General features: G+C 39.4%; 2 protein-coding genes and 1 long non-coding RNA gene across 3 annotated transcripts; 1 reads left to right on the top strand and 2 right to left on the bottom strand.

Moving 5' to 3' along the window:
• Window positions 1–18,227: 18,227 nt before the first annotated feature.
• Window positions 18,228–19,258, bottom strand: LOC124270378. The gene is made up of 2 exons (XM_046705416.1): window positions 18,813–19,258; window positions 18,228–18,493 (listed from the first exon to the last, which is right to left on the bottom strand). Exons 1-2 carry the CDS (start codon window positions 19,216–19,218, stop codon window positions 18,474–18,476), a joined length of 426 nt encoding a protein of 141 aa, XP_046561372.1. The 5' UTR covers window positions 19,219–19,258; the 3' UTR covers window positions 18,228–18,473.
• A 16,030-nt stretch (window positions 19,259–35,288) lies between these two features.
• Window positions 35,289–35,978, bottom strand: LOC124270381. Its single transcript, XM_046705417.1, has one exon. It carries the CDS (start codon window positions 35,976–35,978, stop codon window positions 35,289–35,291), a length of 690 nt encoding a protein of 229 aa, XP_046561373.1.
• A 16,357-nt stretch (window positions 35,979–52,335) lies between these two features.
• LOC124270377 lies at window positions 52,336–70,077 on the top strand. The gene is made up of 5 exons (XR_006896745.1): window positions 52,336–52,573; window positions 64,730–64,807; window positions 68,463–68,522; window positions 69,833–69,894; window positions 70,033–70,077. It is a non-coding gene; the product is annotated as an uncharacterized LOC124270377 (long non-coding RNA).
• Window positions 70,078–72,089: the final 2,012 nt, after the last annotated feature.

Genomic DNA, 72,089 nt, shown 5'->3' with positions numbered 1-72,089 from the left:
ACAGATGAGTACAGTATTGTCACTGCAGAATGTCTTGCAGGACACGTGAGTGAGTGAGTTTATTTTTACGCCGCACTCAGCAATATTACAGCAATATGGCGGCGGTCTGTAAATAATCGCGTCTGGACCAGACAATCCAGTGATCAACAGCATGAGCATCGATCTGCGCAATTAGGAACCGATGACATGTGTCAACCAAGTCAGCCAGCCTGACCACCCGATCCCATTAGTCGCCTTTTACGACAAGCTTAGTCGCCTTTTATGACAAGAATGGGTTGCTGAAGACCTATTCTACCCGGATCTTCACGGGTCGACACGTGAGTGGCTCTTGAATGCGGAATAGTGTTAGAAGTCGGAAGTGTTTCCGAATTGATATCCCAACTGCACTGGACCCCAGGTAAGTACTGCAACCTGGAAAGTTTTACAAATACAAGTTGCTAACAAATTACCAATTCGTCTTGAACATTTTGTGACTCTTTTGCATGTTATTTTTATGGAAATGGCGTGATGATTTATTAATACCGTTTTGGATGTGGTCATGTCTAACAAATGCTTTATCAGTGATTGCACTTTCTTAGTAAAATCTACTTATTATTCGTGTTGAGTCACATCTAGGGTTCGTACTATAAAACTCGGAGAGACCCACCAAACCCCCAGCACACCGACTCAGCGATCTAACCTTAGAGGTTTCAACTAAAGCATGGAAGTCTGACAACTGGTTGTCTGGACCGCGTACTTTGGCCGCATCTCTGACAGGTGTAAGCTGTAGATACAACCAGCCGTTTCGCATCTTTCCTATTAGGCCACAACAGCCGTAAGTACAACCTGCTTTTCTCACCTCATCGCAGGACCAGGCCAGAATAGGTCCCCAGAATGTACATTTTCATTGTCGTCCTTGTGACCGAATCAGAGCTGCTTAGATCTCTCGAATGCTCTGCCTGTTCCCGAATCCCATTTCTCTCTTTGGCCTTGATGGTAGCAGATTGACAAAATCCCATGTTTGTCTTCAGCCCGCATAGCAGATTTTCAGTTAAACCACAACATGTTGGATAAATGTGGAAGGATAGGCCAGAGTGATGCGTCCCACGAACGCCATAGTTTGCTAACAAGCCGATAAACAAAATCTGGGTTAAATCTGGGAACTGAACACGCGATCTGGTTCACCTTGGAGATCGACACTGGAACATGGATTATGGATCCAAAGACAACTGGGTTACCATTTCTTCACAAATGCACATGTATAGCAAGGTTTGCAACACTTACCTGCGATTTCTCCACATGAAATAATAGTTGTCTTTCCCTTGCTCTCACACGAGCACTCACATACAGATTCAGACGACAAGTTAAGCTCCTCGTCTCAAAGATGAAGTACGTACAGCGTGCAGTATTTCTGCACTTGTCTCTACACATTTCAACGCCAATATTTGGAAAGGTATATCGAACAACACCTCGATGGTTCAGTGTTACCACCTTGGCATTTTCCATAAACAGCAGACTGAAAAGAGACACTCTGAGCATAATGCCAACCCCCATCTGCAGCCTCTTGAAAGAACGGGGCGTTTGATACAACCACTGAAGGAGACCGTTTCAAATCTTATATTGATCGCCTTCTTAACGTGATATATTGTATACTTGACGTTCTTGAAAGGCATTTAGGAGTTTGACGAACATGAATGCATCTGGTGAATTAGTCAGTGCACAGAGTGAATATATACTTGGCATCATTAATAAAAGGTCAAGCTAGTGGTAACACTATTGCTTCAAAATTGTAAAATCTGTTATGAAATATGTACTGAATGTTTTGCAAGCTTTCTTAACAGTATAGAAAAACACATCAGGCCGTTGAAATGTCATTATTACGTTCTTTAAGGTCCGATACAGTGAGTTAAGTGGCATATTTCTTATTCACATTGTCAATATCGAAATCCACCTGACACTTAATGCTTAATGATTTGCACGTGCAAGTCGCTCTGTCCATGGAAAGTGGAAGACAATACACATGCAGTTCACTGTTCACTGTTCAGATACCAGTTTGAAATGGCACCTTAAATGAGACGTTTTTGACCTTAGCTGAAAGGGAATCTGGTCAAGCTCAGCGTCAGGTTGCTGTCCGCTTTAATATGAGCCAGAGTGCTATTGGTAGACTGGCAAAGATTTCATGGAAATGGGCCCGTACAATATGTCCGTGGAATACTTTAAAATGCCATGCTTCCACGTGGTATCGTATGCTTTCTCGAGATCAAAGAATATCAATATGCATGTTGTTTAGTTACTATAGCATTTTGAACAAAGGATTCCAATCCTACTGAATGAAAAATGGTACTGTGATTTTTCCTGAAACCACACTGAATATTTGTTTTGAGGTTATTGGTTTTAAGATACAAAGTTAATCTCTGGTTTACCATTCGTTCCATGGTTTTACAGACACAACTCGTTCAAGAGATTGATCCGTAATTTCATGGATCAGTTTGATCCCGGCCAAGCTTCGGAATAGAGACTTTATTAGTATCATGCCACGAAGGTGGGAAATTTCCTGCCTGAAGTCCTTATTGATCAAAAATTTCAAAAAGGATTTCAAAAGACGATTCAGGCAATGCTTCAAGGGCTGATAGTATATTTTATCAGCCCCTGTTGCTGTCTTTTGGAATGGTTATGGGTATGTAGGTGGTCTTTTTGAATGTTTATGGGTATGTAGGTGGTCTTTTGGGATGGTTATGGGTATGTAGGTGGTCTTTTGGGATGGTTATGGGGTATGTGGATGGTCTGTTGGTATGGTTATGGGTATGTAGGTGGTCTTTTGGGATGGTTATGGGGTATGTAGGTGGTCTTTTGGGATGGTTATGGGGTATGTGGGTGGTGTGTTGAGATGGTTAATGGGGTATGTGGATGGTCTGTCGGGATGGTTATGGGGTATGTGCGTGGTGTGTTGGGATTGTTATGGGGTATGTGCGTGATGTGTTGGGATTGTTATGGGGTATGTGCGTGGTGTGTTGGGATGGTTATGGGGTATGTGGGTGGTGTGTTGGGATGGTTTGGGGTATGTGGGTGGTGTGGTGGGATGGTTATGGGGTATGTGTGTGGTGTGTTGAGATGGTTAATGGGGTATGTGGATGGTCTGTCGGGATGGTTATGGGGTATGTGCGTGGTGTGTTGGGATTGTTATGGGGTATGTGCGTGGTGCGTTGGGATCGTTATGGGGTACGTGGGTGATGTGTTGGGATTGTTATGGGGTATGTGCGTGGTGTGTTGGGATGGTTATGGGGTATGTGGGTGGTGTGTTGGGATGGTTTTGGGGTATGTGGGTGGTGTGGTGGGATGGTTATGGGGTATGTGGGTGGTGTCTTGGGATGGTTATAGGGTATGTGGGTGGTGTGGTGGGATGGTTATTGGGGTATGTGGGTGGTGTGTTGGGATGTTTTTTGGGTATTAGGGTGGTGTGTTTGGATTGTTATGGGGTATTTGGGTGGTGTGTTGGGATTGTTATGGGGTATGTGGGTGGGATGGGGTATGTGGGTGGTGTGTTGAGATGGTTAATGGGGTATGTGGATGGTTTGTTGGGATGGTTATGGTAAATGTGGCTGGTTTGTTGCGATGGTTATGGAGTATATGGCTGCTTTGTTAGGGTGGTGCTGGTGTATGTGGCTGGTCTGTAGGGGTGGTGATGATGTATGTGGCTGATCTGTTGGGATGGTGATGATGTATGTGGCTGGTCTGTAGGGATGGTGATGGTGTCTGTGGCTGGTCTGTAGGGATGGTGATGGTGTATGTGGCTGGTCTGTTGGGATGGTGATGGTGTATGTGGCTGGTCTGTAGGGATGGTGATGGTGTATGTAGGTGGTCTGTAGGGATGGTGATGGTGTCTGTGGCTGGTCTGTAGGGATGGTGGTGGTGTCTGTGGCTGGTCTGTAGGGATGGTGATGATGTATGTGGCTGGTCTGTAGGGATGGTGATGGTGTATGTAGCTGGTCTGTTGGGATTGTGATGGTGTCTGTGGCTGGTCTGTAGCTATAGTGATGGTGTATGTGGCTGGTCTGTTGGGATGGTGATGGTGTCTGTGGCTGGTCTGTAGGGATGGTGCTGGTGTATGTGGCTGGTCTGTAGGGATGGTGATGATGTATGTGGCGGGTCTGTTGGGATGGTAATGGTGTATATAGCTGGTCTGTTGGGATGGTGATGGTGTCTGTGGCTGGTATGTTGGGATGGTGATGGTGTATGTGGCTGGTCTGTAGGGATGGTGATGATGTATGTGGCTGGTCTGTTGGGATGGTGATGATGTATGTAGCTGGTCTGTTGGTGTAGTGATGGTGTATGTGGCTGGTCTTTTTGGATGGTTTTTGGTATGTGGCTGGTCTGTTGGGATTGTGATGATGTGAAAAATATTTAGGGGAAAGTTATGTGTATTTTGATTTGAATACATGTTAGTTGTCATATTAAATATGGCAAATAAAAGAGAGTTACAAGCTCGGTGTCAATTCGTATCGGCCAGATGCTGAGAGAGGAAAGCATATTTCCTTTTGAACCACTCTGTCAGGCAGGTCAGAGTTCGTCCAAATAGTACTCCGACAGGGGAAGGTTAACAAAATATACGTATTTAAAAATCTGAAAAGTTCTGAAATCATGGGGTTACTTTTTAAGGCTGCTTTGAAACCAGACTGAGCAAACATGTATGTGTAATAGTTGAGGGCTGATTTATTTTTTTATATAACATATAGCGTTACTGTGAACATACAATGAAGGAGATCCAGTATTCATTAAAAGTAAACTTGAAGAGACGATGGAACAGGATTATTAAACTATTCATATATGGTTGTAGTGGTAGTTGAGTTGTAGAAGTTGCAGCAGCTGTGTTGTAGCGATCAAGCAGCTAATCGTTAGTTGTCTTTGGTGTTAGTCATACAACACACACATTTCGGCCTGTATTGATATGGTTGTATCTGTTGCTGTACGAGCAATGATTGTAACAGTAGCAGGGTGGTAGAATTACTTCCTCGTGGACCTGACTGGTGTTTCAAATGATATTTTTTCTATATTAAGGCTGCATATCAAACTCGCTGTCAGCTACTGATTGCATGGCATGTTATGTTCTAATTCGCTTCGCTCAAACGAACATAAAATATTTACCAATTTCAACATACTCGTAATACAGGGTGCTGTCTACCGCGCCTCGAGAGCGAACTGGTTTATTTCTGTTTACATATCAAGAGCGCATCGACACGGATCACAGATGAATAAAATGCGACAAACGCGAGAGTCCATCGGATATCCTTCAATAGTTCACACTAACACAAAGCCAGGTCTCCACGTAATCATGCATCCTTGAATCTGCGGGCGATGAACGCCAATCATCTTACAATTCCTAAGGAGAAGAGCGAGGAAGCATCGTCATCTCCACGCAGTAGATGTGTCGGAATGAATCCATTACTGGCCTTGTATACATCCGAGACGACTCTGAACTGCCTCTGTAACAAGGCGCACAAGAGCCATCAATACAATTGAAAACTTTGAAGTTGACTCAAAACTGAAATGGACAAAATAATCCCTTGCTTTACTACATATTCGGGAACATAACCAATCGCTACTTTAAACTTTTGCAAGTAGCTATACAGATCAAACCATTTTAAGCCTACACAAGAATTGCCAGCCTGGACATAAAGCATACTTAACTTAGAATATTGACCGTTCTACTCCATAAGATTCATCACTGTTGAGTCGTTGACTAAAAATGAAACATACAACTTTATGGATGACAACTTCTTGTTTATTGTGTTAAGCGACGTTTCGATGTAGATTCTTACATCATTATCAAGCTTAAAGTGACTACAATCAAATGGTGAGAAGCATATATACATGGTATGTTGTGACAAGCAGCAGATTAACATTAACAACAGCATACATACATACATTACATACATACATACATTACATACATACATTACATACATACATACATACATACATACATACATACATACATACATACATACATACATACATACATACATACATTTGTATAGCGCCGATATCCAGCTCAGCTCAGCTGCTCAAAGGCGCTTTGTTTTTCCCTCGTTCACTGGATGTCAATCTCAATGGCACATCGTATTGTCAATCTCAACTCCCTGGGGAGCATACAACTCTTGCAGCCACTAGGCGCACCGAGTTAGTGTGGCATTCCCATCCTTACGAGGTGCCCATTTACAGCTGGGTGGACTGGGACACATAGTCACAGTACTTTGTCCACTTTGTACTTTGATTATAACTTCTCAGACCAGTTAACCTACATGGCCAGCAGTACTTCGAGAAATTACACACATTGTTTCACAAGATTTGTAAAACTTCGCAGTTCCCTGTTGACATATATTTCATGGTGTTTCCGGAACTGTTGACGAGGTTGGACGGCACATGATATTATACAGGTGCCATAGCCTCTGTGAGCGCTGTTATGCATATTTTGTTTACTGCACGTTGCTGTACCCGCAACTGGGTGTTTGAACGTATTCATGTGGCCACCATCTGGTCATATACCAACGGATTCGTGGGTTCTTTTAAGTGCACAGGGTTGTGTACCGTACACTAGGGGTTGTGACAACACTGAAAGAGTCTGCACACAAAGTTGACTCCAAGGTTTTTACACCCGGTCACAGGTGGGCTCGATCCCGGCACCTCAAGCTCGCTGGATCACTAGCCTGTAATAGAATAACAAGTGGTACATAATTGGAAGAGGCCAGTAGGGAACTAAAAACAACAAATAGCACTAGTGATGAAGCCAATGAACCGGGGTGTTACGCAGCAGTGGAAGACTTAAAAAAAACTCAACAATTTTCAAAGTTCATTATAGTTTTACTTACAGAAACATGAACCAACGAAATATTTCAACGGTACTATATACAGCAATATGTCCTAATTTGACATAACACGACACGGTCCTTATGTGACCACCGAAACCACCATATGGTCCAATTGAAGTCCTTATTTGACTTCTTACAATTATGCCCTGATTTGGCACTATAAGAGACAGTCGCCGACAGCGTGGCTGCTCTATCGAAAAACAAAACGAACTCCTCCCTAGTTCAGTGACAATGTACACTGTCGCAAGCTATTGCGCAATTCTGCCCGTGGTTCACGCACGGATATCCACCTCTTTTGAAGTGGTGCGTTCGTGCGAATGTTTGGGTTTGTTCGGACCTTCTGTCCAGGGGAATAAAGTAGTAACAACAACCAGACAGGGTGCTTTGATAGTCTATAGTTTGATTAGTTCTTCATAGGCTGATGGGATGTAGTATCCTTGGTCTCTGTTGATCAAAGGTTTGTGGCGGCGGATTTCGATGGCTTCCAACAGTTTTCATTTTGTGAAGTCCTGATTTTTTTGGTTGACAGGACTTCAAATTCGTCAAACTTGATTTGATGGGTAGGGAATTTATCTGGTGATCTGAGAGGGCTGATTTGCTGTCTGCCTTGGCTGTAGAGGTTTTATGTTATTTTATGCAGGTGTCGACGGGACGGGAGGTTTCACCTATATAAGAATCACCACATTCACAGTTAATCTTGTAAATCACTCCTTTGGTAGGTTGCTTAGTGGAGGGTGAGAGAAGATGGTGTCGATGCCTGCTTGGTGCTTTAGAGGTCTGCTGATTTGATGGGAGTTCTTGCCAATATAGGGAAGGGTAATTCTAATGGGGGTGGCTTCATGCTTCCTCGGCTGTGTCCCTCTCACCAATCCCAGGATGCATACAGCAATTCTTTCTTTTGACCTCTGCTCATCCTCAATCAAATAACTTTGTATATCACCATAACATCACCCCGTAACACATTGCCCAGTGACCTACATGTGTTCAACACAGCCCAGTGGCCTACACTTATAACACAGCCAAGTGGCTTAACACGGCCCAGTGGCCTAACACAAGGCCCAGTGGCCTAACACACGGCCCCGTGGCCTCACACACGGCCCAATGATTCAGTGTATGAAATAAGCCAATACCCCAGGCAGACATTAGGGCTGGTAACTTCAAAATATTACCAGTCCGAAATGAATTTTACCAGACCAGACGCCAAGATATACGGTGAATTTACTCAGATGTCCCCGGCCAGTGGCCTTGTGGTTTAAACATATTTTTATTTCACCAAGGCAGAAACCTGGATAAGCGAACAAGCCTAGTGGCTTATATTAACGCCGCTCCAGTACATTCTTCAAAATTAATATCTGGATACATAAATGAGATACTTTGACAACAAAAGAATAATACCATAACAGATATATGATTGAGTAACAATTATGTTCGTTGTGGTGCTGGTTATGCCTAGCAACGAAATGGGCTGCCGCAGAAAATCACGTTATATTAAATTTGTCTTACACTTAATGTATATGTTGAGGGGATAATCACTAGAAGCGGTTACTTTTAGAAATAAACCTGTGTAATGAGTTAAGAATGTCACTATTAGTTGAGTTATTCAATGCGCCGTTACCGTATAAAGTAGATTTAACAACATACCCTTGAATATAAAAATACACAGTTGTTCTTAAATTTTGATAGTTCCGACATGTAAAAAGGTAGTGAATGACGTCTTCGTTATAATAACCACATGAGCACCTGGGTGTGTCCGATATATGCCGATTATATCTGTCTGCGTTTAGAGTGAGTGAGTGAGTTAATATTTAACGTCACATCGGCAATATTTCAGCCATATTTCTGCGTTTAGATCACTACAGCCGAGCTTGAGGCGACAATGAATGAATTGACAAAATCTAGTTCCAAAATTCAAATCAAAGTAATTGTGAGTTTCTGTTGTGTTTATCATGGTTTTAAATTGATTCAGGGAAAAAGCGTTAACAGCTCCATCAGGCAATGAATTCCACGTCATAATCGCCCTCGGTAAAAATGATTGAGAATATCTTTGCGTTCTACAATTAATAGTTTGAATGGAAGTACTATTTCTAAGATTATAGTTTCTTTGTTCGAGTACTCTACCTGGTACAAGATCGTTCAAATAATCAGGAGTCAAACGATGATACACTTTATAGAAAGTTATGAGTTTAGAGCAATGTCGTCTTTCTTTCAGTGTGCTATAATTAGTTTCCCTGTATATTTTATCGTGACTAGTGCCACGAACCACACCGCTTATAGTTCTTAAGGCGTCTAGATGTAAATTTTCCAGTAAAATCGCCTGTTCAATAGTACAATCCCATATATGACAGCAGTAATAAAAAAGTGGCAGGATAAAGGAGTTGTATAAAGTATTAAGCGTTTTCCGAGATAAACCATTTTTCAAACAGAAATTGGACTAATTTTCTTTACCATGTCACCTATATGGACTTTCCAAGAACAATCGCTTTGAAGTGTTATACCTCTGTGTTTATGGTTATCCACTTCTTTAATACTTATTGTGATTAATGATAAAGGATGATCGATTTCACGCTGCTCGATATCAGGCAGATCGGAGTTAGGATCAGCAACTTGGGATTGTTCTGAGAAAAATGAGTTGAGTATATCAGCAATATCTTGTTCGTTGTCATAAACTATGTTATTGCTGACAATCGATGGAAGCAATGATTTAATAATATTGTTTTTATATAACTCTTAACTAATCGCCACCATATTTTAGTACCGTGATTATCAGTATTATTTATAGTTTCATCAACTTTGGCATCATAGGCACGTTTTGCATTTCTAACACGTGTTACTACTTTGTTACGGAGCGTTCTAAACTCAAACCAGTCATTAGGATGGTTTCGTTTTTTAGCAACTTTATGTGCACGATTACGTTTTCTTATTAATGATCTGATTTCGTTATTCATCCATGCCGGTTCTAATTGTTACAGTTTTATTTGGGATATATTCATTCATGATATTCAATATTAAGGATGTAATATTTTCAGTGACATTATCAACGTTCTCCGAAGAGAAAAGTATATTTGAGTTTATCCCTTTGATACTTTCGTTCATACCATTAATATCTGCTGAAGAGTAATCATAGGTTTTCCTTTTGAATGAATTATTGTTCTGTACAGTTCTTGTTGTATTAAGAAACACCGGGCAGTGATCACTTCATATAGGATCTAATACACCAGAATCTCTAACATCGTCAACGCGAGATACAAATATCAAATTGGTCAAGGTTTTGCTGCTTGGGGTTATTCTAGTAGCATATCTGATTACTTGTCGAAGGCCGTAGTATCTTTGTATATAGTCTATCTTTTGATTATTGCCGTGAAGAATATCAATAGTGAAATCACCAGATCAACTGCGTTACCTATTGATTCATCGATCAAGTTCCAATAGTCGGAGCTTTTGTCGGCGCGATAAAATGTTCCAATCAAATAGTTTCTTGCTTTACATTTAATTTGTATCCATATCGCCTCCAGCCCGACTATATCTAAATCATTCATTAAGGACGCACAATTAGTCTCTTTCACATAAGCTGCTACACCGCCGCCACGAGTTTGTCTGTCTTTACGAAATGGAAGTTGGAAGCCAGGGATTCTTATATCGATGTTGTTTGCATCGGGAGTTAACCAAGTTTCTGTTAGACATGTTACATCATAGTGTCCGAGTTCAATCCTTAAAATATCTAATTTCTCTTTAAGACTACGGACAATCTTTAAATCTTTTAGGCATTTAGGTCCTGGATTGGGATGAATATCTCCACAGCACTATATCAATAACGAAAACATTAATGAAACACGAGTACTATACAGACATCGACATTTGAATAAATCTAGATAAAGCGCAAATTTACCTGAATGTTTGGAGTGAACAGCTGCAGCGAAAGTACCCACTGCCTGCCTGTATTGTGAAATTTCAACTGACATCAAAATCCATAAACTGATAATCAAATAGACTGGCAGCGGCACATAGTAGTTTCTGTTTTGATACAGTATCTAGCAAAAACGTTTTTTCTATTATCAAAGAAAACCAAAAACCATAACATGAAAATAAAGGAGAAAAAATACCTCATAATTCTCTCTCTCAACTGAGAAGCGTAAATACAGAGAAAACTTCGGTATTATCGGTCAGGATACAATTTAAGTACAATTAAAACACTGTTGAACCACATTAATAACAAATATATTAGACTGAATGTTTCGTAAAATATGAACAATCTCTGTATTTTGAAACAATAGTACCGTCTTCGTTTTTACGCGACGGTTACGTAATGCAAGTCGTTAGGCACGTGCCTGCACGTGTATCTCCGACTGTTGGTGTAAACTTCGCCATGCTTCCAGTTGGCTACCTGTGTTGGATTAGGATACCTGGCCGAGATAGAACTGGATTTATGTAAGTACAATCAATCTGTACCACAATATACGTAAATATATTTATACACGCTTAAATCGTAATACATACTGATTGCAAGGGACGATAACTAGGGTAGGTTATCAAGTATAAAGTCCGCATTAGTGAATAAACTGAATAAAACTCTTCTATACTGTCTATGTTTTAAAATAAACCTAAGATATTATTAAAATACGCATATACATACATATGTATGTATGTGTGTGTGTGTGTGTGTGTGTGTGTGTGTGTGTGTGTGTGTGTGTGTGTGTGTGTGTGTGTGTGTGTGTGTGTGTGTGTGTGAAGCCACTTGCACCACAAACTCGAGCGTTTGTGGTATATGAGCTGCTAAACTACCTAACCCTATGCACAGGGGCTTGTATTGCTGAAAATAATACGTCCTGGGTCCTACACGCGTACACTGATATCCATATACATATAAAGAAGGAAAGGGATGTAACGCACACAATCTTGTCAAACACCCCCCTCTCGTAAATGGGCGAAATCTGGGTGGGAAATTGTAAAATACACAGCCGGGATTCTTACTGAAATAAAGCCAGATGAATTCCCTTTCGATTAATTCCAAAATTATCAAAATCGGTGCACTATTGACCGAGTAACTTTGCTTGGAACTCGGGAAAAGACAACTTTTTCATTTGTACGCCAAAAACCTGCCTACGAAAATCATCGCCTCGCGGCGAAGAAATACTAAGTATTTCAATGGAAAACACGCAATCGGCGATAAAACATAACCTTTTCGTAATCGCTAGATATTCCGCTTTCGCATTACAACATCTCAAATGAAATGAGTTGATGATTTTACCTGCCATACACGACTTTATTGGAAAATTAGCGGTATCGAGTGATCGAGGCCACCATGTTTGTCCTTCACCTTCAATAGACTCGCACCAACGACGAACTACTCTCTGATTGGTTAAAAATAAAATACCAGTGTTATTTTTATTTCGTGGCGCGATATATGAAAATACATGCCGTCTGCTTGAGAAAGTGACAGAATGTCTTTCAATACTGTAAATTGGTAAGATCTTGTTTGCACTATATCTATGTGTTTGCAACCAATAATTCTTGTTAAAGATGATTATTTTATTAATTAATTTCATTCTAGAAAATAATCATTACATAGACTGCAGAAGTATTGATTAATATTTTGCTTACCAATAAACCAAATGTAGATACATTGGAGACTCATGTCATACTATTTTTATCAGGTCTCATTGTCATGAGAACTTTGATTCAGGGACAACATAAGCCTTTGTGTTTTTAATATTATTATTTATTTTGGTAAGATTGACATTTTGAAAACATATGACAAAGAGATTGCACAGTTGTATTAATTAATGTCATCAAATATGTCAAGGCATGTACATGATAAAGTGCATACTGATATGTAAGCTGTATGTTCATATTTTGTTTGACATATATCTTATATCTATATAATAATTAATATAAGTACTTGTAAATCTATCGATAACATACATACAAAATACTGATATTCAAACACACATAGGCCTACAGTATAAGACAGATGTCTTGGGTTACTGGCCAACTGAGAGCATCAGTGAGTCAAACATGTATCATATAAGGTTTCAACATGTTTAATATGTCCCTTCAAATAAATATTTATGAAAAAAAAATCTTTATTTTCAAAATTGACATATTAGTAAAGTCCACAACTTCTTTTTTTAGTTGTTGTTGAAATATATGCGCAACACAAAAGAAAAGAATACTTTGATGTCACACAATCTATTGACATGGTCTTTAAACTGTTCATAGGTAAATTTTCCTGGGACTGACAATATACATCTATAGGTCACTTACCAAAAAAAGGCTTACATAAAACCAAAATGAACTTTTCATAGATGAAGAGACCGAAAGAGTTTATTTAAAAAGTGACAAAAGAAACATGACTTTAAACATGCCTTTTCAAATTAATTTCAGACAAATGTATGTCTTGAAAGTCACTGGATTGACATAACTTGAACAGGACTGGTAATTTAGTAGGTGGCCAGTCCACTGGATTGACAGCATTTTAAGTACCGTAAACACTGATAAACTGAAAATGGACAAATGGACCGCAATTCTTCATTACCTTCAACTGTCATACAGGATTTCACACTAGCACATACAAATAAAAAGTACCTATAAATAGAGAAAATCTAAAATATATTTGGCACATGTAAGTTTGTCTTTACAATGAGAAACACAAAATTGACATTGTAAAGTCTTTGACCACACTTAGGGGTATTGATACAAGATTGATCCTAACAATACTTGATATTCGTAAATTATGACATGATGGTCAATCACCATTAATAACTTCAGCAGTGTTCATTCACAACACAAAGTAAGACACATCTTACTAAGTTAACTGCACTGTGGACAAAACCATTCCTCAGGAAGTGAATCTAAGTCAGATATTTGTAGGCATTCTGCATGATACCATTTCTCACAGAAGTCACATGATACACAGTTATCAAAACTTTCTGATCCACATATGCCACAGGGGAATTCTGGTTCAATTGTCGTTGTACCACCACTTCCTTTCACTCTTCCCTTTGCCTTTTCCTTTGCCTTTACGACCTTTCCCCCTACCTTTAGCTTTTGTGGATGCTGTACTAGTCTCACCAAATTCTTCAGATTTCTCATGCATTTTTTTACCAATTTTAATGTCTTTTCTGTGAGCCTCTTTCTTTTTAACCTGCCAGGATTCAAGAATATCCCTCAGGAATTGTCGAGACAACACTCTCGACAGTGTTTCCACAAAGTCAATGTACATCGCTTCAATATCCACAACAAAGTTAACCGCTGCATCAAGACAGTTGCATACCTCATCAGTGTGTGCTGTCTCTGTCGTTCCAGAGTGAAATAACCTTGTCCACTGAATGAAAAGTTCGCAGTCACCTTGCAGTCTTCTTGAAACAAACATGTGCATGTACTGTCCATACCTTTGCACCCAGGTTTTATCCATAAAATCATTGGAATTAGAAGTTTATCCAGTTTCTTCTTGTCCCCCAGTCATCACTGTGAAATACTTTCAAGTCTCATGAAACGAAGTATTAAGTGGAACATCGGTACATATAATTAATATGGACTCATAGGGGATGGTAATCAGGAAACGAACTAAAAACACATTGTAGCCAGATGGTCTAGTGGCTTTTATTTTAACTAGCCTGCAATCAAAAACACTAGCCCAGAAAATATTCAAGTAGTTTTGCAGGTGAACTCAAAAGTTAAACTACCACAATACTCCTTTAAACTCCTGATTATTCACAATTTCACATTGCTGTAGGTCAGATGTACTAATGATTTGGTTACATTCAGAAATTCTTTAAAGGTCCACAGGGCTAGAAGTATTTAATTTTCACTAGCCCAGGGTATGTTTTAATAGCTTCTAGCCTATGGGCTAGTGTATATTTTCTGCCCTGATAATTACATGTTATTCATATACACATGAAACCTTCCAAATTTTCCATACTAGGATAGTATGCTATAAATAATATTTGTTTTTGAGTATATTATGGTCAATCAAGTAGTCACACGTATGTATTACTGAAATTTCCATCATAAAAAAATAAAAGTATACAGTGCAATCATGTGAACGTGTTGAAACTAATCTGATATGGGTTAACTGAAAATCTTTAAAGAAATGATTTTGTCTTCTGCCACAGAAGATAATTTTTGACTTATTAACATTGAGACCCTTAGTAACAGCATGTAGACTGAAAAAATAATGTTGATTTTGCTCACTTGGTAATGGTGAAATCTTCATCTGATTCCATATATCAGCTTGTTGGTTGTTGGAGAATAAATGAACTGCTTCCATTTCTTCAGAAATTGGACGATCCAATCTCTCCAAAAAGTCTGTTGTATCCTGGGACAAAATGCCCCGACTTAGTTTTGCAACTGCTGTAATTAATTCCGTTTCGTCTTGACGCACAACTTCATCAAGGATGACATGATGTGGAAAGGCATCATTCCAAAGTGGGCCACTGCAAACAAATATTATTTCAGTTTAAATGTCTTTGCTTATTGTACTCCTAAGTATATTATCCATGCATTGATACTTTGCAAGAAAAATGATTTTATCATTTCATGCATATTTGTTGTGGAAAAGGGTGTGTGTAGAAATTCAAGAAATATACATGATATAAGTCTGTATGTGATGTAGTGCTACCTGAACCGAACAGGAAATAGACATGATATAAGTCTGTATGTGATGTAGTGCTACCTGAACCGAACAGGAAATATACACCATATAAGTCTGTATGTAATGTAGTGGTGCTACCTGAACCGAACAGGAACTGGGCAACCAAGGGAAGGGGCAAATATGTTGGATTGGATTATAGAACATGTACAATATGTCTTTCAACCTGTCATTTCACCATGACCAGCTGCATTATTAACTGAAATTACACACCTAAATGCAAAATGTCCCTCATCCAGGTAGAGGGTGTTGGGAACTGGTTGAAGCTGCCAAAAGTCTCCGCTCACAATAACTTGAATTCCCCCAAACATTGTTTCACTTTTCCTCACACTTCTGCATACAGCTTCCACTTGACACAACATCTTGTAGCTGAAACATATAGCTAGATATTAAGTATTACAAAGTGTAATTACTTTAACAAGACTTTCTTATATATTAATGATAAAACATTATTATTATAATTATTATTATATTCTTATGTATTTTGTATGAAATTGTAACTTTAGCAGTGCCATTTCATAAGTAACAGGTGATAAAACCTCAGTATTTCAATGTTGAATCATAATCATGTAAGTAATTATTATCATATTAATGCACAGTTGATTCCAAACACAAATAATCATTGCATTATGATTAATTTAAATAAAAAAATCCCTGAATATCAACCAAAAAAATGGATTTGGTACCTTAACATAGATATCTCATCTATTATGAGAACATCTGTCTGTTGAAGCCGTTGTTTCGCTGCTTCTTGAGACTGCAATAGTACCTTCAACTCCTCCAGTGAATGCCGTCCATCCTTGATCCCACAGAACCGATGCTGAAGATAGATATAAAGTTTCATCTTACTGCACTCAAGTTCCAACAGTCTAGAGTGAACACTTCATTAAATATATCTAATGTATGTTCTACACAAAATGTGTTCAAGAAGTTATATCAGCTTTCCCCTTTCAAGTTAAAATGTATTCATTTCTCCATGTAAATTACAATAAACAGTGACAGCTAAATACATTTCATTTCCATGATTACTATGGGAATTAACACCAACAACGGATCAGTTTTACTGGTAATGAAGAGAAGCATTCCGAAATTTATTTTGATGAAATGACATCAGATAATAAACCAAAGTGTAAATGTGAGAGTGCACTGACTAGGTTGAAGATACCTCGAAGTTTGCACAAGCAATGCCTGTCGTGCAAGTCACAGCCACTCGTAAACCATCTCGAAGCAGCTCATACTTTATGAAATTGACGAACTGAGAAGCCACTAACTACCTGTATGGAATAGAGTTATCGGCCTTGCTCATCCAATCAGAGAGTAGTTCGTCGTTGGTGCGAGTCTATTGAAGGTGAAGGACAAACATGGTGGCCTCGATCACTCGATACCGCTAATTTTCCAATAAAGTCGTGTATGGCAGGTAAAATCATCAACTCATTTCATTTGAGATGTTGTAATGCGAAAGCGGAATATCTAGCGATTACGAAAAGGTTATGTTTTTTCGCCGATTGCGTGTTTTCCATTGAAATACTTAGTATTTCTTCGCCGCGAGGCGATGATTTTCGTAGGCAGGTTTTTGGCGTACAAATGAAAAAGTTGTCTTTTCCCGAGTTCGTTGTACTCGTTGTGAGTTTATTTTTGGTTTTGCACTACCGTTACACGAATAAACAAAAAAACTATGCAAGCCCAGTGAGGGCCACAACGACCTGTCGCGTGAATACTGAATCAGTTGTGTAGTTTGCAATAAAAATTGTCACACTGTGTGTTTTAGCGAATGAGTTGTTATTTGCTGTGTGTGTTATGGAAAATGTTTGTGGATTTTGTTGTTGTTTGATGTGTGTTCATTGCAACTGTGCATCAATGGTTGTCATTTGTCACAATCCCACAGCCCCATGCAACCATACCCAGGATTGGTAATCGAACTGTCACGAATGCACATAAATACGGGGGAAATCGTGCATGTGAACCATTCACGATGGAAGTCCAAGGAACTAGCGGTGAACAAATACAGATAAGATTGAACTGATGCAAGGAAAACCCATTCACAACATTTGTAAAAATTTATTCCTAAAATCATAGAAACATTGCACATGTGTGAAATTACAGATGTTCAAGAACAGTTATGAGTGACAAAAAGAGTTATTGCTGATGAAATTACATAATGTTGACAACTGGAGATTGCTATGAACAAGACTGCAATGGACATATTTACCCACTGAACTGATGACAACTGAGAATGCACAAGTGCAGTAATGCACAAGAAAGTCCTTAGAGAACACAAATACTATTGATAATTATGAGTGAGTGAGTGATTGAAAAGTCAAATTGTCAATACGTCACCCATAAGGTGAGTAAGTGGTACATTGCTATGAATTGTGTCTAATTCTCTGCAAAACGTGTCAACAAAGGACATGAAAACAAATAGAATATCACAGTTATCAATGGAAAAGTAGTATTAACGTCGCAAATATGTGAAGCATAGAGGACAGTAAATGATAAAAACAGGCTAAAGATTGCCAACAACTGAAGGGAGATCACCATACCAGGGCCCAAGGGGACTTACAGTACATTTGCTTCCTGCATGAACCCTAGCTGCATTTATACCATCCCCTGAGATGTTAGCAATTGTGGACAAGCTAGCCAGCCATTAAAACAACACATATGCTGCGGTTAAAAATAGTAGTACGTTTAAATGTACGATTATTGTTTTGGGACTTACATACCCTCTCAGGAGGACAATAATTTTACAGTACCTTAACCCCCCTCGAGGATACAGCCACTAACAATGACAGTTGTGAATTTAAACTACTAATCATAAAATAGTGAATTATGTACACACAAATAAGTCATAACAATGCCATCGCTGTTACAAAGCCCATAACATTAATCGACAAGTTGCTCTGTATATACAATTGATAATACTGTACAACTGAAAACATGTACTGTCTGGCAAACGATGTACAGCTGGCTGTCTGGGTGCAGAATTAGTGCCCGGGTGCATCATCTGAAATAAACAGCACATGATATGTAAGTCATGAGGACATCAGCATCTGTAAGATATAACATTAATGATATAATGGTGATGCTTGTAGGAAGCCAAAGTTTATCAGTTTGGGAAGAGGAAAATCAATCCTGGCGGAAATGTAAAGGGAAAAAAGACCGTGAAAAAACATCACACCGGTAAGGTGTCAACGACCTACATAGCCGACGCCAAGGCAAGGGCCAGCTGTCTCAGTGTCCGCAAACGAACAATCATGAAGAAGGTAAGAATCCACGCCTTTTCAATTACATGATATAAAATACAATTGACCAAAATCACTGACCTGCACGTTCATGAGATTCCTCCTGCTCCAACACCGCTGTCGAAGTATCACCAGCCCTCTGGAGGAAAGTCGGAAGCACTGCCTTGGTACCAGTCCTGACGTCCTTCATGTACTCCCGTCGCAGGGAACCGGCAAGGTCGTCTGCACCTGCATCGTGGAGTCGCCCAATGGTGTCCTCTATCAGACCACACAGCTGGCTGTTGGTTTTCTTGGTGACATCACTGGCCTCCTCCCTCTCGCCAGCCGGGACGAAGACACGCTGGAGGTGATGATGAGACCCTAAGGGTTTACCAGACATCGTCGCCTCCACGTACTTCGTCTTGTTGTCCTGGCAAGTCTTGGCGAACGACGACAGATGCAGGTCCAATGCCTTCACTCCGAGAGACACATGAGGACGCGTTGACATAAGGGTCCCAAGGTAGGCCGACTGTCGCAGATGGTGGCGCCAGTGACGTGTCTCCCTCGAGAGGTCCACGTGGTGACTGCTCGAGGTGGCCGCTGCAGTCATATGATCACGGATCTGAAATATACAGAATCTGGTGTTATGTTTCAGATTGACGAGCTATACAAAAAGACCGATACAGAATGCTATGTACATATGGTGACTTCATCACAACAGAACTGGAAATACTGCACGCCCAAACTAGGAAAGACGTACGATGATCTCACTGTACGTGACTTGAATATGTTCTTACAATGTAATACAAGTCAGTTCAGAAATGTAAACAAACGTTCAGAACAATACAGATCTTGATGAAGCGTGTCTGGTGCCAATGCATGAAATGATTGCCAACATTATGTTTCAGGTTTCCCACAAAGTGCCAGATACTGCCACCACCCATGATCCCACTCCCGACTTCCCTTCCCCACATCGGCGCACTGTGACAGTCACCGAGGCACGGATGACGCAGACAACACTGTCATCCTTCAGGCAAGGTGACTGTGACAGATGCGCCGAGTGTGGCATTGAAAGAGACGGGGAAGGGGACAAGGAAAAGGGACCATGGGTAGGATGTGACATCCAGCAGTGCAGCTACTGGGCCCACTTCCGATGCCTCGGCTTCGTGGTGACAGGCAGACACCTGAAATCACTGTCAAAAATTCCTTTCTTCTGTAGTAAACATAGAACATAGAGAACATTTGTTTGTTATTTGTCAATGCTTACCGAATCAAGTGTGTCGAGGTTTCGACAGATCCGTTGCCAGTGGTGAGGCGTAGGTAGACCAGGGGGCATCCACATCTGGATCCTTCTGTTCTTAGCCTCAAGGATGAAGTCAGCTCCTTCTCCGCGGTCATCTGCTCCACTGGCGGAGTAGGACAGGTTGTCCTTGAGGAAGGAGTGGATGACGTCAGGGCAGGAACGCAGGGTGTGGTGATATAAAAGGGACAGCTGTTGGTACTGGGTCATGTTAAGGCCAAAGAACAAGTCTGAAAACCTGCTGTAGGACTGAAGCGCAAGAGAATGGTTACCCCTTCGTATGCCACAACGGAACAAGAACAAGGCCATGACATATGTGAAGATGACATCGGCCAGGAATACGAAGTTCTTGTCCGTTCTGTTGGACAACCACTCCCCGAACCCAGCAACATCAGGCCGGCTTCCAGAGCGCTGACAGTCCCTGACATATGGCACTATGAGCTCAGCTCCTGTTCCCCAAAACAACACATCAATCATCTGCCAGGCCTTGTGATGGTCAGACAGTCTGACAACTGGCCTGTGCCTTGGCAGATTTGAAACCAAGCTGTTTACCAAGTTCTTGAGGAACAACATGCCAAAGCAGTTTGAACGTGGCCTTGGTCATGTTGATCTCCATGTGACCTGGACCGGGAACCAGCAACAGCCATATGTCCGGTGATCAGCAACATCTGCAATCGTCTGATTGTGTTCCCTCAGCACATGTCCTTTGAACTCCTCACACCCAGAGATCTCCCTTCGATCACACAGTGGACAGTTGAACGTATTCGTAATGACTCTTGAAGCCAAATTATAAGGCAACCCATCGCACCAAACTACAACCCATGACCGAGATACGCCAATCCCAGAGTCCTGTAGGATTCTATTGAGTACTACATGCATGGCAGCATAGGAACACGGGTTAACCAGGACTGGCTCACCCACAACAAGATCTGGAGCAATAAGACTGCCAGCTTCCACAAGGGAGTACCTGTGAGATATGCTGTCACTTCTTATGATCCGGATCTTGGTGGAGGTCTCATCAAACACTGCCCTGTATGATGCCTCCGTTCCTGCTGACGTGGACTCTGGCAGTTGGTGCTGATCATAGTCATCACGACAACCGGAAGTGGAACAATTTTGCTCACTCAGTACAGACTCAAAAACTTGTGAACATAACTTTGGAATGTAAACTAGTGTGTTCCAATTGAATCTAATCTCATTGAGATTAAATTGTAAGTTTCTACTTTTACTTCGAGCAGAATATGTCAACCGTTCATCGCTATAACACTATAGACACCAAAATACTTGTGCATTTATAGCAAAGATATCAAATATATTGTACTGGTATAGTAAGAAGATAACAGGAAGTGTCTTTTCATAATGAGTCAGTTGAATATATTGCTCTATTGTACTTTGTACAAAGATTGATGTTCATCACAACAGTGTGACAATCACATTGCAATATTGTAGTTCATAAGAATACTCACGTGAGAATGATAATCATGTACATGATAATTCCAACGATCCCATGTAGTACACATACCAGTGTTCCTTATGAACATGTATTTCCTGCAGAGGATTATTATAGAACATGTAACATCCATGAATATCAATGACTATGTGAATTTCCATTGACTCATCCATACAGGTAGAAGCTCAATAGCTTCTGATAGCACATTAAACACTTATAAGATCGTTTGTTCACAGCGTATTTGATATACAATCCTTCGTGGATTTGGTGTTGTGTGTAACTTCCACAGTAATGTTATGGGAATCACAATCTTCATAATGACAGTATATTACTTATTTCCCTGGCTCAACTGTATCGTCATCGTCAGCCTGGTTTCTTCACATACTTCCTTGAACTGTATGTCGTTGGATACCTTCCTTAGTCCTCCATCCTTCATTTTGATAAGGACGACTCCCCCGGTCACCCAGGATGACTCACCCCTTTTCTCCCTGGCAAGAATTCTAGCTTCTTTGGCCAGTTTGGCCCTTGTTCTTGTTAGGTCTTCGTTAATGAAGACTCTGGACGATCCTGTCTGTAGTTCTTTCAGCTTAGCCCTCTGTGAGAGTAAGGATCGTTTGGATGGGATGCTTACAAACATCACGATGATGGTCCATGCCGGAGGTCTGTGGAGAGGGTGGGTAACGCGGTACCCTGTGGCTAATGTGGATGTCCTCTGGTGACAGTGTAACTCAAATTTGGCCTTGTCTCCAATGAAAATACAACCAAGGCAAAGCTACTCGCCTGAGTAACGCGTAGACCTCGAGTGACGAAACAATTTCTTCCACCCACTTTGTAACCTTCTATCACGTAACTAAACAAGCACGACTTCTCGTGCAACACATGCATCCACGGTAGTTGGTATTCGCTTAAAAGACATAAAATATTTACCAAGTACAACATACTCTTAATACAGGTCGTTGTTTACCGTGCCTCGATATAAAAGAACGGGACTTGTGATGCAAAAAAACTTTACTTCCAACAAATGCCATACAAAAAACCTTCAAATTCCGAAATTCGTAGGCACTAAGAGTAATGAATTAACATCGTCTCTCACGTAACAATCTTTTGCCGTCTCTGAAGCCCAGCGGCCATGTCTTTTGAACAATCTCTCCGGTACACCGGCGTTAGCCGCAGCACTGGCTCCCCCTGAGCGAAAACTGTGCAATCCAATTTAAGTGGAATCTTCGCCAATGAACGTGATTTTATCCAGGAATATTTCTCTAGCACAGGACAGCGGAGATTTTCCTTTCAACTTTTATTTGAGATTTACAGTTACAATAACACATATGTCTAAAAATGTAATCTTCGGAAGAATCGACTACATCTGCTGCCTCAAGTAGGGCTGTGCAATATTACCGGTAAACCGGTACATACCGGTACAGTATCTTGCGATACGATTATTGCGATATGGTTCAGATTCTGCAATATATTGGGTCATCCAGAGTTAGCTCCCTTGAATTATCTACCCTTGATTTCAATAGCGAAAATATGTGCTCTAAACGTGCCAAATATACTTTTATTTCTGGTGGATTCATGTAACATTTTACAAATGGAAGTATCATTATAATATTCTACCAAATGCTTTACGTTTTGTGGGTTTGAATGGTTTCATATTTGGAGGAATTAAGTGGCCTCAAATGGACCAATTTTATTCTTTGGACTTAATAGTAGTGACCATTTCACTATTTACAGTATTTTGTTTGTTTTGGTTGATTCATAATTGGACATATCTGATCAATTTATCATAAAGGTCTAAGTCTTATAAATGTTGTAGGACTGCATATGCCATTCTTGTCAAGGATGTTAGTTATTTGAGGTCACATGCGATTTTAAGCTCAAGTAATTCAACTATGTTTGTGTTTCATTTTGCAATAATTCACGTTTACACATGTTATATTGGAGTTGAATCTGAATGAATCACTGACATACAGAAACAATAACTGCATACTGCATTCTGTTGAAGCAAACAACCCTGATCATGAAAATCAGGATATACCATTAGCTTTATCATAACATTCCACTTTAAGTCTCTATATCATTTTATTTATCTGTAAACGATTGGCATACAGCCATACACAATGGGGATGGGGAGCCTGAACGTATGGTGTAACAGCAACTGAGAAGATGAAACCTTCCAGTCAATATATCACAATATGTATTGCGATATCTCTTAAATTATTGCAATGTATCGCAATATGAAAATCTGGCCAATATCCAGCCCTAGCCTTCAGATATCATTTTAACATAGTAACTAGACATGTAGGAGAACTAGTGACAGAGATCAAAACACTTCTCCCATCTTTGTAAACGTTAGTTTTACTTTTACTGAGAAATATACTTATATAGCTTTTTTCAAAAGTAATGTCATTTCTTTCTATGTTCAGTACTTCGGATAATCTGAAAATTCCTGCGTATGAGAGCAAAGACAGTGATTAGCACCTTAAATCTAGCAAAGTAGCATTGCTTCCGCCAAACATATCTACCAGCTTTAACAACATATCTGGGGTGACTGGATCTTTCTTACCCGCAGGTTTAATAATAAGTCATCTTCTATAGCATTCGTGACCAACTCGTGTTATTCCGGGACAAGGCGAATAGCGACTCGTGCCCCTCTGGAAGGATTTCATATTGGTGCATGAACATCAGAACTACTTTAAACAAGAACGATAACTCTATCCCTGTTTGATTCCAATGTTTCTAAAAATCACCGAAGCACATGTACATTGTATTGCTAGGTTGTTGTTTTTATTTAAAAGAATTAAACCTCTTTGATACAACTAAAAGAAGGAGAAAAACATATTTGTTAAAGACATATTCTAATGTAATTATTACCAGCTGTTCACCTTATATTTCCAATTATGTTAATTAAAAGGGTTCTTAATAGGGTTTAATCATCACAAATGGGAATTGTTTTATTGAATATACAAATAAAATACACAAAATTCAGCTACATTAAATCCCAAAGCAGATACTCAAAAATGACTTTCAAATATTTCTCAAACTGAACATTCAGTTGAACCCATGAGAGCAGTTATGTCAACAAACGCACGTGCGTGTATTTGAATCTCTCACCGTCACTCGCATGATTCTTATTAAAAACTTCATAATAGGCAGCAAAATCCTTTTAGCTACGTTCTTTGTACTTTCAATATGACGGTATATATTTTTCACGATTTTTTAAACAATAACATAATGCCATAAACGATTTAAGTACTCGGGATTATTTTTATCAAAGCACCGCGCTCATTTACGCGCGTTCTGATTGGTTTGTCGTATTTTCGCACATAACAAGTATCGAGTGGGGGACGAGTCTTCTTGGAGGTTACGGAAAGCGGCGAGTGACGAATGCTTCTATAGCGCACACTCTCCAAACACCAAGTGATTGCTCGCGGCGCTTAATCAGAATCTGATTCTCATTGCTGATTCTTCTCTAGCACACGGCGCCAATTGAACAGAAGGTCTTCAGGTGGTGGTAGGACAATAGGCCCACAAGGACATAACACCCTCAGACAAAACACCCCTAGGCCAAATGCCTCCATGACAAAAAATCCCTCAATGGGTAGGACAAAAGGTCCTCAATAAAGAGATGTTATAGAATACCAACAAATCGTCTTTTTTCATTCCCACATGAATACAATATAATATAACATTAAATAGCATATGTAATAGCACAGTTGTGCAGTTGATACTTGTACTACAGTTCATACCAGTCTAATATTGTGTCCAATGCCAGTCAAAAGCGAATGCTGGGAACACCGTCACCAGTAGCCGGCCGCTGGATTCCAAACTTTAAATAAGGAAGCAGGAAATCAGGAATTTAATTAAATAATACTAGCGCTGACCATCTAAATAAACACCATGTTCATTGACATGCCACAACGAGTGCCTGCCCAAAATATCAAACATAAGAGGAAGTGACCAATTTAAGCCATTTCTCTGAAACAACATTTACCAGACTTCATTCCATTGTTAATATAACAACGTCGTCACTGAGGAGCCTGTAACAACTGGCAGCAGTGGGAGGAATTGCTTAGAAAACATCATGTTATCACCTGTCAACTCAAAATAAACACAGAGGGTGTTTTATGAAGAAAGGGTTGAAATTTGCAAGGGCTATTTGTCCTGGGGGCATTTAGCCTACGGGGGTTTTGTCCGAGGGCTTTTAACCCAGTGGGTTTATTGTCTGCCCACCCTTCAGGTGTATCACGCCCACAATAAAGGTCATCGGCAAGCTTAAGTCTGTGGATATAAGATACCGGTATTTGGCAATTTGTCGGAGAGTTGAGTCCACATTCGGCATGAGTGCGGGTTGTGGCTTACTGTATCTGCCAACATCGGAGAATGCAGTCACTAGCCTGTAACCGCCATTTGACTTCTTGACCAAAAAGGAGGGATTGACATATTCGACATGAATGCTGGCAACCTCTGGTCGAACGAACACACCCATATCATCTAGTGCATTGAACTTCTGGTGAAGTTCAGAGAGTTTGTCTCTTGAATACTGTGGCACTCTGCCCTTTCGTTGAGGAGGTTGTACTGGTCCCGTGTTAACAAATGCTTCAAATGGTCCCGAAGCACCATTATACCCCTCGATGTGCGGGTCAAAAACATCATCAATTTCTGTGAGAAGTGAGGTGAACTGTGATGGTAGTATGTTGACAGGGTCTACACGGACAGGACCAGAGAAATTGTTTTCCTCATTTTGGGAGGATGCATTAGGTGTCTGTTGAGATATCTCTAAGACGTCATTAACTAACATCTTTACGACACAATTAAACAATCAGAGCTTGATTCTAGTTTCCTGTCATCCCCGAAACCTGCCAGGAAATCAGGTGTGAATAGCACTAATAGACCAGGGCAATCAGCGAGAGGTTCCAGGTGTAAAGTAGTGAAGTGTCTTTCGGGCTTAATGAGTTAACGGGAACATCTGGAATTAATACAGGACATATCTGAAAAAAGTGCTCAAATTTCATGAACATTTGTGGTCTTTCTGTCAGATTAGGAATCCTGAGTTTGCCTGAGACACTAGAAAGGACATCTGGGTCTGGCCACGTCGGCGACAAGGTAGATTCTCCTGAACGAGTATCAAGCCGGGGTTCAATGGAAAACATGTCATCTGTGGAGGCATAACATTCTGGAACAGGTACCTCTATAAACTCTCCAGGCCATATGGTAGCAGAGCTGTCCAGAGCTCAGAGTACGCAAGCTCTTCTAACAGTATGCTTGTCTGACGTTTCCACTGAACCATACGTGTATTCCATACCATCACCAAGTATGATCTGCCTCTTCGCAGGACGTATAGCTATATCATTGGTCTCCATAAACGGTATTCGTGCGAGAATGTCCACATCAAGGTTTTCCACCACAAGACCATTAAAGATGAATGCTTTGTTGTCACGGCATAAAAGAATGCTTGTCTCTCCAACAACCTCAAGTGGGGATGAACCATCTGCCTGATGGTCTGACTAAGAGCTTTTGTTAATAACAGCACCACGATATGTCGCCATGGAGAAGTGGATCATGTTTCTAGTGACTCCGCTATCTATTGTCAGACGAGCAGTCAGGTGACCACAGAAGGTCTCCATATGTGGTGATTGTCGAACCTGAACACGAAGTGTTCAGAGAGAATCCGCAGGGGCTTCTTCAGTAGCCACGTTGTCCAGTGTGTAACCAGGATTGATATAAGCCTCTTCAAAGTCATCAAGAATATTGACTATTTGCCTGGCCTTAAGCATGTATTTGTGATCATGATCTGGCAGGAACTTGCATTCAATGAGGAAGTGACCATGGTCCCCACGACCAGCAGCTTTGCATAGTGGACACGATCTGCTGAACTTTCCAACTGGTCATGTTGCTTGTTTAGGGTGATTGGTGCTTTTGGTTAGTGGTAGCTCTTATTACCTTAGCATCCTCTGCAGTGTCAATTTCGTCCAGTAGCGAGTCTAGAACCTGAGAGATTTCAGGTTTCAGTGAGGCCACAGTTCGCAAGCGGAGGTCTGTACCATAACGTTGTTTATCCAATTGAGGCAGGTCAACATGAATTAGTCTCAGCCATGTAAGCACCACAAAGTTTTCCAATGATGGTGAGAGTTCCTCATCCTCGTCTGGTGCAGTGCCAAGGTGGGTGATACCATCCTCACGACGGAGTAAATTGTCCTCCACAAAGGCCATGAGTCTCTGATACAAATCTTCAGGTCTCTCGTTAGGTTCGAGCTTCATGTCCACGAAGTCAAAAAATGACCACCAGTGGCCTGAAATCCAAAGTGGAGTCGTATGGCGTGCCATATGCAGCCTATGGACGTTGAGGTCCTGATAATAGTATTTCTCGAGATAATTGGGCAATAATTGCTAATATGATCAAGCATTAGTTCTAAACTGCTTCCTTTTTGTTGTGCCTTTGGGCTTGTCGGACGTATTCACTGTCGTCTGTCATACCTCTGAGGGGAGTAGTCCGTGTTTTCTTCAGCCAGGTTGCCCCGTCGATAAGAAATGGTGCAAAGTTTGAATCAAGTGATAAAGTGTACAAGAGGTTTTGCCTCCAAATTTCAATCGAAGTCACCGTCTCCGCCTTGCTAAGGCACCGCTGTTTCGGTGCACGCTTGAGCGTTCGCCATAATGATAGTGTCGTTCCACGCGTTATCCAGGCGCTCTACCGCCTGACCTGTCAACCACGTTCAGTGAAACACAAGTAACACAGTTCTATGAGACGCCTGCTTCAATAGATGTGAGTCGTATCTCGCTGCCACCACGCCAGTTTGGGTTAGATGTACTGTACCACGTGTGACTTGACAGGACACGAAATAACTCTTCGTTATGGGTTTTTATTCGTACTCAAGCAGTCCGTGCAACAAGGCAAAATAACAGGGGAGAGTTAGGGAAGAGAGATAACTCTCTTTACTCATAACACTGCCAAGCAAACCTGCATTGGCGCGGTGTTTTGAAAGAGTGTACAGTCCCGTACACCCTTTCAAAACACCGCGTGACGAATTTATTTCCCTAAAGATCTTTTTAGTTAGCTTATCTTTACACAACCACATTCAATCATCGGCAGAATGAGACGCAAACGTTTCGCCATGATTTTTCCTGAACGGTCATAAAGGGAGATAACTCGGGATGGCTTAGTTTATGTTAAAAATTAGCGAATTTGAGGTTTTGTTAAACGACAAATGAAATACGGCAACATTTTATTTTTTGGATATATTTATTGAAACAAACAAATAAGATATTATGGCAACAATTTTATTACTCTGTTTATACTCATAATTGTATACTCCAACTCTAAAATTTCGAAGCAATCAACCGTTTAGCAGCTACATTCCATGTAAGGTCAAGGTCATTCGTACAGTCTGTGTAGTGTGTCACGTGACATGGTTTCGCATGCTTTGGCTATTAACCAATCAGAATTCGACAAATTTATCTTAAGGGTAATAAACTCCTGTAATATTGGCGTAAAAATATTACACTGCAGTATCTTCCACGGGCGAGTAATGCGGGGGAGTATTTACATGACAGCGAGCAGATCTTATAAGTTGTTCGAGGCGGACATGGGCTGATGGACATAAAGAGACATCGAAGTGTACATCAACCCATGGGCCCCAAGGGACCAGTGAACAACGTATTTATCTTAACGAACCCCTCAATGGTAATTTTGAACTGTTTGAAGCACGCATACCGGATCATGGTATGGAGTACCAGACAACAAGACGACAAGAAAAACAAATTTAGAGTTATACGCAAAACATCGGTAATTTCCGTACATCATACGTGACTCAATGTTTTTCGAGATGAAGAATTACTACTACGAGGTACTAAATGAGTTCGGCATTCCCAGTAGGGTACATAGAAAATGTTACTTGCTTGTAAGCGGGGTACATTGAAAATATTAGAAGAGCGCTCAGCCCATCAGAAAACGATATTTATGTGTGAGGCAAGATAATGTAAGTTGTATGCTTCTCTAGAGGCTAATACGGTCTGATGTGAGCATCTTAGTGGCAGTACTAGGGTTACCCGAGCCGATGGCAGGAATGGTGAGGAATGGCACTGCTACAAAAAAAAGACGTAAGTTCACAACGTATTTACCTTACCGCTATGTTAAATGTACAAATTATCATTTTAAAGTAAATTTTGAAATGAATATGTAAATAGTGGACTCAAAAATCGCTAATCGAACGGTTTTCTTAATCGGAGCACTGCATGCATCATATTATGGCGTCATACGATTGTTAACGATACAGCCTCTCGGCGGAGAGTTTGGCCATTACCGTGGCAGCGGGTAATATTTTTTTCCAGTTGTCAACCTCCTGGGAGGGTGACACGGAAACTTGTTAAAGAGTCATTGACCAATGAAATTAAAGTATTTTACATGAAGGTAAGATAAAGAGGAATATTGACATCACAGGGAGTACACACAACGTGGACCACTTCATCCATGACGCTGTTGTAATCCTGTTGTAATCCGAATACTTCGAATCATGACCTCCGCTCGTTTCATTGGATGACGAATAAGTTCCCTTACGAAACGAATTATTTCGGTCTGATTTTATTTTATCGACGCAATCGATGCTCTTTGCGGGTGTTTTTTTTATTAGTTTTCCTTTCTCATATTTCCAAACATATGTTATAAACAATTAGTGAAAAACTTAATTTTAATTACTCTCCACATTCACATGAACAGTAATAAATCATGCATCGAGCACAACAAAGGGTGTCCCCACAGTTCTGCCCGTGAAGATCCGGGTTAGAACTGATCTTCAGTAATCCATGCTTGCCGAAAGAGGCGACTAACGGGATCGGGTGGTCAGGCTCACTGACTTGGTGGACACATGTCATCGTATCCCAGTTGCGTAGATCAACAAGATTGTCTGGTACAGACTCAATTATTTGCAGATCGCTGTCATACAGCTGGAATATTGCTGAGTGTGGCATTAAACAACAAATTTCAAAACAGTCTCCTCCAAAACTCCCGACAATAGTTACATTTTCACTGCTGAGGCCAAAGCTATCTTCACGGTTTTGGCCTATATTAAACAGCAGAACCATTCCAAAAACTTCATCATGTTTTCAGATTCACTTCCTTGCCTTCAGGCACTTCAAAATGTCTCTTCGAGTCACCCTATCATCCTGGACATTTCAGAACTTCATAGCGATCTTTCTACTGGCCAATGTGACATTGTCCTCTGCTGGTAACCAGGTAACGTCGGCATTGCAGACACACAAAAGCAGATGCTGCAGCTAAAAAAGCTCTTGACAAACCCATATCTCCACTGCTGATCTCATACAGTGATTTCAAGCCCACTATCGAAAGTTATACTCAGGACCTCATGCAAAAACATGTTTGGACATTCAGGTAGGAAGAAATAAACTTCAGGAACTGAAAGCAACAATCGGTTGCACCTGCTTGGGATGTCAGTCAAGACGTGAAGAGGTCATTTTTCGACGATGGCGTATTTGCCACAGTATCTGCTCAAACCGGATGGCGATGACAAAAGTGTGTCTCTTGTGATGGCGTGTCCGTGATCAAGCATATTATGCTTGAATGTGTTGACTTTACAACTGTGGGGGAACTCACATTATGAAGCAATTGATCTCAAAGATCTTTTTTCCCGCGTGAGTGGACATCTCATTGTGTGCGTCTTGAGAGAGACCGATCTGTATCATAAATTGTAACTGTAAAGTGTGAGACAGATTGCTATGGGTTTTTCTCATTGTGGATAATAGTGTGATAAGTGCTATATACCCGCCAAAACATTTGACATAGTCATAACTAGTAGACGTATTCATGAAGAGTTTTTGCCATTGCAGGGGGTATGGATGACGTCGTCTTCTTATCACACTTACCCGTGAAGATCCGGGTTAGAATTAACCTGAACAGCAATCCATGCTTGTCGTAAGAGGCGACTAACGGGATCGGGTGGCCAGGCTCACTGACTTGGTTGACATATGTCATTGTATCCCAATTACGTAGATCGATGCTAATGATTGCGTTAAACAACAAATAACCAATATTTAGTATTGACTACCACAGTGTGTAGCCACCAAATTGATGCCATCAGTCCAGCTAGGGAAACATGCGAGAAGCATAAATACTAGAATACTGATGATACATCAATATATGCTATAATAGATGATCATATTACAGCAGCCGCAATAATAAACAATGATTTGGCAAAAATTTCAGACTGGGCCAGAATGGCAGGTAAGTTTTAATCCTAGTAAGACTGAGAATATAACATTCACTCGTAAAATGAAAAATTATGCCAGGCCGAACTTACTAATGAATGGCGAAACTATTAAAGAAGTTGATAACCATAAACACTTAGGTATAACACTTCAAAGCGATTGTTCTTGGAAAGTTCATATAGGTGACATCGTAAAGAAAATTAGTCCAATGATCAACTGTCTGAGAAGTTTGAAATATCGTTTATGTCGGAAAACGCTTAATACTTTATATAACTCCTTTATCTTACCACTTTTTGATTACTGCTGTCATATATGGGATAATTGTACGATTGAACAGGCGATTTTACTGGAAAATTTACACTTAGACGCATTAAGAACTATATGCGGTGCGGTTCGTGGCACCAGTCATGATAAAATATACAAGGAAACCAATTATAGCACACTGAAACAAAAACGATATCGCTCTAAACTTATAACTTTCTATAAAATGTATCATCGTCTGACTCCGGATTATCTGAATGATCTTGTACCAGGTAGAGTATTTCAACAAAGCAACTATAATCTTACAGATAGTACTTCCATTCAAAGTACTTACTGTAGAACGCAAAGATACTCTCAATCATTTTTACCTAGCGCGATTATGTCGTGGAATTCATTGCCAGGTGGAGCTGTTAACGCTATTTCCGTGAGGCAGTTTAAAACCATGATAAATCCAACAGAAACTCACAACTACTTTGATTTAAATTTTGGGACTAGATTTTGTCAAATCATCCATTGTCGCCTCAAGCTCGGCTGTAGTGATCTAAACGCAGACAGATATCATCGACATATATCGGACACATCTAAGTGTTCATGTGGTCATTATAACGAAGACGTCATTCACTACCTTTTTACATGTCGGAACTATCAAAATTTAAGAACAACTGTGTATTTTTATATTCAAGGATACGATGTGAAAACTACCTTATACGGTAACGGCGCATTGGATAACTCAACAAATTGTGACATTCTCAACTCATTACACCAGTTCATTTCTAAAAGTAAGCGCTTCCAGTGATTATCACCTCTACATATACATGTATATTCAATACAAGACAAGAGTTATATAACTTGGTTTTCTGCGGCAGCTCTTTTCGTTGCTAGGCACAACCAACACCATAACCAAATGTTTATTATTCAATCATTTTTCTGAGTGTAAATTTGTCTCAGTATTATTCTTTTCTTGTCGGACTATTTCAATGATGTATCCAGCTATATTGGAACCTTGTACTGGAGCGGCGTTTATATAAGCCACTAGGCTTGTTCGCCTATCCAGGTTTCTGCATTGATGTTTAAACCATAAATACTCGGAATTCCCCACGTTCTCTATGATGGAAGTAGTCTACCCTCAGTTGTTGGCAATCCATAGCCTGGTTTTAATATTGTATTGCTCTCTTTAAAAATATCATTTTATGATAACATGCTAGTTTTACTTTAATATCTGTGATACACTGGTAGCTTTACTGTTCTTCCTCAACAGGCTTTTAACTTCTACCTTTTTTGTTCACTAATGCAATAATTAATTGTTCTCGTCACGGTGTGGCTGCAATATTGCCGACGTCACGATAGATATTAACTCACTCACTCACTCCTGTGCACTGTCACAATTCATCGTTATATTCTTCATATTTGTATATTTTTCTGTATGTATGTATTTTGTATATATTTGCCACAGATTACACTTTCATTTTGAAGAGTTGTAATATTGAAACGTCACTTCATGTTATGGCTCCAGATGATGTAACGCGACCCCAAAGATAGTGAAGAAGAAGAAGAAGAAATATAGTTTATTAATGTGTCACATGCTGCAGAACATTAAAAAGGACGGTACATTATTGCAAGAATTTAAAAACAGCATCCGGCCATAAGGCCTATGAGACACAAATGTCACAGTTGTATAAAACATTAGTAATAAAATCACACCCACACATACACACACGCAGGCCGAACTGTATGCACCAACACAAAACGCATACACCTTCACACACCCACACGCACGCACACATACACATACACACACACACACACACGAGCGCACGAGCTTACAGACAGACAGACCCACATACATGCGCACGCACGCACACACACACTTACACTTTCTTACCTAAAATGCATAAATTACATAAATAACAAACATGTTGACCTTATTATTATAAGTACATTGTAGAGTCACCTATTCCACAGAAATATTCCGGCGCCTAAACATAGTATGGACGAGGTCGGCAAGGGGCTTTACGAACTGGTTATTTGTAAGTAAGAATACTACTGCTGACATAGATGGGAATGTGGGATGGACACTGGTTATTTCCTTCCAAAGATTATATCTGAGATCTGAATAGTAATCACAGTTAACCAGAAAATGTAATTCATCTTCAGCGGCATTGCTGATACAGCGAGTACACACCCTTTCATGAAGGGGAGACTTCGGTCGAGAATATCTACCCAATTCTACCTCTAATGGCAAAGTGCCACAACGGAATTTGCTCAAGATACTACGTTGTGACCTAGGTAGAATTGTTTCAACATAATGTTCAACTTGTAAAATCTTTAAAAAGACGATAAGTACGTAATTTATTTCCGTTGTCCTGCCCTTTATCATTCCAGAGTCCAGAAAACCAATCAAAACTGTCTAGCGCCGTAAGGTGTTCTTTAGCCGCAACAAACTCCTCATGTGAAATACTAAACAGATCATTTATAGGTAAATGAAAACTAATTAATAATTTATGAGTTCCGCTATACCAAGATCTCCTCCAATTAAATGACCATCTGCCAATAACGCTGGGTATTCTGCTAAATTCAAGTAACTGAAGTTTACGCCAAAGACGAAGAACCTCAATTTTGTGTTTGGTATACTGAGAAACCCAGCCCATTTCGCCACGAACTGCTCAATTTGGAGTTTTTCTAGCGACGGCTAAGAAGAATCCGGCTGCCCGATTTTGAACTGCATTGATACAGCTATACTGCCGTGTTCCCCAAATAGCGGCTCCATATGAAAGAATGGGCTGAACAAGATTATCATATAACTTATTATAAACTTTATAATCCATACCGCCAACTGCCTTAACCTTACAAAAAAATCACACCCAAAGCTCTATTAGCAGACTTAGCTATTTCCTTAGCAGTAACATTTAAATCAAGATTCTCATGCAGCCACAGACCCAAATACTTGTAAGCACAACAGTAGGTAATGACCTCACCACCCAATGAAAATACAAACTCTGAGCGTTTAACAGAACAAGGACGGTAATGTACAACTTTAGTCTTATTGATATTAACCAAGATCCTCCAACGTGAACACCATCCAGCAACACAGTCGGCCTGTCCTCATATCGCCTACATCACCGTTTCGCCTACAGTCTTATCAAAACAACTTTATGCACCATTGCACACCATTTCCTGCCTATGTTACCCATGGAATAATGGACCAGCCTAAGGGATAAGAAAAACAAACAAATGTATGTGATTCACATTACTTTAATACATTAATAACTTTGATTTTAAATTAAAATAAATAAAGCACTTCATTGTCATCAGGAGCACACAGAGTTATGAGTTTGATTGAATTGAGTTCTCAGTTTAGCTTGAGGATGTGGCCAACAGCATCAAGGAACTGCATCACAGACTTCACACCGGTGGAAAGCTGCACCTTGAGTCTCTCGATCCTCTGATCTCGATCACGGTCTACACGTGCTCGTGGTCTCCTTGCTCCTCCAAGTCCAAACTGTCGTCTTGTGCGCCTGTCTGCCTTCTCGATCTTCTTGAGCTCCTTTACGAATTGGTAGATGTTGGGGTGTGATCGGGGTATGCGTTTCTTCAAGCCAGAGTGGAATCCCTCAAGATGGTTGTTTGAGCGCGGGCCTGTGTTTTCGTGCTGGTTCCAGATGTGTGCTGGGAACTTGGCATCATCTTCAACCCAGGTGCTGGTGACGTAGTCGTTGAAGGCTGCTACTCTGTCGCCGTCGGGAGACTGCTCGATGACTTCAAACCAAGCATCTTGGACCTGGTTCAGGGGAAGGAGTGGCAAAGCAGCTGCTCGTCGAACGTGGGCTTGGACTGCTGGGTTGTTCATGTAGTCTGGGGAACTGTCGGGGAAGACTTCACTAATAGCACTGATAACTGCTGCTTCATAGTCGATCTGGAATATTTCTGGTGAAAGTTCGATGCCAAGTCGTCTCACAACAATATCCTTCAGCAAAGTGAAAAGCCTAACATACGTCCGCTTGGTCTTGTTGGGAAGCAACGCAAAAGCGACAGGAAACATTTTACCATTCACCAGACAATGAATGATGTACACTTGTAGCCACAGGTTAGGACACACAAAGAATGTACCATCCATAAAGAGAATGTCAGCGTCGCTCAATAATTCCAGCATCTTGGTTGTAGCAAACAGCAAAGTCTGTCATCTTCACCGTCGTCTACACAGAGGAACTCTCGGCCATCATCGGTCTGGGTCCATATTCCTTCTAGAGTGACGCCAGCCCTGCTCTCAGGCAGTGGTGGGATGGACTTGGCTCTGTGTCTGTACAGTGCGGCCTGAATATTAGAGTACGTGGGTGCAGTTGCGGCATCATCTTCATCAAGGAGGTCGAGCTCGTTGTTGTAGATCTGCAGCACCAGTGAGATGTCAGTCTTTACACGCTCTTTTACACGGGCGACGAGTCGGATGTGTTCTCCATTCTCAAAGGGTGGGTGGCTGTGAATAGTGGAGGACACTCGTGGTCTCCGATGGTGCTGCTGCGACCATTGCATCCTGTGAGGACACACTTCCAGTGTGTAGCAACCTGTCGCTTGACATTGAGCCTGTACCGGTAGCCTGCATACAGTAACTGCTGTCCACCTCTCTGTGAAGTCACGAACTCAGCTCTCTGGAGATTTGCCATTTTGATACCGACTAAAGATCAGTGGCATGTATATATACTTTGAGAAAATTATGTTGAGATGACCCCTCATTGCAACCACAACAGACCTAATTATAATCTTTTTACTTTTATAAGATAAATCTTTTGAAGTATTAATTCTAATCAAAACAATGGGATTATCTCACCCAGGGGGTAAGCATAACCCCCCTTCACTAATATCCTTCACTGTATACTTAAAACAAATCATGTATCAATAGTAACTTCTCAATAGTCTTCTCTCCCATTTAGTTGCATTCGATGAAACTACAGTGGAATAGGGCCATTCCATTCCCTGAACAGGGTAGATGGGATTTGACAGGATGTTTATATAAGCTGTAGGCGAAATAGTGGTGTAGGCGATATGAGGTCAAACCACACAGTCTAGCATACGCTGTAAGGACTGCTCATCAGGTGCTATCAAAGCAACGTCATCAGCATAAAACAATGAACTCGACACATCTCCATCAATATTTATACCACAATGTAAACTGTCTATTTCACTGGCTAGATCATTAATATAAACTGAAAAGAGTGTCGGCGACAAAACACAACCTTGTCGTACACCCGAGTTTACATCAAACACTTCAGTGAAGCTATCATTAATACGAACTCGTGACAAAGTGCCCTCGTACATCGACTGGACTGCATGGAGAAACTTACCATTAATACCCAATTTCAACAATTTATACCATAAACAATTACGATTAACCTTATCAAAAGCTTTCATGGCATCAATAAAACAAACAAACGTAGATTGTTTAGATAACTTTCTGTTATTAACAATGGAGAAGAGGCTATATAAATGTTCATGTGTACTGCGCGAAGAACGGAATCCATTTTGGACTTCAGCCAATAAACCATTAGCTTCTAGCCACTTGCTAAGGCGCATATTTAAAATGTCTGAATACATTTTGCAAGGCACACATAACAGCGAAATGCCTCTATATCCCAAAGGATCACGTGCATCACCGTCCGTTTTCTTGATTGGATAGATGATGCTGTTTTGCCAGAGTTCGGGACACACACCATTTTCAAAACAAAAGGTCATCAAGGTAAAAAGAAGTTGTATGCACGTAATATTTTTAAGAGACTCAGCTGGGAGCAGGTCAATACCAGCAGACTTTCCACGTTTAGCGCGTGCCACCGCGCACTCGACTTCTTGGAAACTGATCGTCGAATTGAGAACAGTTGTGTCATACGTTACATCACATGTCACATGACCATTGTTGATTTCATCCCGGATGTTTTGATAGTGAATGTCATCGTGATTCGGCGATGGTGAGTCAGCAAAAAGAGAGGAATAGTCTTGTTTCCATTTGTCCAGAACAACTGTTTTATCCGTACAAAGATTGCCATTTAGCTCCACCTCCCAGGGAATCACAGTAGTCCTGTCGTTGGCGATACCAAGTTTACCGATCTTTCTCCAAAAACTCCGGGAATCATTGTCATTACACTTATCTAGTAGTTTCTGTTGTTCAGATAACTGATGTGCACGCTTATGTTTTCGTAATAGTTTGTCAAAAGATTTTCTCTCCACAACATACAATTCCCTGAGGTATTTACGCCTTCTGGTACATTTACAAGATAAAAAGTTCTTCTCACACTCACATGCCTTATCCCATTGAAGCTGCAGCTCCTCGCACCAGTATGGTTTATACTTGGACTTGGAGCTAGATCGAGTAAACGCTTTAGGTTTCGCAACCTTGTCCAGTTCTGAGTACATGAAATTTAAAAAATCCCTGTAAGGATCATCGATGTTTCTTGCTGTGGCAAGTTTTGTTTCAATATTTCTAATTACAGAGTTTATCCTTCCCAATAGTTCATTTTCCTGCAGAACTGGTTGGAAATCGTATTGGCGTTGTACCGGTCAGACTTGTTACTCGAGATAACGTCACATTTATCCTTGCTGGGAGGAACGAACGAACGAAATTTGAAGTTTTACGTCGGCTTTTAGCGTGGCCAATGTCGCCGACGGGGTAGGTGGGGTTGATATATAAATTAATTAATAATGTAGTAATAGGGATAAACCACCATACCCAAAAAAATGTAAATTATGGGAGATTAAACTTAGGTAGTTTTAGAATAAAAGTAGTTAAAAATATAATATAAATAAAATAAAAAGCCGAAATTATAAAGAGAGACAGAAAAATAAAGCAGTTGTTAATAATAAGAGGAGTTGGAATAGATGTAGGATAGTTAAAATAGGTGGGGGGGGAGGTGAGTATAGAGTAAGTGTAAAGCATGTTGGGGGATATGTTATGGTGGTACAGTTAAGCTATACTTATTTTAATAATATGGGACCTAGTAAAGAAAGAAAAAGGGTTGTAACGGGTGGGGGTGGGGGTGGGGGTGAGGAGGCGATAAGGCAAAGGCCGTGTGGGTGGTGATGGGTCTGTTGGCGAGCTGGCTTGGATTGAGGGTCGTGACCTTTGTACACGAGGGCTGGAGCTAGGTTTGTTTACGTATTAGTGGTTGCTGATTGGCTGGGAGAGGCGCGGACCTTTTAGCAGAAATAAGACAACTGTAAATAGATGATTTGTTTTCCCAGGTCTAAATGAGCAGGCTTATGTTGGTGATAGAGTTTAAGTATAGAGAAGTGAAATTTGGGTGCCTGGTCTAAATATATAGGCTATTGAGAGGTAGTATGATGAGGATTGTTTGGGAGGTTCTAAATTTTATTTATTAAATTTGAGTTTTGGATAAAGGTGGCTATGGCATGGAATACATTTGACGGGTTAAAAGGATTTAAAAGTAGCTGTATGTTGTTGTGATATTTAGTTGGAATGCTGGTGTGTAGTTGTGTGATGTTTGTTTGTTGGAGGTGGCAGTTTGTGAATATGTGTTCAATGGTTTCAGGTTGATTGCAATGAGTACATAATCCATCTGGGTGTCTGTTTTGTTTGAATAATGGATGATTTAAGTTTGTGATGCCAGTGATTAATCTTGTAATGAGTGTGTCCATGTGTTTGTTGCTTGAGTAGGTGAGTGTTTTGGTGATAGGTTTAGTTATGATTGCTTTGACCCAGGTGGATTTGTTTGTGTTGAGGTTGTGTTGGTAGTTTTGGTTGATTATGTGGTGTTTGATGAGTTGTTTTATTTCGGTTTTGGATGTATGTAATTGAATGGGTGGAGAGTTTTGTGTAGTGGCTAGTTTGGCTGCTATGTCTGCTGTGTTATTTCCTTGGTTGTGTGTGTGAGCTGGAATCCACATTAGTGTTATGTTTTATTTAGTTGTTGGAGTGAGTCGGTTTGTATAATTATGTTGTGTATTAAGTCGTTTCGTGCTTTTGAGTGCTTGTGTTGAAGTTGTTTGACGGCGCTGAGAGAGTCTGTAAGTAATAGGATGTTGGTGTGGGGCATAGTGGGGATGAGGTGAAGTGCTGATAAGATTGCTGTGAGTTCTGCTGTGTTAATGTTTGTGTGGTTTGTATAGTGGAGGTTTGTTGTTAGGGGTGTTTGGTTTACATGGATGCCTATGCCTATGCGTTTGTTTGTGCCGATTGAGGCGTCTGTATAAATCTGGGTATGGTTGGGATAATTTAGGTTGATGTGGGTTTGGATGAGGTTTGTTTTGGTTTGAGTGTCTGTGGGTTTAGGGAGATTTTGGAGTGTTTCTACTAGGGTGATATCTGTAGGGGGTGGGGGTTTGTCATGAATGTAGCTTGTTATGGGAGGTGTGTGTTGGATGGTGTTTAGGTGGTGTGAGTGAAGCAGACTGTTGAGGTGAGTGAGTAGGGGGGCTTTGTTTGGGTTGTTTTTAAATTTTTTGATAGTGGATTTTTTAATGTTTGTGTATTTAGTTGTGATGAGTTTGTAGATTGGGTTGTGTTGGGCCCCAGCCCAGTAATTGAGTGCGGTTTGATTTATTCGTGTTTTGATTGAAGGGATGCCTGTGAGTAGGAGAAGAGTGTTGTGGGAGGTACCAGTCCTAGTGCCTAGGGCTTGTTTAAGGGCTTTATACTGTATTGAGTTTAATTTTTGGAGGTTGGTTGGGGATATAGAGTGGAGGACCGGAGCAGCATAGTCCAGTCTAGACTGTATCAGAGTTTTGTATATACCAATAAGTGTTTGTTTGTCGGCTCCCCAGTTTGTGCCGCTGATGGCTCGCATGAGATTTAGATCTTTTTGACATGAGTTGACCAAGTTATTAATATGGGGTGTCCATGTCATGTGTTGGTCGAAAGTTACACCTAAGAATTTTGCCTCTTTTTCGAACTTGATTTCTTGGTTGTTGAGATGAAGTTTGGGTGTATAATTTTGCATTCTTTGTTTTTTGAATATGATGCCCACGGTTTTTTTAACGTTAATGTGGAACCCCCATTTCTGGGCCCAGTTTTGGATGTGGTTTAGCATTCTTTGAGTTTTGATTGTGGCTTGTTTTCCTGAGGTGGATGATGTCCAAAATGAAATGTCATCAGCAAATTTTGCAGTAGAAATTTCTGGCCACTTGTCCGGAAAAATGTCATTTATCATAAAATTGAATAGTGTTGGGGAAATTATGCTCCCCTGGGGGGTTCCATTTTCTAATGGGAAAGGGTCCGAGACAGTGTTGTGTGATTTGACTATTATTTGTCTGTTATTAAGAAATGCTTGAATGAAATTTAGAATCCGCCCGTGTATGGCATTTTCTTGTAGTTTTGTATTAGGCCGTTGTGCCAGATCATGTCGAAAGCTTTGCTGAAATCTATAAAAATGGCCAGCGTGTATTGTTTTGTGCTTGGGCTACCTTTATATCATGTTCCAAATGTAAAATGTGATCCAAAGTTTGCCTATTAGGAGTGAAGCCACTCTGGTCCTGCTTAATTAGGTTATGGGTTTGAATTTGGTGTTTTAGTCTATTGTTTACTATAGACTCTAAAGTTTTACATAGATGTGAGGTAAGGGAAATGGGTCGAAATGAATCTGGGGAGTTAATGGGTTTCCCTGGCTTTAGGATTGGTACCACCTTGGCTGTTTTCCATGAAGATGGTATGTTTCCTGTGGTCCAGATATGGTTGAATAGAGTGAGTGTTAAGTTTAGGATGTTTGGTGGAAGTTTGTTTAGTATGGTGTATGTAATGTTATCTGGACCAGGGGCTGAGGCTGTTTTTTTATGTTTTAAAGCTGACTTAAGTTCGTGAATGTTTATGTTTTTGTTTATAGGTAGATGTGAGTGGGGTGGTTCAGGTGAGTAGGGTGGGTGATTTTTGATGGTGTTTTGGAAGTTTGCTGTGTAGTTGGTGGAGCTGCTAGTGTCCGAGAAGTGGGCAGCAACAGCATTAGCTTTATCTTTGTTTGTGGGGAGGTTCGGAAGGTTAGGTTGAATTATGGATTTGGAATTTCCCTGTATGGCTTTAAATTTTTTCCACATTTTTCTAGAGTTATGTTGATTTAGCCTCAGGGTTGAGCAAAATTTTCTCCAATGTTCCTTTTTTTGCTGCCTTGATTAATTGTTTTGTATTATTTCTGAGTTTTTTAGCTAAATGTAATTTCGAACGGTCCCTCTTTGATTTATTGAGGGCCTTTTTCCTTGCCTTTCTGGCATTAATTATGTCTTGGCTCCACCATGGGACTGTTTTTTTTGTGCTTGAGTGGTCCGAAATGTGGGTATGCATGTATTTGTTATATTGATGATGGTGTTTGTGAGCTGTGAATTAAAAGTTTCTGTGTCGGTGTTTATAATGTTTGATGGGTCAATTTGGTTGCAGAGTTTGGTGAATTTGTTCCAGTCTGCTTTGTGTATATTGTATTTGATTTCGGCGCTAGAAGTGGAGGTAGTCTGGGGGTTTGTTTGTGGTTCTGGTGTAAGTAGTGTAGATATGGTGGTTTTTATGGGGCAGTGGTCACTGCCCCATGTGTCTGCATGTACCTCCCATAGGCAAGCTTTTGAATATGTAGGGGTGGTGATTGTAAGGTCTATTGCAGTTGGAGATTGGGCGTGGGAAAGAGGGTATCTGGTGGGTTGATTATCGTTAAGTGTAATGAGGTTGTGGTCGTCTAGCCAGTTAGATAGAAGAATGCCGTTATTGTCAGTATAGGGTTTTGTGCCCCATAATGGATGGTGAGAGTTTAGGTCCCCGAGGATAAAGGTGTTGGGCGTTAAGAATTTTGCGATATTGTCTAAATCTTGGGGTATAAGTTTAATAGAAGGTCTTCTGTAGGTGTTTATGAAAGTTAATAGTTTATTATTTATTGTAGTTTTAATTGCCAGGACTTCTAAGTTAGTAGTTTGAATGTCAATTTCTGAATAATTGAGTTTGTTTGAAATGAATATTCCCAGTCCCCCTGCTGGGGGACCTGGGAGATTTATTGGCCGGGGTCTATCCTTCCTGATATAATTGTAGCCTGGGATTTTGAAGGCGAATTTTGGTGAAAGTTTTGTTTCTTGTAAGAATATTATTTGGGGCGAGATTTTGTTTTGGGCGATGAGTGCCTTAAGCTCATGCCCGTTTGCTCGGAGGCCGTTGCAATTCCATTGTATAAGAGCCATGACTGCGGTAATTTGGAATATGATATTATAATAAGCCATGGATGGGGCAGAAATTTTGAATGAAGGGTTTAAGTGCTAGGGTAGCTTAGCGGTGGGTTGTTTTATGAAAGGGATTTAACTGCTATGATGAGACTGGCTAGACTCTTGTGGTATATTTTGTTTCTGCGTGCAATGTTATGTAATTTTTTGGCTGTGGGATTGTTCATGAGTATTGCTGCAGTGATAAATTCAATAATGAGGTTTAAGTTGTGGTTTATTTTTTGTGGGGTGAGTGTGAGATTTGTTTGTGGGGCAGATGTAGTGGATTTTTTGGGGTGGAGTGAGCGGGGTTTTGGTGAAGCGGTGAATGAGGGTTGAGGGGATGGAGGATGTGGGGGGGAGTGGTTGGTTGGGGGTTTGGTGGGTGGGGGGCAGTTTTGGAACGGGGTGGGTTGGGGTGGGTGGGGTGGGTGGGGGTTGGGAAGAGGAGTAGTGGTTTTTGATGGGTTGGGGATTTGGAGGTGGGTACTTGGTGGTGGGTTGGGGTTTGGGTTTGGTTGGTTTGGGGCGGGGTGGGTTAGGGCGTTTGGGGAGGTTTGGATGTTGGGGAGGGATGGTGGTTGGGAGGGAGGTAGGGATGGAGGTTGGCGGGGTTTATGGATTTGGTAGGGCGGGTGGGGGCGGGTAGGAAGGGGCGGAGGTGTTTGAGGAAGAGGAGATGTTTGAGGGAGAGGAGGATGATAGTGATAGAAGGGAATAATTATTTCTGTGGATGTAGGTTGCAGGTTTGGGCAGGTCAGTTTGTTTGAGGTGCTTGTTGATTTTTAATATTTGTGTCTGTTTTATGGGGCAAGTGTTTTGATTGGCAGAGTGTCCTTGTATTTGACAGTGTATGCAATATGTAGGGTGGGTGCATTCTGTAATGTCATGCATGTCTGACCCGCATTTTGGGCAAAGTGAATAGTTTTTGCAGTTGTCTGTGGTGTGATTGTATTGCATGCAGTTTTAGCATTGTGTGGGTTTTTTGCGGATGGGGTGAACTTTGTAATTTAATGCGCCAAATGTGATGTAGGTTGGTAGGGTGGTTGATTGAAATGTGAGGAAGGTAATTTGAGTGTTGGGGTTGCTTGCAGATGGTTGTTTTGTGTTTATTGTTTTGTAGTCTGTGATTTTGGGTTGGTTTGTGATGTTATTTGCTATGTGGATGTACTCTTGAATGTCTGTTGGTGTTTCCCTGTTGTCGATGTGAATGACTCCCTGTGTTTGTGTCTGCCACCTCGGTTTCTCCCATTTTATTGTATTCCCGTCGATGAGTGTGTGTTTTAGTGTTTTGTTAAGTGAATGCTCGTCTGGGAATGTTACCTTGAACCCTCTGCCACAGAAGTTTATGTACTTGTAAGTGATGTTTTGTTTTTTCAGGCAGAGGGCAAATTTGTTTGTAGAGTAGGTGTGATTTAGGGGTGTATTGGTATTTGTAGCGAATGCTAGTAGTAGGTGTTTGGTTGGTTGTGGTTGAGGTGGTGTGTCTTGATCGCATGATTTTTTGCTGGCTTGTTGAGGTGCTTCGGGTGAGATGTGAGGGCGTTTTTTGTTTAGTTGGGTATTGGGGTTTTTTGTGGGTGGTGGTGTTGGTGGTAGGGGTTTGGTAATTTCCATGGGTTGGGATGGGAGAAGGTGGTCTAGATCTATTCCGAAGTTTATAGGTATGGGGTTGATATTGTTTGGAGAGGTAAGTTGTGGAAAGTCTTTGTTTGGGGTGGAAAAAAGTGATGTAGAGAGGGTAGTGGGGAAGACATGATTGGGGTGGGGTGGGGGGAGGGGTTTGAGATTTAGGGGGACAGTGGGTGTGAGTGGGGTTGTGTTACATGTACTATATACAAAATACACAAAAGAAACATATAAGATTGATTTAAAGGTCACATAAACCCTAGGGGGTACAAATACATAAATCACTAACTGGCATCGTTATAAATGAAACCCCGTCATTAAAACTACTCATTTCGACCTTTAATTGACTTAAATCGACCTTTTTGACAACAGTGCACAATTCTCACCCGCGAACGAAATTTCAACCAATCAGAGCGGCGCGCCTCTGTGACGTCATATGAGGAATAGCTTTGAGAGCCGATGCAGAATTCATCTACATTTTAGGGGATAAATTATCGTGTTTACAGGCTTGTATAAACCTGAAATCGTGACAATTGTTGTGGAAAATGAAAGCTATATGTTCTCACAATCTACTGTCATTTAATTTTGTCTCCTGCTTTGCCTAGTTTCCGAGTTACAACTTGTTTTCATAGACGATTCTGTCAAAATCGATTGGTGTCGTTAGGCCCTATTTGTATAATGACTGATCCAAATTGATCCCATTTCTGTGTTGTTTTACCTCGATATTTAATCATGTCATGTAAAATCTGTTTGTATTCTCAAAACAGTGTCGGCCCATAAGTTTTCACATGCAATACAGCAATTAATACTCCCTCGTTGTAACCCGTGTTAGGTGGTATAAACCTACACGTTATTTGTCATCATTCACTTGATGGTCAGTTAATGAATTTATAACAGGTATAATTAGTGGTAACACACTTAGATTACCCGACAAAGGTTCCCATTTGGCATTTCTTGTGTCTGGAGTAAATATTCAACATTATAAACATCGATCAAAGGATTAACCGATAACACGCTGATTGATTAATTACTTTTATCTTACACAGCGGAATTGTCAAAGGTAGTGTTTATGTATGTAGATTTACTAATCTATACTGAATACACTCTGTCGTGTCGGTGTCTGCGTAAAAACAACGTCCTTCTTTCAAAGGATTAACCGGCAATACATTGATTGATTGCCCATTATTGGCTAACTAAATTACTGTTTTAAAGAAAGGCGGACATTATGCAATTAGTTGCCAGGTGTGCTATCTTGGGTGACCAATGAGACTATACACCAATACCTGAAAAGATTTATCACTTTTCGTATATTAAACTGTTAAAAGACACATCATTTGGAACAGTTTGTGGATATTGATGGATACATTCCTCGAACAAGGTAATGGCCTGATATTGTTCCTATAACTTTAATCTGTTTTAATTTTAATATTTGCATTTTGTTTTATTCATTTGTCGTAGCATTCAACAGAATCATTGTTTTCGCCGTGAAGTGTAATGAGACAGACAACATGCACTAGGGTGTGTGTGCGAATTATGATTCACATTGGCAAACTATAAAATGTCTAGATATTACAGTTCTGTTATAAATTCACTATAAGTATCAGCAGATCGTCTGCTTTTTATTTAGTTTCAAAATGCATACAAGTGTGATAATAAACTAATTAGGATTATAAGACCAAATATAAAGACGCACATTGACTAGTATCTACATACTGGTGAGTGGACATTAACCATGGGAATGTAGCAAGAAATTTATCGCGCAGTATTGTGACTTCGACCCCACCTCGCTTCCGTGGAAGAAATCGTTATGTTATAAGTTGTGTCATGCAAAATCCGTTTGGTTATGATTCCAATACATATTTAACAACGAGTAGAAAGTAGTCTTGATTTTCTAACTTGATGAAAACAAACTATAATCTCATTAATTCTAACAGATTTTTTATTTTAAAATGGCGGCGCCCTGTCAGGAACATCCGCCAGTCTGAGGATAAATGGTATTTAGGTTTGTTTTCACCGAGTTACAAAATCAAAACTACTTTCTACTGGTAATAAAATATGTATTTTATTGATAATAATAGGATTTTGCATGACATAGCGTATATCATAACAATTTCTCTCGTGGCAGCGAGGTGGGTGTCAATATAATACTACTTACAATATTATTGTTACTTCGACCACAACCTCACTTCCGAGGAAGAAATCGTTATGTTACAAGTTGTGTCATAGAAAATCTTTATGGTCATCAATCATATGCATATTTTACTACAACTAGTAAGTAGTTTTGATTCTTTAACTTCCGTGAAGCGATCTGAACACAAGTAAGATATCGTTTCAGGCTTCCACAACGCTCGCTTCGCACTCACAAACATAACCCATTTAGCACGAACTGCGGGGTCCTGTGGAAATCTGTGCATGGGGACACCATCGCCCGACCCTAGGAGCAATTGACGACAAAGCAACGATTCGGCATGTCGTCGTTGATGTCGAAATCATCAAAATGATGAGCGTGCTACACATTTTCTATACAACTAACTGAAAATCGTTCCTCATATGACGTCACTGCAGTGCTCTGGCGACAGAGTTACGTAACCTGTCTGTGGTTTCGTTGGCGGGCGAGAGGGAAGCAGGCGACTTTTTGGCCACTTTTAATCGCTCGGTATTAATTAACCACAAGTTTTTAAAGAATAAATTTGGTGTTCCGCATAAGACTAACCACAAATCTTTCATATGTAATGGTTAAAAGAGTAACAAAAACAAAGTTTAGTGGTTCTTTAAACCGTTCAGTACACACAAATTAGCTTCCACCAGGAAATCCAGGAACAGCTGACCATAGGAATTATCTTTGTGATAATTACCTTTCTCTCTGGTACTCCATCCACATCCTGAACATAGTCCAGATGATTACTTATCCTGGCATTAAAATCACCACAGATAAGCCATATACCATTGAAAGTGTCAACTTAAAACTCAATCCATTGTTTTCTGCACCAGGAGATTTCTTAATGACCACCGTGCAGACGTCCAGGCCACAACTGTATAAACACACTGCAATTAATATGACCTAATTGACGCCTATTACCATTGTGACACGGTCGTGTGACGTCAGCTATAAAACCTAATCCAGACACGGGTTGTAAAACAAACCGTAATTTAGCTGATGCAATTATCCTGTCACGGTCACGTGACTACACCTCCAAAACTCCTTTCGGCATGTCCAATCAGTAACTGTTCGTAAAAATATCTGATCTATGTCAACCAACCAAAATCGTAATTACCGTATTATATGTTTTGGCCAATCGCAAAGAATTCCAACATTGATCAGTGATGTTTTCGTCTATAAAAAGAGGTCAGTGATATCCGATCGGCACCCTTGACCTCACAATACCACAGTAACCTTCGGTAAGAAGAACAGGAAACTATAATTTTATGATCGGACAAGATATTATCGAGCTTATATAAATACCTTGGCGTTGTTGTCAGTAACAATCGTTCGTATGCAAATACCAGAAAATCTAATATTACCCAGGCCAATAAAGCAATGCATCTGTTGTACAAGCAATTAAGAAATATTAACATGTCTATAGAATGTAAACTCTATTTATTTCATTGTACTATTTTCCCTTTTTTGCTCTATGGGTGCGAAATATGGGGATTTGAAAATGTAAAAGCAATTGAAAGGATTCATACTGATTTTATTAGATATATTTTAAACCTAAGACGCAGTACCCCAACATATATGTTGTATCGTGAAACATGGATATCACCTCTAATTGATAAAATCAAACTGCGCATGTTGTTTCTGGTCTAAAATAGTATCCGGAAAATGTAATTCTACGTTAACAGCATTATATCAAATATCATTAACAAACTCAATGAAATACAACCAAAACTATAAATGGCTCAATTACATTAAAACCACATTAGATAATATTGGTATGTCCAAGATATGGCACTCTCAAGATACAGTTTCCTTTTCTTGGTTCAAAAATGCTGTCCAACTCAGATCAATCGCTTCAATTGCTTAACAACCCAATAACATCTTCCTCTAAAGCTGCTATCTACGAATGTATGAAATCTCATTATGAAATCTCTTTACTGGTAATATTTTAATCAAATTTAAAACCGCCAACCATAAATTACCTATTGAAACAGGTCGCTGGGAAAATATTCCCTCAAATAAACGATTCTGTCCGTCATGTCCCTCCCAACTCGGAGATGAGTTTCATTATTTATTTCAATGTAATAAATTTACTGCTTCCAGAAATATGTATTTTAAGAATTATTATGTAAACAACCCTAACTATTATAAAATGTCAGCCCTATTTGAAACTCATAATATGAAGGAATTAAGAAATCTATGTAAATTTATTTCCATTATAATGTCTGTCAACATGACATGATTAGTTTACCTGTACATAATTGCTGGATTTGTTTCAAGCCATAGCCTAAAAGTGATATATTTTTTTAAAAATACTCCCATTATGCTTTGCATGTATTTGTAAACTTATAGTAATAAAAAGGATGATTGATTGATTGACAATAAATGTTGAAACATCTCCTTGACTGATCATTGACTTAAAGGTCACATGCAACCAAAAAATCAAACATAATTAAAACACAATTATCACTTATTCATGACATATAATATGCATTGCTGATTATGAAAAAACAAATAAACAAAATTATAAGCGTATAATCGCAAATCAAAAGTGCAATATTTTGTACTTGGGTTTACCTCCCTCGAAACGAAGCAGCCGGGATACCGAACCCAGTCAGAGCGGGTGGGTGTGCACTCAAGTGTAACGGCTGGTTCATTAGCAGATGCCGCCTTCACGGCTTATTGTGTGTGTATATATAGAGATGTTGGGTTTTGTAAATACATGCTCATTTTTTGTGTATAACATTTTGCAATCAACAGACATCATAACATGTCATGTGTTCAACTATCACACCTGCCTGTCTGTGTAATTACATAATGTGACAGAGACCAAACTCGGGCCATAAATCAATGCGTTTTGTTTATGGTGTATAGCCTGATTGGTGTTAAGTTCAAATTGCATGTGGTCAGTGATCGAAGTTGTGTATTGAATATTGTCATTAGCAGACAGGCAGGCAGACACACAGGTGTCAATAAAACAAGACATTGAGTTTTGTCTGTGACAGCGACATATCTATATCACAGTTAGAAATTGTGTCAACGCTAAATAATGACATTGCTTTTAAGTATCGAACTGAGAAAGTGACTCGGTAAGAAGAACGTGTGGTGAAATAGACAAATGAAATTATATAAACAGTTTATTTACTGTGATAACATATAAAAAGCTCGCGCCTGTGAGATATCAACAAAACAAAAGCCTTCACCGAGTATTCACCAGACAGCCCGCTTCCAAGTTGCGCGAACCTATTTCACTGCGCACGTGCTATGAGCGCAGCCCAGCTGTTGAAACCCGTATTCCCCAGAAAAGTCTGGGGAAAATTAGTGAAACGTTTGAACTCCGATTTCGCGCGTTTTTTTTCATCGCGTTATTTTTCAACTTTATAAGTTGAATTTGCATTTTTGACGCTTTGTTTCGGTAAGTCCATACCTAAAGGTATCAGAATCTGCAAAGTTGTGTTTTACGTTGCATGTGACCTTTAAGGAATTCTACATTCTATTTTAAGGATTTAAACTTGTTATCCCATAACGAGCCGGGTGACAGTATTAACTCACTCTCTGTGGTAGTCCAGCTTCGGTTGTTGGAGCTCTGTAGCCTGGTGTTAAATGACGAGGTTTAATCTTTTGAAAAGGTTTGTTTATGTTTAATCTTGTCGGGTTAGTTTCATGATAAAACTGTGATAAGGATTGTTGTTTTACACATCAGACTTTGAATCCCCAGGTCTCGACAAACATGTTAATAGTCTCCGTGTTTGTCACACGTTAAAAGCCCAGACTCGCGCTAGCCTCTGGGGTAATAATTAATAGTTTTAATGATAATGTCTGAAAGATAAAAATAAAATTAACACATTGTCCCTCTAACAGACTGGCTCCCATGTACTGTCCACTTATCTAAACTTGCACCTTTAAAGGATAGAATTACTTTACATCCATGGGCCTAGCATTCAGCACAACCTTGCAGCAAGGTTACCACTAGCCCTGTACGTGATACACATCATCTCAAATCAAACAATTACCAGCTGTGGTCCTGAGTTAATTACAGTATTGTAGAATTATAATTTTAATTACACACAGACGCATTTGTGGGACGTTTCGGGAGCCGAGCGTATCGATCCAAACGTACAGTCCGTTTGATGTAATTTGAGACCGATGAATTGTTCACTGACACAAAATCTAATGTATTAATGCAGCAAAATCATATTTTGCACGGTCACTTGAAAGAAAGTGTGTGTGTGTGTGTGTGTGTGTGTGTGTGTGTGTGTGTGTGTGTGTGTGTGTGTGTGTGTGTGTGTGTGTGTGTGTGTGTGTGTGTGTGTGTGTGTGTGTGTGTGTGTGTGTGTGTGTGTGTGTGTGTGTGTGTGTGTGTGTGTGTGTGTGCGGGCTTGCTGGTAGAACAGCCAGGTAATCAACAGGTGTGTGTAATGAAATCTCCATTTCACACGTGCAACTCGCACACCTTGCTGTTCTCCCAGAATGTGGTCTCCCCTCGTAAAAACATAGCGAAAGGTGACAACAGAATAATGATAGTGTCTTTAACAACTTTTTTGTTCGGATGTCCGAGATTATGAGACAAATCATCAGAGCTGGTCTGTCGATTTCATGTGACTGTGCAAAATTTGGTTTTGTTGCATGCATTAGATTTTGTGTTAGTGAGCAATGCATCGGTCTCAAATCAAATCAAACGCTCTGTGACAAATCAGTTCAAAAGCAACGACATCTGAGGCGAAGCTCCGTCGCTGGTGATCAACACAAAATTGTATATCTCCCCCAGGCTTCAGTCTTTTTTCTCCGTCTGCTGAACAGTCCCACATCTTCCTCATTCACACAGCGTTTTAGGTTTCCGCCATGACCCTACGTGTTTTCACGGTGTCCTCCCATTTGTGAGAACTCCCAGTTGTGAGACACATTAATTAATGGTTCAGTGTACACAGGTGGTGCTTCCCCATCCCTGTTGCTGAAGAGTACCCGCAGGAGGCATAGTTCATTAATGAGTTAATCAACACAGAAGACATTGTTCGTTGAAGAGCATTTATTGTTTACAATAGATACTGAAATACTGAAAAAGATTATCGTGAACAGGCGATATATTCTACTTGTTGAAGGCCTGCCATAATGGTGATCCGAAAGAGCAGTCATTTTTTAAAGCCATTTATCTGAGTAGGTTAATTACTTTATCTTTTAGAGTTTTATTAAGTTACCTCCACAAGATGCAGTTAATAGCTAATCCATAATTAGCTGGGGTTAATCCATTCTATCAGATAGGGGAGTAAGGTGTGATTTCTTTGCTAACTACCTAGTTCACTGTCTCACAACTGGGAGTTTCTCAACTGGGAGTTCTCACAAATGGGAGTAGACCGTTTTCACTGACCTTTGGCTAAGACACGCTAGTTCCGGTGACCTTTATGGTGTCATATTTCGTATCACAAACCTACGTATAATGGGTTTCCCAACCGTCTTCCTGGACCGCTCAGCGACGCTGTCTGCTACCGATCGTTGTTAAGTGTGGGCTGACACGAAGCGAGCAATATTTGATTAGCAGCTCCAACGACTAACCGTGTTTGACAAGCGGACGCCGCATTGCATAATATCCAATGTTTCCCTGTGCCCGACGAGAGCTGATATTCGACTGGGGTGTATATTTTTGATAGCCATGACAATGCGCTGCAGGAAACATTGTGTTTTAACAGGTGAGAAATTTATTTGGATTCTTATTCCCTCTTTTCCTTTCACGACGGAGTATATTATTCCTGTTACAGCAAGGGAGCCTATGCGCCTTTTGTTTTTGTTTAACCTGAGCGTCCTGGTCTATACACCAGGTGGAGATGTCCACGTGGTGACGGCCCAATTAAACTGATTCCTGTCCTTCCTCCTTATACCGCACCAGAAAAACAACAATACGTATGAATGACCCTATCTAAAAATTTATGTACAAAGTATGTGCCCCCCTCCGTAGATCATGTACAAATTAATCCCCTTCCCATAAGCATTAGTATTTTGATTTTAAGCATAATTTTTTTAAATGTGTTTATGTACAAAATTGTTGACCCCAAAAGTGCATGTGTTCAAAATTGATGCCCTCCCTCGCTCCCCAGAACAAAATGGGTGCCCCTCGTACAATCAGCAACACTCCCACCCCCACCCCCAGCCATACATTATCAACGGTCCCCTCGTTTTATAACGAGTACACGTATAACGAACTATTGTTTTTTACCCGGCCACATTCATATTTTGCTTGTGATGCATGTGTCGAAGCAGTGTTATAACGAGTTAAAATTAGTGGTCACTTTAAGTCCACTTTGTTTTACAGTAGCTTACTGTATGCTGTAGTCCCCTACGTTCGTTACAACCGTAGCTCGTGTTAGGGACTGAAAATTATATCTGCATCTATATTTAAAATATTCACAAAACAAGCTATACCATCAGATGTCATTGTTGAAGTATTTCATGTGTACCAGGTGGGATATATTGGCAAAGGTGATAAGCTTATGTGTATCTCCACCCTTGATAATAAAGTCTACACGAGGTTGGGGAAAGAGGGCAGGGGAAAGCGTCATTTGGTACATGTTACTACCCTTCCGCCTTATCTGAAGGAGTCCGTATCTCGTGTACGCGACCGAAACAAGGCAACCCAAACTTTTTATCCCCGTATTTCGTTCGGATAAACAAAGGGAGCAGGATTGCATCACACTCTCTAACATTCGATCTCAAGCGACTTTGCTCAAGGATAGAATCACTCAACAGAGCTACAATAACCTGGGACTGTTTCACGGTGTGCGGAAAAAAGTACCGGAAAAAAGTTCTAAATTTACCTAGGAAAAAAGTCCTCCGGAAAAACGTCCTATTTTGAAAAAGGAGATTTTTGAAAAGGAATAAAAAGTACTTCATAGTTTTTCACAGCGTTTATTGATATATTCATACAACAAATGTAAAACAGACAGAGGTTAATACTGATGAATATTAATGTATACTCACGAAAATGTAAGTACTTCAAGTAAATGTAAGTACTTCAAGTAAATGTAAGTACTTCAAGTAAATGTAAGTACTTCAAGTAAATGTAAGACACTTTGACACTTACAACTCATGCTTTTGAAAACATTATTTTAAAGATCAAAGATCGATTTGAATATCTAATCTGTCCGTTATAATCACAAAATGTAAGTACTTCATGTAAAAGTAACACAATTTGACACTTACAACTGATGCCTTTGAAAACACAAAAAATGTAAGTACTTCATGTTTCTAAATGTCAATTAAAAGATCAAAGACCTAGTACCTATCTAACTATTTAATACGTCCTTTTAATCACCCTTTGTATGTGAATACTTTATGTGTTTATAAGTGTCATTAAAAAGATAAAAAGATCCATTAAATAGCCCATATGTGTGAGTTATCAATGTTTTTCTAAAATCTTGGACCTCAAAGTTGATGAATAAATAGCTTTTTATTACAATAGGACTTTTGTCCGGAGTACTTTCACCATTAGGCTAACCTTCCGCTCCCCAGTCTGAAATGAAATTATCATAGTACCAAATCACTCACCCACCAGGCAGCGAGTAAAACCCCAACCTCATTGGTTGACACATGTCATCGTATCCCTATAGCGTGTATCGATACTTATGTTCATAACTAGACTGTCTGGTCCAGATTTATTTACACACAATATAGCTGGAATATTGTTGAGTGTTAAACAACAAACAAACGACCAAAACAATCTCCACCCCACTTTCACGATCACGACACTACCTTCAGGACAAAACCAAACCCTTAAATGCCGGGGTTCAAACCTATACACAGATAGGGTGTGGCCTCCTTGCCTTGTTAAAGCTGTTTTTCGATGCAAAGCAATGCAGTATTAAAGTGCATTCCATGAAATACCACAAAATTGACTTTCCGGTTCATGATGAAATTAAGCCATATTTCACCCCTACCCCTGACCCCATGCTGTGCAGGGTTATGGGTGTACACTTGTTTGATGCTGACATCACCATGTTGAAGAATTTATTTTCAGAAAATAAGCAAAATTTGAAATATGCTAATCAAATTCATCTTTTTAGTCATCAAAATATGTAATGAAAGGGTTGTTGCGCCATTTACAATAATGCACATGTTTTTTCTAGTAGTAAATTCCAAGGTTAACCTTTGACATCACCAGACTCTTGCCAGGCACCCCTAGCCGTTACAGTCCTGCCACTCATGGGCAGATAACATCTAAACTGCTGAGGAGCAGCCAATGGGAGACTAATTGGAAACCCATGGGTTTTTGGGAGGTTTGCATCCCGACCTTATATTATAAGATCAAATAACTGCCTCGGAAAAGTGCAGAAAAAAGTTTAAAATAATATTACATAAAATGGGTACAAAATAGCACAGTTGATATCCCCAAGGATTGTGTGGTATGTATGTGAGTGGTATTTGCAAGTATTTTCATGTATTATGAAATACATTGTGTCTATTCAAATTTTATTTTTCAAAGACACTGGTCACCGAGTGGGGATAACAACTTGTAACTAATGTCACAATCCCATTCTTCCATGAAGAAGGCTTCTCTCGGACAAAAAGTCCATGCTATAATGTCGTGAATATATTGCTGAAATACTGTAAAAACATTAATCACTCAGTCAGCTGTTGCCGCAATGTTATATCATAATTTTGACGTTTCCATATTCAAAATGAATCGCCTGCCATTAACGGACCTCGTTATAACGCCGCTGTACAACGATATTTACAGTTTGTTGCTAGGGAGGGAGGAGTGGAAGAGAGATTATGGCCGTCATTATGTATTTTTATCGATTTGCTTCGCAATATCATGCTCATATATTCGCTTTGTTTGTGTGTGTTAGCACGCCAGTTGGTCTTTCGAATAACATTGATTTCATTGATCAGGTTACTGGCATATGCCAGTTGGTTGTTTTGTTCATTAACGCCGTACTCAACAATATTCCAGCTAATTAGCAGTGGTCTGTAAATACTCGTGTCTTGACCGGACAATCCAGTGATCTACAGTATGAGCATCAATCTACCTAACTGGAATACAATGACATGTGTCTCTTTCAGAGAAATTGCCCATGGCAACCACGTAATTTTCTTTGTTCTTATTGTATCTATTATTGTTATACTAAAATAAATAATAACATTTTCACTTGGATACAGAAGCACAATTTACTCTCTGCCAAGTTACTATTACTTCAAGATTAGTTAATCCTGGGCACAAATAAATAAATTAGCATAGTGTCATTCGATTGCAGAGGTCTAGCCAAAAAATGTAGACGTAGAGAAATCATGAATTTATATAGAAAAAAGAAATTCTCTATTATATGTTTACAAGACATACATATTTCCACAGAGTATGCGAACACAATGAGAAATGAATGGGGCTTTGAGTGTGTCATTGCTCCAAACCCCAATGGTGTAGCCATTCTTCTAAATAATAACTCTGAATATCAAATAAAATATGTCTAATCTAAAGACGAAAATGTAAATTACATAATTTTAGATGTTAACTCAATCAAATCGGTTGCGTTATATAGCAGCTTTCATTCGGTTATTACTATTCATGATATGTATATCATGGCAGAGGAATTTCTCAAGTCAGTCCCAGGTACAAACAATGAACATTTTTCCCACTTGGCAAGCGTCTGCGAATTTGTGGATAAATGTAAGGGAAATTCACAGAAACAAACATTAATGTCAGACTTTTTCCAGAAGAGAGTTCGTCTTTTTGTAGTAACAAGATTCAAGATGGCGCCATGTATATCTATCGATTGCCGATAGATTTTGTTCACGGGTTTTAAGAGGTATATGTATTTCGTATTTCATTTTGCTAGTATTGAAATGTGTTCTCATTTATATACTGTTTGCCTCCATTATCTACATCACCTAATGTATTGTTGTGCTATATCCATTATACCTGGTTATGAAAGTGACCATTTTGCTGTAACTCATTTAAAGATAAGTTAAAGGGACGTGGTTATTGGAAGGTTAATTATAACACATTATTATTGAGACTAGAGCCATATATAACGATAGCAACTTAGTAATGAAACCAGACGTGAATACGCAGACCTTACATATTCAAATGAAGAATTAAACGAGATTAATGATGAACACTTTCGTTTGACTATCTTTTTGGAGACATTTGTAATGAAACTTAGAGGAAAATCCATTTCGTACTCGTCATATCTTAAGAAAAACAGATATATGTCGCATAGGAGACGAAATAAGAAGTAACTTCCAAAACGTTAATAAAACACTTCTTGCTGATTTATCTAAAAGTAAACTGAATTCGAAAAACTAAAAGAAGAAGAAATGAAAGAAATTAGAAATAGAATCCAGTGTTATGAAGAAGGGGATAAACCTACAAAGTATTTTTGTCATATTGAGAATAGAAGCTATACAGACAGACAGACAGACAGACAGACAGACAGATTTATTTCGTAGTGTGGCCATGAGGCCAATAGTACAGTGACATTTTGACATCATGTTCTTTGGAGCGCAGGCATGAGAAGTACACTGGCATTTATAAGTATCATAAAACGTTATGGATTTTGTTTACAAATATGGCTAGGCGTAAAATAATATTTGCATTTTGGGTGTTAAGTAAATTTACAAACTTCTCTATGTTGGGATTTACACAATAATATAGTCGTATATACCTTATGCGTAAATCAGAAAAAACAGGACATTGTAACAGAACATGGTACTCGTCCTGGACAATATTGACGCAATGAGCGCACATGGCAGAACTGATATCATCATCTTTGGATCTTCTATAGGTTTGTACATTCAGTTTACTGATGCCACATCTAAATTTTGTAAGAGATCTGCGGAGTTGCATAGAGGATAATACTTCTAGATATGTTTCATGGACAATGTCATGTTTAAATAGTGAATATGCATACAAATATTTGGAGCTTGCAATATCGGATGACCATTCTTGGTAATATATATCTCTACAGCGTTGTTTGAATAGCTTTAAGAACATATAAGGATCTCCAACTGTTTGGTGGATCCATACATGTGCATAACCGTATTGAAATAACAATGTTCTAACTGAAGAGGTCCAGTTAGTATCTCCATTATCATCTAGATTTTTCATCATATTATAGCAACGTTTAGAGTGTCTTGTGGCTGGCTGGCTAAGTAGTCGTAACCAGTATGATATAACTCTTGTTTTATAATTGACTTGGAGTGGATATCTTCCACATTCCGCTAAAACAGCTTTATTAGAAGAGCGATAACCAACTCCTAGGACAAATTTGCAAAACTTAGAGTGGACTTTTCAATGTTATGACGATACATTGTTCCCTAAATTTCGGAGCCGTAGAGCAAGATTGGTTGAATTTTGCCATCAAAAATCTTAAGGCATGTATCTGGGGAAAGATATTTAAATCGACATATAAATGTTTTGATAGGATATAACGCCTTCTCGGCTTGTTTACACAGAACCTCACAAGCTCTTGAAAACAGGTTCCGGCATGAAAACACTATTCCGAGATATTTATAATAGGAAACAGATTCCAGTCTTTCAGAGCCAATAAACCATTTTTCATATTTTGAAAGTCCACCACCTTTTTAAATACAACAATCTTAGTCTTTTCGGTATTAATCGACAGTCCCATTTTTGCAATATGATTTAAGAACATCTATTTTCTTCTGCAAGTTTATGACACTATCTCCAAATATGGCGACGTCGTCCGCAAATAATAAGATAGATAATGCATCTACAGTTTCATCAATGAATGCACCACTGTATTCGCTATTCACAATATCGTTTACGAGTTCCTCTATATATAGAATAAATAAAACGGGAGACAGTATACAACCCTGTCGGACTCCGGCTGTCGACTTAAATACATCAGTCATAGTCTGCTTACTGCATCTCACAGCTGCTCTCACATTCGAATACATATTGCGAAGCAGAGAGGTTACTTTGCCATGTAAACCATTATTCAAAAGAACATACATTAATTTATTCCTATCAACAGTGTCGAAGGCTTTTTTGAAGTCTACAAATATACAGTAGAATTTGCCACGTTTTTTTCTTATGTATTTATAAATTATTAAGTTAAGTATGAATATCTGGTCAATTGTACTGTAACTGTTTCGGAAGCCAGCTTGTGACTCAGAGAGTAGTTCTTTGGTTGATATCCAGGATTTTATACGCGTGTCAAGTATTGATGTAAAAACTTTACTGATAATGTCTAGAAGCGCTAATCCCCTATAATTATTAGGGTCATCTCTATTTCCTGTCTTGTGCAATGGGACTATAATGCCTAAATGCCAAGCTTCTGGCAGTTTCCCCGTATTAAGAATTTCATTGAAAAGACGTTTATAGAAAGGTAACAATACATGACACGTAGCTTTGATAGCCTCCGCCGAGATACCATCTGCCCCAGGGGATTTACCGTTTTTCAAGTTATGAACTGATTTTCTAATTTCTTCCTCCGTAATTTCATCACACAACATATGGTCACAGTCTTTACATTGGTCGCAATTTGTAACATCATGGTTATCGATAAAGTGTTTTACATCATCATCAAAGTGGGATTTATGGTCGTTATGTGGGTTGAGCAGTGAACTGAAATATTCAAACCAGTTATCAGCTGATATGTTACAACAACTGCGTTTCGATTTGCTGTGTTTCTTAATGGCCTTCCAAAAGTCTTTACATATATTGCTCTTTGTTGCATCTAAGATTTCATTTTCAATATCTGTCTCATATACCGCTTTTTTGTGGTTGCATAGGTTTTTAAAGTCTCGTTTTGCATCGAGATACTCGGTGCAATGCACAGGATCGGCTGTCGCTCTAAATCTATCGAGAAGTGTATACTTTCTGCGTTTTAAAATTTCACATTCTTTGTCAAACCATTTAGGTTGTGTCTGTTCGTGCTTTGGTCTGTGGGTCTTGCGTGTATGGGAGTGTTGGGTATCAGTTAGAGAAAAACAGTGTCTGAAAAGGTCAAGCAAGCAGGTTACGGTTTTATTAATGTCCTTATGGATATTGTTATCAAAGTTCTGTGTGAAAGTGTCAATGGAACTGCACATAATATCCACAAACTCACCGAGCTGCTCCGGTCTCCACGCGTACCTGTCGAATGCATGTGACTGAGTGTGAGTGTGTGCTGCACGTGCGGGACCAGCTGGCGGGTCACGTGACAACAACAGGCTTACTGTAATCGGGAGGTGGTCAGACTCTGTTCTTGTGATTATTTCAAAATCTTTATAATAATCATATAAATCTAGAAGCTATACAAACTTGTCAACTCTCTCAATATTGATAATGGGGAAGAAATGATAGAGGAACAAAACGGTTTTACGAAAACCTATATAAATCAAATTATGATATAGAAGAAGATAGTAAAGCTGTATTCGAAAATATTGCCGCTCCTTCTTTAGGTAAAAAGCTGTCAAATGAACTAGAGCGTGACATTAGTCTTGAAGAGCTTTTCTATGCTGTTAAATCAATGAAAAATAACAAAAGTCCAGGTCTAGGTGGTTTCCTCTATCGAATTCTTTAATTTTTTTCTGGAAAAAATCTCAACATTTGGATTCACCGATATACATAGGAAACTTTCAACAAGGATTCTATGACCACGACGATGAACAGAGGAGTATCTCTACACCAGGTAAAGAGAGAAGAAGTTTACAAATGGCGACCCGTTTCTAAAAGTTTGGTTTGGTAGTAACATTAAAATCAGGTTAATATATTTCTAATGCAGCCTCGTGTATGATGCAGAATGGTCACTTGTCAACGTTTTCGACAATGAAAGAGGATGTAGACAGGATGATCCCGTCTCTCCGTATGTATTGTTATTGGTAGCAGAAATACTAGGCATAATGATCAGATAAAACCACAGAATAAAGGAATTGTGTCAAACGACATCGAGCATGTTATTGGTCACTATGCAGACGACACTGACTTATTCCTGGACGGTTCTGAAGCCTCTCTTAACGAAGCTATGAAAACTTTGCACTCCTTTTACAAGATGTCAGGTGTGAAAATAAATATTGACAAAATAAAAAAGCAGTATGGCTGGGTTCAATGGCAGGTAGTAAAATAGTTTTATTCCATGATTATAAGCTGGATTGACATAATGAGAATTTCGACGTATTGGGAATCAAATTAAAAGCTCATTTAGAAAACTTATGGGTAATCAATACAAAAAGAAAGACTCGAAAATATAAAAGAATTCTACTGAATTGGAAAAGACGTAATTTAACGTTGATAGGAAAATAACAGTCGTAAAAGTTTAGCTTTATCCACGACTGTCCACATCCTCTCATCTTTCCTAATCCCCAGAAAACATTTATTACTTATTTGAACAGATTATTCTTCAAATACATATGGAATGATAAACTTGACAAAATAAAACAAATTAATTTAGTGAGAATGTACGAAGTAGGTGGTCTAAGTATGGTCTATGTGAAAACCTTTTATCGACTATGTTTCAACATTTAATAATTATGATCTTGCCGATTTCCTTTTGCAAAGCATTGTTCTCATAGGAGCCAACATTATAAAACACTAAAATTACAAGTCCATTCTGGAAAGACTCTCTTGATGCCTGGCAAATGTTAAAAGATATGTGTAAATAACAATACTCATGAAATACTCATGCAACCACTATGGCTAAAACACCAGTGTAACCAACCAAGCTTGATCGTTCATAGCTGGATTAGACATTGAGTAGTTTATATTAAGGTTATTTGTAGGGGTGGGTATTGCAGGGAATTTTCATATTGCGATATATTGCGATGCAAACGCATGTTTTGCGATATGTATTGCAATATATTGCGTGAAGTGAAAACTACTTATAATTGAGGTAATGCTTGATTTATAGAGCAAATACACAGCAAAATCACTATGCTTGATTAAGCTTTTTTACAACTTTTATTCATGATTAAAATAAAAAAGTATGAATAATATTTGGCACAAATGAAAAAAGGAAATATCCGAAGATTTCCGAGTGTTACGAAGTTTTCCGAATGCAAGTCAAAATACCGGTTTTCGATCAGCGTATCGCAATACGTATCGTCTTCATGTCTGAACCGGTAAATACCGGTAAACCGGTTATATTGCGCAGCCCTAGTTATTTGTAATGACCTCGATTTTCTATCATATGCGGAACTTAAAGGAACATTAGACATTAAGGGTTCTGTGCTTGATCTTAATCGTGTTCTCCTTAGTATACCCAAACAGTAGAAAGATGTTATACGAACAACAAACAATTCTAATATACCGACCTTATCCTTGGAACGATTCGATTAAACATAGTAAAGGCTCAGGGATATTCTATGATAATTTCATATCGGATTATAACCTTCCGAATTTGTGTCTCAAATGGAACGGGGAACTAAATGATTTGGTAAATTTGAAAACCAAATTTTCACAATAGAGACCATTACTAAAGACACGAAACTCTAAGATTTTTAATATAAGTTTTTCACAGAGACATTTAAGAACGAGAACCACAAAAAGTGAAATTAATAGATAATGACCTGTGTACATTATGTGGTTCAGCAAGTGAAGATATTTATCATGTATATCTTGATTGTCCAATCATCAAAATGTTGTTACTCAAGTCCTTGGTAAACGTATGGAATGTCAAATCATGACATTTTATTCTGTTGGAGTGGTAATCATTTATTCAACCACATGATATTATTGGCAAAGCGCCTAATTTTCGTAATGAATATGAAAGGACAAAAACCTGGCTTTACAATCTACAAAACATTATCAAAGGACGTTTATGAAATTGAGAAATAAATCGATAAAAACGGGAATATGAAACATTTTTACAGAAAATGGAATGTTCTAGATGCATTCCTTTACTTTAGATTTTAGCCTTTCACATTCTCCGTATAACTATGTAGCATTTCAGTTGTTTAATCTATAATCCTAATACAGTAAATATTATACTGTCTACGTTTTCATATGTAATTTGTAATAGTTTGGTTTCTACCCATATATCATGTTCAACTGTAACCAAGTACAGTGAATAAAAACTTCAAACATAAGTCAGCGAGCCCCACCACCGATCCTGCTCGTCGCCTTTTACGACAAGCATGGGATGCTGAAGACTAATTCTAAGAATCTAGATCTTCACGGGTTATCCAACTGTCGAAAAGCGTGTTGTTGAACTTTTTAAACACCATGGGAAAAGTTCCCGATGCATATCTTGAATATATCTGCATATCTGTCATCGTGAAACAGAGTTCCTCTTTAAGTTACCCAATCTTTTGTACCAGGGTATTTCAGTAATTAAGAATACAACTTTATGAATGACAATTTCTTGTTTATTGCATAGAGCGACGTTTTAGGTTTTGCTTTTAATTTATAACGGTGTAAGATTCTATACCGAAACGTTGCTCTATGCAATAAACAAGAAGTTGTCATCCATAAAGTTGTGACCCATCAACTTCTATAATACCAATATAAAAATCAGAGTATTTAAATCCATATTAGTTTGATGAATTGTGGATATCACGAAAACTCGATTATATACAGACCGCAGCCATGTACCTGGAATATTGCTGAATGCGGCGATAAACAGCAAACAACCCATCCAACCATACTGCAAATAATCATTATAAAAATACACAAACAATGCTGGAAACAAACAATCTCGATGCCTTCAAGCTGAGACCATCTCTCTCTCTCTCTCTCTCTCTCTCTCTCTCTCTCTCTCTCTCTCTCTCTCTCTCTCTCTCTCTCTCTCTCTCTCTCTCTCTCTCTCTCTCTCTCTCTCTCTCTCTCTCTCTCTCTCTCTCTCTCTCTCTCTCTCACACACACTCTCTCTCTCTCTCACACACACACACAAAATTGCATTTATAGATCTTGATCTGTTATCTGTTTGGTTGGATAACTGCAGAATCAGCCTGTAGAGAGCGAACGTGTGTTGTTGCCTTATAAATAATTTAAGGCAATGGGAATGTGCTTTTGAGGGGAGGAGGAGGAGGGAGGTGCACGCCTCCGTATATTGGTAATACATAAAATGTTGAATGAGCACAATTTATTGTTTTCTGCTAAATGTGATGACTGTGTAAAAGAATCTAAATGTTTTAGATTTTATGGCAGAATATGTCTGAATGTTTCAAAAGAACATTGGATTTATATTTCATACAGAGAACGTGGATATATATTTCATATAGAAAAACGAGACAGTAATAGGAATGGTAATAATATTTGCATACATTTAAATCAGATTATTACACTGATATTGTGTGAGTTCTTAACTTACTAGACGCGAGCGGCGCATGGTGACATGTGGAGTGAGTGTGAGTGTATGGCGGCGGTCTGTAAAAATAATGGAGTGACATGTGAATGACTCCACGTGTTTAAACTGGAGGATTTGAGAACACTCCAGCCCATCTTCGTTTTTTTTGTAATTGTAAAGTAGAAATGAAATGAAATCTCTTTTTCTTGTTTTCTGTCAGGGATGATTGTGTTAATTTTGCTACAACAGATAGAAAGTTTTATTATACAATCTGAAGTTGGAAAATGTATTTGATAAATATGTTATCTCAATTAGCCTTATATGTTGCCATAACCCTACTTACTATTTTTTTAGAATACAGGGTCCCAATCCACAAAGCATTCGTAACGTTACGACTCTACAGTTTACCATAGGCTTACGAAGGATGTAGCGCAACGAATGCTTTGTGAATCGGGATCCAAACTTCCACATGAATGGAAATATTTTCACATTTTCACATTTCCAGTGTTATATGTGATTCAGGTGGTTTTATCCTCTCCCTCTTTGTGTCATTTAAGAATTAAACTTGACTTCCCAAAGCGAGATGATTTGTTGTATACATGCCTTTGCTTATCTATGTATTTTCAGTTCTAATCCCGCTTTTCATTTGCCTATTGATTGGACAAACTATTCTGTCAGTGACCCGTCAAATTCGATACAGCCGATGTAAGTATTCCTCAATGTGTATGGATGATTACACTTTTTTGCACATCTTCTTTAGTCGATTGTCAACCAGTGGAATGACGCATTTTGTTCAGCGTGCCACTCATACGTGAATACATGCCTGTTTCTGGGTACAGCGTGTTCCCCCATCACCTGTCAATGCAAAACGTTATACAGTGTTAGCGCTATTTTTTTAACGGACAAATCATACATCGGCTTAGTTCCAGCAAGAGGCATTCGTGACCAACTCGTGTTATTCCGGGACAAGGCCGGATTAAAGGTTACGGAAGGGGCGAGTGGTGACGAATGACAGTTTCCCTCTTGCTCATTCGTCACCACTCGCCCCTTTCCGTAACCTCCAAGAAGAGTCGTAGTCCAGTCGATACTTGTTATGTGCGAAAATACGACAAACCAATCAGAACGCGCGTAAATCAGCGCGGTGCTTTGATAAAAATAATCCCGAATACTTAAATCGTTTATAGCATTATGTCCTTGTTTAAAAAATCATGAAAAATATATATTGTCATATTGACGATTTTGCTGCCTATTCTGAAGTTTTTAATAAGAATCATGCGAGTGACGGTGAAAGATTCAAATACACGCACGTGCGTTTGTTGACATAACTGCTCTCATAGGTCCAACTGAGTGTATTTCTGACGATCTTGCGGGCTTGTTATGGAGATTGTACGTGCGCTTCGACCAATTTTAGGAAATGTAATTATAATCGCTACCAGTTTCAAAACAATAATATCGTATTTGTATGTAACTAATCAACCTTAATCTTTAACATTGGGCTTATATTTCATATCTCTGGGGATATTTTAGTCTGACTGTTTTGGTCATTCATATTTATTTTCAGCGAATTCATTTAAAAATTCCACCAGGGGTGTGACAGCAAGGTTACACGAATGTTCAGTTTGAGAAATATTTTAAAGACATTTTGAGTATCTGCTTTGGGATTTAATGTAGCTGATTTTTGTTTATTTTATTTGTATGTTCAATAAAACAATTCCCATTTGTGATGATTAAATCCTATTAAGAACCCTATTAATTAACATAATTGGAAATATAAGGTAAACACCTGGTAATAATTACATTTTAAAATATGTCTTTCACAAATATGTTTTTTCCTTCTTTAGTTGTATCAAAGAGGTTTAATTCTTTAAAAATAAATAAGTGAAAAAACCCAAAACAACAACCTAGCAATACAATGTACATGTGCTCCGGTGATTTTAGAAACATTGGAATCAAACAGGGATAGATTTATCGTTCTTGTTTAAAGTAGTTCAGATGCTCATGCACCAATATGAAATCCTTCCAGAGCGGCACGAGTCGCTATTCGGCTCGTCACGGAATAACACGAGTTGGTCACGAATGGGAAACTCTAAGGGCTCTGTCCAATGAGCGCTCACGTTACATTGCACGATCTGCAGTATGTCCTATCATCAGGTTATTAGTAGGGGTGGGTATTGTAGGGAGTTTTCATATTGGAATATATTGCCATGTGAAAGCATATGTTGCGATATGTATTGCAATATATTGCAAGAAGTTAGCATCGGGGTTAAGGCGTTCGCTCGTCACGCCGAAGACCGGGGCTCGATAGGCCTATTATTGTGTGAAGCCCATTTCTGGTATACCCAAGAGTCTGTGCCAAGGGGTCACACCAGGATTGAAATCACCCAACCGTAAAATGGTGATAGATAAAGAGGACCTGAAGTTTAAAAACTTGTCTAAGTCAGTTAGGTACAAGTCTTCAGAATATGGCCCCTGGATTCATATTGTTGGGAATTATGTCTATGTGGTTATTAAGTTGGAACCGTTAATAACATTAGGAAGATAGTCACAACTACTTTGAAAATGTGTCCCACGATTGCTTCTAGATACAAACGTAATTCCCCATTTTCAGTGAAAACACCGAAATTCAGTGATCGACGAGTCGTTTATTAATGTAGACAGGAAAACTCCCCTGGTTGTCCCCACTGTCATATTGCTAAAAGCGGCTTCAAACTAAACTCACCCTCTCACACAAAAAATGGAGGAATGTATCCGGTATTCTGTTGTCTTTCTCACATATGTTATTTCTACAGCAAAATTATGTATTAAAATGAAGGTATTTTAAACCATGAAGGGCATGTTTTGACGATGGCGAACAACACTTCACATATGCTACCATGCCTTTGTTACTTCTCTGTGATATTATTTAGGTGTTTGTAAACATAGGGTAGTCTGCCGTTAACATATTCTTGTGAAATAACATGTCGTGGAGTGACCTGCAAAGTTGAAAATGTGAAAAAGTTTTGAATATATCAGGGTTTTTCTTATGTGATTTCATGATCTCGCTCTGAAAGTCTTGATGTCATTTATGTAGACTGAAGTTAGTAGTTGTTCTCAAGGAAATATCGATTGAATATTTGGGGAAAAGCCGCCTTCCATCATTCTGTTGACCCACAGTGAGTGAGTGAGTGAGTTCAGTTTACGCCGCGCTCAGCAATATTCCAGCTTTATGGCGGCAGTATGTAAATAATCGAGTCTGGTCCAGACAATCCAGTGATCAACAGCATGAGCATCGATCTGCGCAATTGGGAACCGATGACGTAATGTCAACAAAGTCAAAGAGCCTGACAACCCGATCCCGTTAGTCGCCTCTTACGACAAGCATGGGTTACTGAAGATCAATTCTAACCCGGACCTTCACGGGTACCTTAGTTGGGTGAATGAGTGAGTATTCCAATTAAATCAGCGTCAGAGGTGTTGATCCAGGCAATCCAGTGATGGACATCATGAGCATCGATCTACTCCAATTCGGATACGATGGCACCCATGTTTATCATGAGAGGCGAGAATCGGGATCGTGTGGTCAGGTTCGCTGACCTGGTTGATGCATGTCATCGTATCCAAATAGCATAGATCGATGCTCATGATGTCAGTTACTGGATTTTTTTCTTGTCCAGGTGTGATTACGGACTGGCCGACATCATATAGGTTAAATAAAGCTGAGTGTAGCTTAAAAACAACAAAAGAACATACAGATACATCAACCGTCAAATAATCAAACAGACGACTGACTGACTGAATGAATATGGTTTTAAGCCGTTTTCGGCAATATTCCAGCAATATCACGGCGGGGGACACCAGAAATGGGCTTCACAAAATGTACCGATGTGGGGAATCGAACCCGGGGCTTCGGCGTGACGAGCAAACGCATTAACCACTAGGGCTACCCCAACGCCCCTCAAACAAACGAAGAAACAAACTTCACGAAATACCCGGGAATGGTGGGGTATCCTAATGGTTAAAGTGAAGACCCGGGTTCGATTCCCCACATGGGTACAATGTGCGAAGCCTATTTCTGGTGTCCCCCGCCGTGATATTGATGGAATATTGCTAAAAGCGGCGTAAAACTATATTCACTCACTCATGACAAACCAGTCACACAGGCATCCACACATCCCACGTTCATCACCTGTTAGCAAATGCATTGAAACGTTTGCTTAAAGATACCATAAATACAATACAACTCTGCCCAATCTATTTAAAACGGGTTAACTTGTTTGATTATGTTATCGCAGTGTATTATAATAATTCATATTATAATCATTATTTGATTGTATTATTATAAATAAGGGATTTATAATAAATCGACGTCACTATGTTTCAGACATGGCACTAGACATAGACTTTTCCTACTTAATGGAATTGCGGGAACGGATAAATCCAGGTTTGACTTTTTCATTACTCTGTCTTTGAACGGGCAGAAGGGAATAATGTAAGGCTCGTTTCACAAAAGACCGGGTTCGCTTCCCTCAAATGGTTGCAACTTTTACGTCAATTTCCTTTGTCATTATTGCCAGAAAATTGCTTTTAAAGCGGCTTAAAACATGACTCTCTCACTTTCTCTTCATAGTGAAATCAAAATGTCTCTTCATTAATTCAGCAACAATTTATTGCATCTATGTGACGACAAAAGGTGTGTGAGGAGAGGTGTAATTTATGTACATAATTTGAACAATATGTCAGTTATATCTGTTTGTTGGGAATTTGAAGGGATGGGGATGTTTCAAATGATGCTGACCTCGTCGATTAAAACCCACAAACACAGGATCGGCACTGACAAATCTTGAAACAAAACAGTGCAAACCTGATTCGAACCCATGATGACAGGATTCTGTAAAACAAAGGGAGGTAACGCTGTACAGCTCCTAGAGCTTTGCCCGCTTGGTCACCCATGTTACACATAAGGCGTAAGTTGCAGACATATTACAAGTTGTTCACTGGTCACGAAGGGCTCAGGGAACATAAACAAACATCGAGGGTACATCAGCCAATGGGCCCCGAGGGACCAGTGAACAACGTATTTATCTTACCGAACACCTCAATGTTAATTTTCAATTGTTTGAAGTACGGGTACAAATCGTTTTGTAGCTATCGCTAGATTTTGCTGACAAAGAAAACCGATTTAGAGTTATCTCCCTTCCATCTATTTGCATTCACAAAACATCGGTAATTTCCGTAAATCATACGTGATTCAATGTTATTCGAGATAGAGAATTACTACCACGAAGTACCAAATGAGTTGCCATTGACAGCGGGGTACATTGAAATGTTACCCGCTTGTAAGCTGGGTACATTGAAAATAATAGAAGAGCGCTCAGCCAATCAGAAAACGACACTTATGTGTGAGGTAAGATAAATCGTTATATAAGCCATTATGGAATCGGTGATGATCTGACAGCGTGGTTCTTTGCTCTCTCAAACCAAAACAGTTAGCATTGTAATCAAATTTGAGTAAAACGCCCGAAGTGAGGCACGTCTTCCATGTCTTTGGTAAGCTAGTGGTAAAAAGCGTTCGCTCGTCACACCGAAAACGCGAGTTTGATTTTCCTACATGGGTTCAAAATGTGAAAAACTCTGAATGGGTTGACGATTGATCACAAGACTGATCAAACTTATAGTCAGTCAATCTCTTTCTCTACATTTTGTTTTCATGACCCCATTTGAACATTTTAAATGATGTTTAACTTTTTTCAGCACCATTTGAAACGTTTGAATTTGAGGAATTGCTACACGATTACAAGAAGAAAAAATAAAAGGTACGTGTTCCTGTTTTGATTGATTGCAGGTAAAAGATATATGTATGTTAAATCCAGGTGTACTTTAGATGAAAACAAGAGAGTACAACGACTGAATGGTAATGCTATGTTTTAAAATGTCTGTCTTGTCAACTATAGATCTACAGCAAGCGGGGCTATGGAGAACAAATCCAGAATTAAATTCCTGTGATACCGAACCAGTTGCTGGTGAGTAAGTAGGCCACACGAGATGCCAATACAGTGCCAGTTACAGGGTCATCTGTAACATGTTAAACTTGATATTACACTTTGTCAGTAAAGTACACATTCTATAGTCCGTTTGGCTTCCGCCTGTGTGGACTTATGAATTGCAATCTAACTCGAAAACTAATAAACATAACAAACTCAATGAAACGCTGATCATAATCAAAAAACATCATACCAACTCTGTGAGGTTTTGCAGAATTTTGTCCTAAAAAATAAAAACAGTTGTTTAACAAACTATCATTAAAATATTGGACACAGTTCACTGTTTGTTACGAGGGAGGAGTGCGGAGGGGCAGCCAGGTGTTCGAGAAGCACGTTCTACAGACAAAGTTATTTATTCATTAACCTGTGCTGCGCCGTCTCCATCCGTATGATGTTTTTTGATTATGATCAGCGTTTCACTGGAGTATTTTTATGTTTATTAGTTTTCGAGTTAGATTGCAATTCATAGTCCCCTTTGAGCCAAACGGACTATAGATCCTTTGAGTTTGTGTTTGTGTTCGACCTCCGTTGGGGATGGGGAGGGGCGACAAAATAAGTACTAGAATATGAATCATCACTATTTCATAGTGATTCATAAACACATGCTCTGTCATCATATCGCATGGTGACAATCACTGGATTGTCTGGTCCAGACTTGATTTGTTTACAAACAAGATCGTACAGCTATAATAACAACATCGTACAGCTATAATACTTGCTCACACCAAATATGTTCTCATGATGTTGTCACCAGTTGTACAATCGATTCTGCTTTTAGCAGGGATTTCTTCTGGGTGTACAAACGGTTTTGTCGCTTCTATTTAGCTGAGAACGTTGTATCCAAAGTACAACATATGTTTATGACGAGTTGGTTAAGACAATGCCCAACCTATCTCATTCTCATTGACCCATTGCACGATTCCTTTGTCTTTACCGGTTGCCAAGCAACTTCATTTTAACCTATACTGAGGCTTTCCAGTTAAATGCCATCGAGCAGTTTGTCCAATGCATGTGGATGAGCTGCAGTCGTCCGTTAATTCCCTATGAATGAACAAACTGGTCCTTTTTTCATAAGTATCATTGTATTAGAGCGAAGTAAACCAGATACCGGTACATTGTGTAACAACACAGGTCAAAACACTTGTTTTTTCTGAACATTACAAATCAAAAGTAATTTTCTCATAGTCAGATCTCTCAAATATCCGAATTTTCTGCATGTGAAAGATACAGTGTTGTGTGATCATCATCATTTGTGACGGAGATACAGATTTTATGAGTGAGTGAATGAGTCTAGTTTTAGTCAGCAATATTCCAGCTATATGGCGGCGGTCTGCGAATAATCGAGTCTGACCAGACAATCCAGCGATCACCATCATGAGCATCGATTGGAAACCGATGGCATGTGTCAACCAAGCCAGCGAGCCTGACAACCCGTTCCTGTTAGTCGCCTCTTACGACAAGCATGGGTTACTGAAGACCAATTCTAACCCGGACCTTGACGGGCACAGATTTATGAGTTACATATAGTTGAATATTTGTCATTAGTGTCTGTCAACGAAAAAGTTATATACACTTTTAAAAACATAAAACCACAATGACTAGCTAATGTCTCTTTGGTGTTCCACAAAATTCCCTGAACATATAACGAGTGGTTTTACGGTTTTAAGCAAGAAAAGCAATCACTGTTCCTCTGTGTAAGTGTTCAGAATAAGTACTTCGTTGCTGGTCACAGTGGATTGTTCGGATCCTTTCTGAAAGTGGGGGAATTATTATGTCTCACCAGAGACAATTCTGGTTCCGAACCCTCATCCCTAATAATTTTCTGAAAACATTGTATGTAAGAGCTTTTGATAAATCCTTTGCATATACCAGGTAATTGTGTTTGGTTACTGTAAACCTGTGAGTGGATATTTATTGTAGTCACAAGGAATTGTTTGGATTTTTCGTTGAGGGGGTGTTCCATTATT

This window comes from Haliotis rubra, unplaced genomic scaffold, assembly GCF_003918875.1.
Source record: "Haliotis rubra isolate DU_JTF1 unplaced genomic scaffold, ASM391887v1 Scf1510, whole genome shotgun sequence".
In the NCBI taxonomy this organism is placed as follows: domain Eukaryota; kingdom Metazoa; phylum Mollusca; class Gastropoda; order Lepetellida; family Haliotidae; genus Haliotis; species Haliotis rubra.
Note: the sequence above shows the minus strand (reverse complement) of the source record. Positions and strands in the feature narration are given on the sequence as shown.

What these genes read in the sequence shown, in the direction of transcription:
- LOC124270381 (XM_046705417.1), bottom strand. Translation starts at nt 35,978, where the DNA reads ATGTTTCCTGTCGCTTTTGCGTTGCTTCCCAACAAGACCAAGCGGACG.
- LOC124270378 (XM_046705416.1), bottom strand. Translation starts at nt 19,218, where the DNA reads ATGTCAACGCGTCCTCATGTGTCTCTCGGAGTGAAGGCATTGGACCTG. An exon ending in GGAATCTCATGAACGTGCAG is followed by an intron (nt 18,494 to 18,812) that starts GTCAGTGATTTT and finishes TGTTTATTTCAG; the next exon opens with ATGATGCACCCGGGCACTAA.